Source organism: Magnolia sinica, chromosome 12 (assembly GCF_029962835.1).
Source record: "Magnolia sinica isolate HGM2019 chromosome 12, MsV1, whole genome shotgun sequence".
NCBI classification, from domain to species: Eukaryota; Viridiplantae; Streptophyta; class Magnoliopsida; order Magnoliales; family Magnoliaceae; genus Magnolia; species Magnolia sinica.
The window spans coordinates 63785747-63857835 of record NC_080584.1 but is presented as its reverse complement, the minus strand read 5'-3'; the positions used below and the strand labels follow the sequence as shown (position 1 = coordinate 63857835).

At 40.1% G+C, this 72089-nt stretch overlaps 2 pseudogenes; both read left to right on the top strand.

Moving 5' to 3' along the window:
- The first annotated feature begins 17022 nt into the window (after window positions 1-17022).
- Window positions 17023-20477, top strand: LOC131220161 (uncharacterized; annotated as a pseudogene).
- A 37387-nt stretch (window positions 20478-57864) lies between these two features.
- Window positions 57865-72089, top strand: part of LOC131221516 (histone-lysine N-methyltransferase ATXR2-like) — a 26536-nt pseudogene continuing 12311 nt past the window's right edge.

Genomic DNA, 72089 nt, shown 5'->3' with positions numbered 1-72089 from the left:
ATATATATATCGAATCGGTCATATCACATGGGCTGCTCCAGTGGGCCTCATATACATCAAGTGGACTACCTCCACGGGCTGCACCAATGGGCCTCATATACACAATAGGTGGGCCCTACTCATGGGCCTCATATGCATCAAATGGGCCATGTATCTAGGCCTCGTATACATCAAAAGGGCCACGCGTCATAGGCCTAATACATATCACAATGGGCCTTGCCCATAGGCCATGAATACATCACACTGGGCCTTGCTCATAGGCCTCGAATACATCACAATGGGCGTTGCCCATAGGCCTTGAATACATCGCAATGGGCCTTGCTCATGGGCCTCAGATTCAAGCAGGTAGGCCCCATCATATGGGCCTTAAATACAAGGCAGGTGGGCCCCATCATATGGGCCTCAAATATACATCATGATGGGCCGTAAATACAGCAAGGTAGGGCCTCATGGATGGCCATAGATACATCAAGGTGGGCCTCATCGCTTGGGCAGTACTAATGGGCCACACTATCTATAAGTGGGCCGCATCGATGGGCCACACCATCTACAAGTGAGCCGCATCAATGGGCCACAAATCCATCCGGGTGGGCCTCATGGATGGACCATAAATACATCAAGGTAGGGCCCACCATATTCCCCATCCAATCTAGTCATAAGGTCACAAAGACCTAGATTAAGAGGGTAAATAAATTTCATATAGATCCAAAACTCTTGTGACCTAAAAACGGGGGTTTCCAATGGTAGGCATTCATTCCCCACTGTTTTTGTAGTGTGGTCCACCTAATATATGGATCTGCTTCATTTCTCTTCCCTAGCCTTAAAACGATCTCACTAGACAGATGGACGGCTGGGTTGAAACACTAATATCTTGGTGGGGTACACTGCACGGACGGTGCAGGAAAAGCCCATATATCATGGTGGTTTCCACCTAGGATGGATGGTGTGGATATAAACCACATACATCAAGAGGGGTCCACGTCCCAAGACAGATGGACGGGATGGATATAGAACAAATATATCAAGGTAGGTTCCCATGGTCAGTGTGGACCCCACACATACATCTAGGTGGCCTCACATCCAAGCTATTGATGGGGTGGATATACATATTAGGGTGGATCCCCACCGTCCTGGAACGCTGGACGGTGTGGACATAGGACAAATACATGAAGGTGGGTCCCACCATCCTTGCAGCTGGACGGTGTGGATAGAACACATAGTATGGGACCCACGAGCTTGGGATGCCAACATAGCAGCTATATTGCTGGTGAAAGGTACACCAGCCTATCTACTTCATTAATGTGGGTCCCACGTGGGGCCCACCATATAATATAATATATATACTATTATTATTATTATAATAACATGCTTGAGTCCAGCGTCCAGACTACGGGCGATCTGGATGTGCACGTACATAGAGGTGGGTCCACACGGTGGATGGTGTAGATCAAAACCCACATCATGGTGGTCCCACACGTGGACGGTGTGGATACAAAACATACATCACGTGTGGGTTCCACACAACATGCTGACATCCAGACAGCAGCAATGCAGCTGCTGTGAGAGCACAACAGCCATTCCCTTTCACGGTAGGTGGGTCCCACGTGGGGCCCATCATAAGTTGATTTTCCATCTAATCCGTTCATAGAATTACAAAGACATGAACTAAAGAAGAAAAACAAATTTCATATCGATCCACAACTTTTGTGACCCAAAAAGGGTTTCAATGGTAGAAGTTAAATCTCCAGCTGTTTCTTGCAGTGTGGGCTACCTGAGTTCCTTGTACGGTTGATTTTTGAGATGGCCAGCTGATTATAGGGGGCCTATCAAATACACAGTGTTGATGGAAAACATATATCAGGATGGGGCCTAAGGTGGGGCCCACTGATCCTGCCCGTACCAAGCATAGTGTCCTCTGGACGCTGGCAGCAACAGCGTTCAGAGCTTCTTCATTTATTTTTTTATTTTTTTCTAAGGATTTCGATAGGTGGGGGCCCGCATTAGGAAAATCCACACCGACTACTAGTCTCCCCGGCTCGTAACAAATCTAACGAGTCCAATATGTAATATTTTTCGATGTATGAAAACATCACAGCAGGCCTTAACAGTTAAAATTGCCCAAAACCACTGTTTCCTACATTATGGCCCGTTAGAGATTCGGATTAGTTTCATTTTTTGACTCAATGCCTAAAATGAGATGAGAAAAAGGATGAATGGTGTAGATCAGATACATACATCAAGGTAGGGTCCATGTGAGCATGACCCACCAGCTTTTGAATTAAAGTTGATAAGCATTTCCTTTCACGTAGTCCAGGAGGCTGCCGGATGATCCTCTATGGACGGTGGACACAATACGCCCATCAATGTGGGTCCACATACATGTGGCCCACCAGCTACATCCGTCTAGGTGAGCCTATACAACTTTGTATGGCAGAGATCAAATGGGCCACACCCATCACAATAGAGGGAGAGACAGTGAGATAGAGGGGGCCGCCATTATGGGCTCCTCTTTACTTACAATCACATACATGAAAATAGATCCCATCACAAATGGACTTTACATCAAATATTAAGATCTAAGGCATGAGCACCCACCTTTTCCGCTTCTTCTTGGATCAATGGTAAGCTAAGCTCCTCGGCTTCGACTCTGACGGAGAATGATGGAGATTGAGTGGTTAGATTGGGTGGTAGGGAGGTGGGCCACACATGACTTCTTCCTCACCTAAGAAAACCATGGACGGTTGTTTTTTTTTTTTTTTGGGAGCTTGCTTAAAAATGGAGAAATGAGAGAGAGATGAGAGGGAGAGAGGTTGTAAGAGAGAGAGAGAGAGAGAGAGAGAGAGAGAGAGAGAGAGAGAGAGAGAGAGAGAGAGAGGGAGGGATGGGTGATGAATGGAATGAGTAATGGGTGAGTAAGTGATGTGTACTTGACATGTAAGGGATGAGTTGCTTTGACTTTGGTGTTGCTTTTGGGGATGGGATAAGTACTTGACATGTGAGGTAATTGATGGAATTGATTTGACATGTTGTAGAGATTCTCTTGAAATTTCACAAATGCGCTGCGTTTTTTTTAACTGAACGTGGGCCCACTTCTCCTGGCCTGGGTATCGCCTCGGTGCGTAATACACGGCGTTGGAACCGCGGCAACGGCGCGGTCGTAAGGATACAAGTTTCGAGTTAAGTCGACTCTTATATATGGGACATGACTCAAAGATCGCGTGCAAATACGGATAACAGATCGCAAGTCGTCGAAATTTGACCAGGAGAACCGCGGAAGTCTACGAAATGGTAAGGGCTAGGATACGGGTCTTATACTACAAGTTGGATGGCTGTAGTTACACCAACGACTTGTTTTCTCTAAACTAGCAAATTCTAAAGAAGCCCCAATGGATGGGCAGCTACAGTCCTTTGGCTATGATTTTTCCATAGCAGGATATTAATTGTGCCTTTCAATGTATAAATAAAAACAATTAGTATGAAAAGAAATATATTTTCAAGTGACCGACCTGTGTAGTGTATAGTATTTATCACATAGAGTTGTCACCCTAGTTGGACGTCTTATTACGGAGAAAAACATATACATAGTGGAGGTTCAGCTGAATTGTGGAAACCGTAGTTGTGTCATTTAATTGAAAATGTTAGTAATATTCATAAGAGGTGGAAATTCTGTGATTAATACAATATTTTTAAAATAGTTTTAAATTAGTGGAGGCTGCTCCTTCTCATATGTTCAACTCTTTTACAGAGTTGGGTGATCAGGAGGGGTATCTCTTGCGACCAGTAAGCAATCCGTGTTCTCCACGTTTCTGGACTTTGTGGCATGTATCCCTCACATGTGCACCGCTTTAGGACATGGGATGATTGTTTCGGTTTACCAGTTGAAGGTTTGGTACAAAGGGATGTTGTATGTGCCATTCATGGCGAGGATCATTTGATCAACAGTCTAGATCAAACTACAGATTGAAGGGTTGTCCTATGGTAACTCCATTGACCAAGATTGGAGGTTTCCTAACTTGAAAGCCACGATGATTGTTTTTTCTTTTTTATTTTTAAGAAAATACGGTAGATGCTGATCATTGAGAAGGAAACGGATTGGCTACTCCCGCTGCCACCAGCCAATGGCTGACGGTCGGTGCTCTGTGGGCCCCATCATGATGTATGTGTTTCATCCATGCTATCCATCTATTTTTCTAGATCATTTTATGGTATGAGACCAAAAATTAGATATCCCAATCTCAAGTGGACCACATTACAGGAAACAGTGTTGAATGAAGGTTGACCATTAAAAACTTTTTTGGGGCCATAAATGTTTTGGATCAAGCTGATCTTTGTTTTTCCCTTCATCTGGGTCTGTATGACCTAAACAATTAATGGATTTGATGTCAAAAAAACAGCACAGTGGGCCTTAGGAGGATTTTAATGGTGGATATCTAATCACTATTGTTTTCGTGTGGTGTGGTTCACCTGAGAATTATATCCTCTCTCCTCTTTTGGGATCAAGCCCTAAAATGATATGTAAAAATGTATGAATGGAATGGATGAAACACATACATCATGGCGGGGCTCACAGAGCAACGACCACCAGCCACCGGGCTGGTGGCGGGGGGAGTAGCCCATCCGATTGAGAAATCCTAGCCATCTGTTCAGCTGCCTGCAAATGGACACTAAATAAAAGATTGATGCCTACATTCTTCCATATCTTTTTTTTTCACTATCTTGATAATTTGATTAAATAACTTTGAAAAAGGATTGCATATTCTGTTTGGTAGATTTAGGAAAAGCTTTTCTTCATTGAGTTGTAGGCGGTGTGCTTTCTTTTTTATAAACCTAGTAAATGCTCTTCTTCTTTAAAAAATGAGACAGCACGTATTCTTTTATTTTTTTTATTTTTATTTTTTATTTTTGGCTAAATGTAGGAGAAGTAGAACTGTCAATGGGACAGGCTGGTCCATCCGGCTTTTGGGCCTGGATTGCCTCAGGCTGGACTTGTGATGGGTACCAGGCCTCGAGGCTGGGCGTAAGCTTAAAATTCAGGCTCTACAGCCCAGCTGGAATCTGTCCGGCTCGACTATTACTTACTCGCAATGGCAGTTTTGTTATAAAAGAAACTATGGGTATGTTCTTCCTCGTCAAATCACTAGGCGTTTCACCATAAATTAGGCTCAGGATCCAAAAATCAAACCTATCTGTTATTTAGGTGGACCGCACAATTAGAAACAATATAGAGGGCAACTTTCACCTTACAAACTGTTTCCCTTGGTATGGCTTATATGAATCACATATCGGTGTGATTTTTTGGGTTTTGGGTGTAGGTTCTATCCTATGTATGGCATCAAATATTGGATGGAGTGAATTTTACATAATCATCATGGTAAGCCATGTAAAAATCAAGGGTGTACATCTGTCTCCTAAATATGTCCGTTGGTGTACCCCACCTTAATTACACGTCAGCCTGATTTTATTTGCCTAATGCATATTCTGAGATAACACATCTAATGCCCACAGTGGATCTCACTTACACATCATGGTGGGCTCTATAAAAAATCAAGGATAGGATTCCTATAAATTTTTTTATCATTAATACTTTACTCTCAATTTTTTAGGTGTCCCACCATGATATGAATGTGAAATTTGCTCCTACCCTTAGATGCGTAATCACAAGTTATGACTAGGACCAAAAACTCAGGCTCCCTTGTGATTAAAGTGGGCCACAACAATGGAAATAGTTGAGAGATATTTTTTCATGGTTCATCATGATGATTATATGATATACACTCCAACCATTATATGCCATAAGAAAAAGTAAGTCTGTGATCCAAAACAAGAACCCCACATGTAAAACAGGAGAGACACGCCAAGGAAAACAGTTTAGAGGGTGAACATTACCCTGTATAGTATTTCTAATTATATGGTCTCCCAGAATCATGGGTGAGACTTATTTTTGGGCCTTGGTTTGGTTCTACCATTCAGTGATCTACCTAGCGGTCACAGTGGATTTTACATAACCAACATGGTGCGGTCCATTGAAGGTGCTTTCTTTGTCACTCTTTCCTCCCTCTATGGGCACCATTAAGCTTTTCACTGCAGAGCCTTCGACTGAAGGCACTTTCTTTGTCACTCTTTCTAATGGCAAGAGACATCCTTATCAACCTCCTCCACCAAGGAAAATTTCCACCGCACCCACAAGCAAACTGATATCACCTATGTTCATGTTTGAGATTTTTTTCATGAGGTATAATTTTGAGCTTAGGCTTGGGTTGAGTTCAGGCCAGGCTCAAGTTGGACTATTTTGGCCCGTCACTGGCCTGTGCTGAATTTGGACTTTGGTTTTAAAAAAGCAGGCCGGGTTTGGACACAGCTGGTCACCGCCCTAACCAAACCCATTACTTGGCATGTGACGTGGAAGGCATCTAAACTAGGGTGTCAATGGATCGGGGTCGGGCTTTGAAAATTAGAATTTTGAGTAGGCTGGCCTGACAACCCGGCCCAAATTAGTTCAAAACCCGGGCCGGGACCAACCTCAAGTCCAGCCCATTGACAGCTCTAATCTAAACGGGTGTTGGATTAGCAAGCCTGGACGCTATTTGCCTGTGCCCCACCCACAAAAAGTTCCCGTGGTTGGAAGTTATGTGGGCCAACAGAGACTCCAGTGAGCAATCCACTCTTTTTTTTTAATAACTTCATTCTGCATTCATATGGGAAGATATACAAATATTTCTGGTGGGCCACACAAAAGCCTATGGCCGCACCTATCCTGTATCAATCCTATGTATCCACAAATGAAGAAATTACCCGTCTATACGGATTGCACCTGAACCTACCCAGTCGAGGAAAAAAGAGGGCAATCCACTCCCTTAGTCAGTTTATAAAGCTTACGGTAGAATAGAGGTCCAAAAATCAGATAGATCCAAAACTCAGTTGAGCCATGCCTCAGAAAAGATTGGGAATTCAACACCCACCATTGGAAACTTTCTAAAGCCCACAGAAGTTAGGATGATATTTGTGCATATAGTTTATCTATTGGTAACCTAATGAATGGTTTGGATAGAATATAAACATCATGGTTGGCTAAAGGAAAGTTTCAAACAATAGTCCTGTTTTCATTGCTACTATTTCCTTTCATGTGGCACACCTATGTTTTGGATCTGTATAATTTTTGGATTCCTGCCATATATATATTTAGAAGTTGAAGTACGGACGAGAATCTCTGTGAGCCCCACATAAGCTTCCAACAGCAGGAACTTACTGTGGGTTGGGTTCGGTGGGGTGGGCGCATGGGCGATTCATATCCACAAAACCTGTGCTTTTAAAAATCACAACCCTTATTTTCTCCATAGCAGCTATTTTACTCGTGCATTTGTGGCCCACCTGATGAGTGGAAAGTACTGATATTTGGAACGGATGATCATTTTAACAGCATGCCTAGTAAGAAGGATGGAATGGATATTTCACAGGTAGGCCATTCCATATGGGGAGGTAAACAAACAGATGCACGTGAAATAACATTTTTTGTGAAATTAGGGTTCGTTGGAATAGTGGTAAATGGGGGCAAGTAGTGAAGATTTACTAGCAAAAAAAAAAAGAAAAGAAGATTTACTAGCAAATCATTTAATATTTGTATTTAGATGCTCTAATTTACTTGTAAGTCATTTAGTACTGATAAATGATTTACCATGTTGGAGGAAACAGTGGTTGTTAACCATTAAAAACTTTTTGTTGGTCACACTGTTTTGGATCAAGCTGAAATTTTTTTTCCATTAAAAACCTTTTGTGGGTCACACTGTTTTGGATCAAGCTGTTTAACCTTATGAATAAGTTAGATGAAAAAAAAAAAACATCATCATGGATCCTAGGAAGCTTGTAATGGTGGGCATTCAACGACCATTGTTTCCTTTGGTGTGATCCACCTAAAATATGCACCTTCTTCATTTTTGGTATCATGCTCTAAAATCAGCTTGCAAAACATCACTACCAAAAAAATGACCAAAGCTGACGGCCATGTGGTCGAATCACAATCAACCATCGGCAAAATCTTTGAGCTTTCTAGCTTTTTAATGATGGACATTCAATCACTGCTGTTTTCTGTGGTGTGGTCTGCCTAAGATTTAGATCTAACTCATTTTTGGAGTAAAGCCTTAAAATGATCTTAAGAAATGTATAGATGACATGGATAAATCACATAGATCATGATGGGCCCCATAGAGCATAGACCAAATGCTCCCTCGGAAGGGATTGGGCTGGTGTACGGCATACCAGCAATATAGCTGGCATTGACGTTACCAAGTCCTGTGGGTCCATCATGAGGGGGTGTTTGGTGCATGGTATTGGGAAGGATTAAGTGGGATGAGATTCCAAAAACAATTATCACATATGGCAGGATGGTCCCTGTTACCATGGGATAAGCTTAATTGAGAAATTTATCACTGTACGACCCATTTATGGCCCATTTACCCGTTGAAGCCCACCTCATTTTACCTTACCAGAATAAGCCGCAGCTGTACGGACGACTTGCCAAAGGTTGAAAATGCACTTTTTTCCTTCAAGCGGATCGGCTGGTGCTCGAACTATAAGTTGTACGAACGGTTCAAAAGAAATCAAAGTTACATGGCCCCACAGTTATGTATTTATTATATCCACAACGCATTCATCCATATTTCGAGATCATTTCGGAGCATTATCAAAAAATATATATATCCAAAGATCAACTGGACCACACCACAAAGAGCAGCAGAAAATTGATTTTCACCGTTGAAACTTTTATAGGGCCCACCATAACATTTATTTTCCATCCAATCTATTCATAAGGTCACAAAGACATGGATGAAGATGAAAAACAAATTTCATAATGATCCAAAACTTCTGTGACCCCTAAAAGGGTTTCAACGGTAGACGTTCAAAGCAGAATGGTAAAACTATTTGCTACGGTCAGACGTATAGCTACGGATTATACACGTAGCCATAGATACCATAATTCGTAGCCATAGATGTCTATCCGGGGGTGGGCTCGCCGAACTAGCGGCCCCAACGCCAATTGCTGGCCTGTTCGGCACACCCATCTGGCGGCCCCTATGGCTACGGATTATAACCATAGCCATAAACGGACTACCGTGACGGCAGTCTGTGCATTTTTATTTATTTTTTTTTTTACACAGAGAACTTTATTCTACCTATAATTTTCTCTAACACATATTTATATAAATATGTATATATATATATAAGCATATAAAATTTTTTCCTCTCTTTTTTTCATTTCTTTCTTTATTCATTTAATAAGAATATCTTCTAAACTAAAATTAGTTACTTGATGTACCCTATATGATGTTGAGGTAGGAGAAGCTAATTTAACCAACCAACCTGGATATTTCCAAGATTTCATCAGGTCGATGGTCGAAAATCCATTTCATTTAACGGTCAATTTCATTCATTTCATTTACTTTGTGATCAATTCCATGCATTTCACGGTCAATCCTGGTGATTCCGTTTTGATTCACGGTCATTTCCATGCATTTCATGGACAACTCCTTTCACTTCACGGTCATTTTTATGCATTTCACGGTCATTTCCTTACACTTCATGGTCATTTCCATGGATTTCACGGTCAATCCCGGCGATTCCATTTTGATTCACGGTCATTTCCATGCATTTCACAGTCAATTCCCTTCACGTCACGGTCATTTCAATGCATTTGACGGTCAATTCCCTTCACTTCATGCATTTCGCGGTCAATTCGCTTCACTTCATGGTCATTTCTCTGCAATTCACGGTGCCATTCTATTTCATAGTACAATCATTTCCATACATTTCACAGTCATTTTCATTCACTTCACGGTCATTTCCATGCATTTCACAGTCAATTCCGGTGATTCCGTTTCATTTCACGGTCATTTCTATGCATTTCATGGTCATTTCCCTTCATTTCATGGTCATTTCCATGCATTTCACTGTCAATCGCGACGATTCCATTTGGATTCACGGTCATTTCCATGCATTTCACGGTCATTCCCGGCGATTCCATATTGATTCACGGTCATTTCCACGCATTTCACGGTCAATTCCCTTCACTTCACGGTCATTTCCACGAATTTCACAGTCAATTCGCTTCACTTCACAGTCATTTCCATGCATTTCACGGTCATTTCCAGTGATTCCCTATTAATTCACAGTCATTTCCATGCATTTCACGGTCATTTCCAGTGATTCCATATTAATTCACAGTCATTTCCATGCATTTCACGGTCAATTCCCTTCACAGTCATTTTCACGCATTTCATGGTCAATTCGCTTCACTTCATAGTCACTTCCATGCATTTCGCAGTCATTCCCAGTGATTCCGTGTTGATTCATGGTCATTTCCACGCATTTCCCGGTCAATTCCCTTCACTTCACGGTCAATTCCATGCATTTCACAGTCAATTCCCTTCACTTCACGGTCATTTCCATGCATTTCACAGTCATTCTCGGCGATTCCATGTTGATTCATGGTCATTTCCATGCATTTCACGGTCAATTCCCTTCACTTCACAGTCATTTCCACGCATTTCACGGTCAATTCGCTTCACTTCGCGGTCATTTCCACACATTTTACGGTCAATTCCCTTCACTTTACAGTCATTTCCACGCATTTCATGGTCAATTCGCTTCACTTCGTGGTCATTTCCATGCATTTCATGATCATTCCCAGCGATTCTGTATTGATTCATGGTCATTTCCACGCATTTCACAGTCAATTCCCTTCACTTCACGGTCATTTCCATGAATTTCACGGTCAATTCGCTTCACTTCACAGTCATTTCCATGTATTTCACGATCATTCCCAGCGATTCCATGTTGATTCACAGTCATTTCGATACATTTCACGGTCAATTCCCTTCACTTCACGGTCATTTCCATGCATTTCACGGTCAATTCGCTTCACTTCACGGTCACTTCCATGCATTTCACGGTCATTCCCGGCGATTCCGTGTTGATTCACGGTCATCTCCATGCATTTCACGGTCAATTCCCTTCACTTCACGGTCATTTCCACGCATTTCACGATCAATTTACTTCACTTCACAGTCATTTCCATGCATTTCACGGTCATTTCCACGCATTTCATGGTCAATTCTCTTCACTTCACGGTCATTTCCAAGCATTTCACGATCAATTCGCTTCACTTCATGGTCATTTCTATGCATTTCACGGTCATTCCCGGCAATTTCGTGTTGATTAACAGTCATTTCCACGCATTTCACGGTCAATTCCCTTCAGTTCCCAATCATTTCCACACATTTCACGGTCAATTTGCTTCACTTCACGGTCATTTCTATGCATTTCATGGTCATTCCCCGTGATTCCGTGTTGATTCACAATCATTTCCTCGCATTTCATGGTCAATTCCATTCACTTTATACTCATTTCCACGCATTTCACGATCAATTCGCTTCACTTCACAGTCATTTACATGCATTTCACGGTCATTCCCGGCGATTCCATGTTGATTCACGGTCATTTCCACGCATTTCATGGTCAATTCCCTTCACTTAACGGTCATTTCCACGCATTTCACGGTCAATTCGCTTCACTTCACGGTCTTTTCCATTCATTTCATGGTCATTCCTGGCGATTCCGTGTTGATTCACGGTCATTTCCATGCATTTCATGGTCAATTCCCTTCACTTCATAGTCATTTCCACTTATTTCACAGTCAATTCGCTTCACTTCATGGGAATGATAGTGAAATGCATGGAAATGATCATGAAGTGAAGCGAATTGACCATAAAATGATCGTGAAATGCATGGAAATAACTGTGAAGTGAAGGGAATTGACCACAAAATACGTCGAATTGACTGTGAAGTGAAGCAAATTGATCGTGAAATGCGTGGAAATGACCATGAATCAATACGGAATCGCCGAGATTGACCGTGAAATGCATGAAAATGACCATGAAGTGAAGTGAATTGAACGTGAAATGTGTGGAAATGACCGTGAAGTGAAGGGAGTTGACCGTGAAATGCATGGAAATGACCCTGAATCAACACGGAATCATCAGGAATGACCATGAAATGCATGGAAATGACCGTGAAGTGAAGGGAATTGACCGTGAAATGCATGGAAATGATGTGAAGTGAAACGAAATCGCCTAAAATGACCGTGAAATGCATGGAAATGACCATGAAGTTAAGGGAAATGACCGTGAAATGCATGGAAATGACCGTGAAGTGAAGCAAATTGACAGTAAAATGACCGTGAAATGTATGGAAATGACCGTGAAGTGAAGGGAATTGACCGTGAAGTGAAGGGAATTGATCGTGAAATGTGTGGAAATGACCGTGAAGTGAAGGGAATTAACCATGAAATGCATGAAAATGACCACGAATCAACACGAAATCACCGAGAATGACTGTAAAATGCATGGAAATGACCGTGAAGTGAAGCGAATTGACTGTGAAATGCGTGGAAATGACCGTGAAGTGAATGGAATGACCGTGAAATGCATGGAAATGACGGTGAAGTGAAGCGAATTGACCATGGAATGCGTGGAAATGACTGTGAAGTGAAGGGAATTGACCGTGAAATGCATGGAAATGACCGTGAATCAACTCGGAATCGTCGGGAATGACCGTGAAATGCATGGAAATGACCGTGAAGTAAAGAGAATTGATCGTGAAATATGTGGAAATGACCGTGAAGTGAAGGGAATGACTGTGAAATGCATGGAAATGACGTGAAGTGAAGCGAATTGACCATGGAATGCGAGGAAATGACCGTGAAGTGAAGGGAATTGACCGTGGAATGTATGGAAATGACCATGAATCAACACGGAATCACCGGAAATGACCATGAAATGCATGAAAATGACTGTGAAGTAAAGTGAATTAACCGTGAAATACGTGGAAATGACCGTGAAGTGAAGGGAATTGACCGTGAAATGCGTGGAAATGACCGTGAATCAACACGGAATCGCTGGGAATGACCGTGAAATGCATGAAAATGACTGTGAAGTGAAGCGAATTGACTGTGAAATGCGTGGAATTGACCGTGAAGTGAAGGGAATTAACCGTGAAATGCGTGGAAATGATCGTGAATTAACATGGAATCGCCGGGAATGACCGTGAAATGCATGGAAATGACCGTGAAGTGAAGCGAATTGAATGTGAAATTCGTGGAAATGACCATGAAGTGAAGGGAATTGACCATGAAATGCGTGGAAATGATCGTGAGTCAACACAAAATCGCCGGGAATGACCGTGGAATGCATGGAAATGACTGTGAAGTGAAGCAAATTAACCATGAAATGCATGGAAATGACTGTGAAGTGAAGGAAATTGACTGTGAAATGCATGGAAATGACCGTGAATCAACACGGAATTGCTGGGAATGACCGTGAAATGCACGAAAATGACCGTGAAGTGAAGCGAATTGACCGTGAAATGCGTAGAAATGACCGTGAAGTGAAGGGAATTGACTGTGAAATACGTTGAAATGACCGTGAATTAACCCGAAATCACCGGGAATGACTATGAAATGCATGGAAATGACCGTGAAGTGAAGCGAATTGACCATGAAATGCATGGAAATGACCATGAAGTGAAGGAAATTGACCGTGAAATGCATGAAAATAACCGTGAATCAACACGGAATCGCCAAGAATGACCGTAAAATGCATGGAAATGACCATGAAGTGAAGCAAATTGACTGTGAAATTCGTGGAAATGACCGTGAAGTGAAGGGAATTGATCGTGAAATGTGTGGAAATGACTGTGAATCAACACGGAATCGCCAAGAATGACCGTGAAATGCATGGAAATGACCGTGAAGTGAAGCAAATTGACCGTGAAATGCATGGAAATGACCGTGAAGTGAAGGGAATTGACTCTGAAATGCATGGAAATTGCCGTGAATCAACACGGAATCGCCGGGAATGACCGTGAAATGCATGGAAATGACCATGAAGTGTAGGGAAATGACCGTGAAATGCATAAAATTGACCGTGAAGTGAAGGGAATTGACCGTGAAATACATGGAAATGACCGTGAATCAAAATGGAATAGCCGGGATTGACCGTGAAATGCATGGAATTGATTGCGAAGTAAATGAAATGAATGAAATTGACCGCTAAGTGAATGAAATGGATTTTCGATCATCGACCTAATGAAATCTTGGAAAATAACTAGGTTTATTGGTTAAAGTAGCTTCTCCTATCGCAAAATCATATAAGGTACATCAAGTCACTAATTTTAGTTTAGAAGATATTCTTGTTAAATGAATAAAGAAAGAAATGAAAAAAAGAGAGAAATTTTTTTTATATGCGCTATATATATATTTATATAAATATCTGTTAGAGAAAATTATAGGTAGAATAAAGTTGTCCATGTAAATAATAATAATAATAATAATAATAATAATGCACAGACTGTCGTCACAGTAGTCCGTTTATGGCTACGGTTATAATCCGTATCCATAGAGGCCGCCAGATGGGCGCGCCGGATAGGCCACCAAATGGCGTGGGGGCTGCTAGTTCGGCAAGCCCACCCGGGATAGACTTCTATGGCTACGGATTAGGGTATCTATGGCTACGGTTATAATCTGTAGCCATATGTCTGACCGTAGCAAATGACTTTACCATTCTGCTTTGAACGTTTACCGTTGAAACCCTTTTAGGGGTCACAGAAGTTTTGGATCATTATGAAATTTGTTTTTCCTCTTCATCCAGGTCTTTGTGACCTTATGAATAGATTGGATGGAAAATAAATGTTATGGTGGGCCCTATAAAAGTTTCAACAGTGAAAATCAATTTTCTGCTGCTCTTTGTGGTGTGGTCCAGTTGATCTTTGGATATGATTTTTTTTTTTTTTGATAATGCTTCGAAATGATCTCGAAATATGGATGAACGTTGTGGATATAATAAATACATAACTGTGGGGCCATGTAACTTTGATTTCTTTTGAACCGTTCGTACAACTCAGAGTTTGAGGAGCGTCAGCGCTCGTCTTCGAGCACCAGCCGATCCACTTGAAGGAAAAAGTAGGGGCATTTTCGACCTTTGGCAAGTCGTCCGTACAACTGGGGCTTATTCTAGTAAGGTAAAATGAGGTGGGCTTCAACGGGTAAATGGGCCATAAATGGGTCCTACCGTGGTAAATTTCTCAAGCTTAATTCCATGCTATGTTTGTAATACAGTGGCATATTAAATGGATATACCCACCATCATTTGAAACTTTTGAGAATAATTCGTGTGTTATATACAAACTGTTCATCTGTTTTGTAACCTCATTTTTTTTTTCATGTGCGTAAAAATGAGGTAGATCCAAAACTTATGTGACCCAAAAGAAGTTTTCAACGGTAGGTATTCAATCCCCGCTGCTTTCTACGGTGGGATCCATTTGAGCTTTAGATCTACCTAATTTTTTGGTGATGCTCTAAAATGATCTCAGAAAATGAGTATACTGCATGTATATAGCCTACACATCATGGTAGGACCTACACAACTTGCTAACATTAGGTGGAATTTGCATGAGACCCGATGCAATTCCTTCTCCTGTAATTCCAAGCTTTTCCACTCTTCCCCGACATTGAGTGGAATTGGCACGGAACGAAATCCAATTCCATCCCACCTAATCCCATCTAATACTATGCAGCAAACGCCCCTTGAGGTATTTATTATATCCCAACTGTCCTTTCTTTTAGCGAGCTCGTCCCAAGTCTTGAACCCAAAAATAAGACAGAACCAAAGATTAAGTGAACCACACTGCAAAAAGCTACGACAGATTGAACGTCTACCATTGAAACTCTTTTAAGTATCACAGAAGTTTTGGATCAATGTGATATTTGTTTTTCCTCTTCATCTAGGTCTATGTGACCTTATGAACGGATTGGATGGAAAATAAACACTATGGTGGGCCTACAAAAGTTTTAAAGGTGAGAATCATTGCCACCACGGCTATTTCTAGTGTGGTCTATTGAGCTTTGGATGCGAATCATTTTATACGTCATGCTCTAAAATGCTCTCACAAAATAGAGAACGGTGTGGATATAATAAATACATCATTTTTGGGTCCATGTAACTTTGATCTTCTTTGAACGGTTCGTACAGATCGGAGCTCGAGGAGCTACGACGCCCATCTTTGTAGGACACGTGCCCTAGTGTGCGGGACACCAGCCAATCCACGTCCCTCTCAAACTCTTTCCGTAAAATGCTCTCCTCTCTAGGGGTGCACATTTAACCGGTAGAACCGTGGAACCGGACCGGAACCGACCAAATGGTCCGATTTGGTCCGGTTCTAGAGTGCACCGGCTCCGGTTCTGGTTCCAAAAATCAAAGAACTGGTGACATCGGTTTGGTTCTTGGTTTGGGGGTATATAAAACCGAACCGAACCGTGAACCGATCCGTAGAACCAAACCGTAGATCCGATCCATAGAACCGAACCATAGAATTGAACTATGGAACCGAACCAATGTATTTTTGCACACCTTATAATTGTTTTCTTTAGAACAATTATTTTCGTAAATGTATTTTTGCACACCTTATATAATATCTAAACCATTCATCAAATGGACCACAACATGGATGGACATGGGCGACCAATTGGGCTGGATTATAAAAAGCCCAGAACCATGGAACCGATCCGGAACTGAACCGGTTTTAACGGTTCGGTTCCGGTTCGGTTCTAGGGTGCCAACGGTCCAGTTCCAGTTCCGAATTTCCTAGAACCGTTAGGAACGGTTCGGTTCCGGTTTCACCCCGGAATCGGACCAAACCGAACCGTGTGCACCCCTACTCCTCTCTCTTTCGAAGCCCTTTCTGTCAAAACCCCTTTCTCATTTCCTCACTCTCCCCCTCCCCCTCCCTTTCTCATTCCCTCGCTCTCCAGGTTTGCATGTGATGATTCCAACAGAGAAGAGGCAGTGGCAGAGGTTCAAGGGGGCTCTAATGGCAGACGTGGAAAGGATTTTGGGGGCTGTTAGATTTGGGCGATGGCCTGACCTGATGGGTTTGAGCGGACTACAATGAGGGTGGATTCGGCCTGATCGGATTGCAATGGGCGACATCTATGGTCGAAGGTTGGATGAGGACAGAGGTTTTCAGCGGTTGCGGCTAAGGAGAGATGGGTTTTCAGTTTTCAATGAGGGGACAGTGGTGGGTTTCGATGAGCAGAGATGATAGGTCTGAGTTGATGCCGAATCTGTAACACAGGCAGATTAGAGATGGTGACGGATCTCAGCAGATGTCGGATTTGGTGAGTGAAGATGGAGACCCGAGCTCGAGCAGTGCCATTACTTCAGAAGGTGATGTCAATGGCTATCAACATACTGCTATATCTACATTAAATGTAGATGTCCTCCATTCAAGTGAGGATCTGCGGGTTTCTTTGCTATAAAAAGAGTTGCAGGGGACTTGCTCTTGAAGAGGACAATTTTTTTCATCTGTTGCGACCATGAAGAAAGTCTTTGATCAGATTATTAGGGACCTGTTAGAAGTGCTCTTTGATCTTTGTTTATAAATTGTGTAATTTTCATTGGTTTGGTGATAAATTGTTCTTGAAGTGCTTAGGCTGTTTTAGTACTTGCATATTGGAATTAATCAAAACTTGTGGAAAAAGATCATCAAAACTTGTGGAAAAAGTAGTGATCTGGCCCACGTTTGCCACAACTTGTATTTATGAATTTATGATGCTCTTTCGTTTCTATTAACTAACGATGTTGTGGCCCAACTGACAAAATAGAGAAATAGATCAGTTACCGACTGTACACAAAAATAGAACTGTACTAACATTAGATTGAGTGGATGCTACAAAAGATGTTCCATACTTGAGATCTTTATATGGAGACGTGGTCTTCTAAACTTCAGAATGTCTATTTGTTTAAGAGAAACACTAGCATGATGTGCTTCATAGAAGTTCCATGTAGTGTCATCCCAACATATACAGGGAAATGCCTATAGAGGTGATCAGGACCGTTTAGCGGGCAGACTGGCACATGGATGCACCAAAGGCTGGAAATATAGAGATTGGATGACCCCAACCTTCCAATAGTCATAAATTTTCCCACTGAAAATGGATTGTTGCTGTTGTTTTAGTTAGGCAAAGATCATCATGTGGTTCACATTCTTTTTTTAGTTAGCCAAAGATATCATGGCTCTGGATGTACTCATTTGCTGGTTCAAGAAATTGCTAGTGGTTCACATTCTTTTTTTCTTTTTCTTTTTTGTTTTTGTTAGCTTGTTAGTACACACCCCATTGTTAGTACACCCCACTTGGGAATCGATACCAAGACCTCAGTGTTGAAACAATGCTATCTTCACTCAATCTACCACTTGAGCAATGGATTGGTGTCTAGTGGTTCACATTCAACGGACAAGTGTGGCTAGCCTGATGAGGACCTGCACTCTCCCGTGTCTCCCAATGGTCATCTTTCCAGTTTATCGATTTAGTCACTATTTGAACCCTCAACAACTGCGTCATGGGTGCAGAGCCCGCAAGTTGATTTACAGTGTAACAGTGAGGTGTTGGCCTCTGAAAATGTCTTTGATCCCTACAAAGTTTGTGGAACACTAAGGCGGGCAGACATTGGAAACTATGGTTTATCAATTGAGGTTTCTTAGATGTCAGTTGGGAAGAAGCAACTAGAGTATGCTTCTGGAGCACTGCGGAGGTTCAAGTAACATGTTCCACCATTTTATTTATATTTATATTTATATTTATTTATTTATTTTGTGGAATGCTTGAAATGTAAATTCTTAATAAGTCCTTGGATGGGAACAGTCTATTGACACTGACATGCTGTTCTGTTTTGGGTACAGATTGCTGGTTGAGCAATTGGCAAAAGTCAACCCAATCAACTTGAGCAACGACGAGAAGCTAGCTTTCTGGATCAACTCATACAATGCTCTGATCATGCATGTATGTTTCTCAATTTAGTTCTTATTTATGTGGATTGTTAAGGCAACTCACTATAAAGTATAAAGAGACACCTCATCAGAGAAGCAAAATGGAAAAAGAAAAGGTGATGACTGATCATCAATTTCAATATTCTGATATCTGGATTTATTTTAGGCTTACTTGGCGTATGGTGTTTCAAGAAGCGACTTGTAGCTTTTCTCTTTGATGCAAAAGGTTTGGCTCTTTCATAACATTACTATCCCTTGTTCTCCTGGTCTAGGAGTTATTTTATGTTAATTCTATAAATAGTTCTCTTTACAGAATGGTGTGGTTTAGTGCCTGTCCTGTAATTATTAGTTCATATGCATGTGCTTTTGTAGATCTCAGTGGCATAATTGATGTATAAATTGTTTCGCAGTTTTCTATGATTGAATTTGCATTTATTCGATTGATGGTTCTTATATGTATGGGCATCTCTTTGCAGAGTGCTTGTTGTCTACATAGGTCGCTAGCCTCCTGAATTTGTTATCCTTACTAGTCACTATAATCATGTACAATAATGCATAATGCAGGTGCTTGTATTCCTTGTTCAGAGACTGATCAAACCATGTGGACTGGAGTGGTTGTGGCTCTATCTAAGAAATCCTAATTGATTAATGCCTTGCTCGTTAGTTTTTCTCGAGAATAGAATATTTGAAAGAATTGAGGATGCCCCATAAAGCTGTGGACATTTTGGGCTGTATTCCTGTTTCATTAATGAAACATGAAACAAAAGAAGGTTCTCATGTCATGATTCTTTAGTGATTTTTGTGCATTGAATAAACTGAATGCTGCTTTCTGTTTCTTTTCAGGCTGCACACACCGTTGGGGGTTTCATTCAATGCAGCCACCATTGAATATGCAATTTTGAAGATGAAGCCTCCGCTCCATAGGTCGCAAACCGTATGAGACTTCATAAGTAGTTTCTCTGTGTTCCTTTTGACTCCTTTATGGGACCTTGTCAACCTGATTTAGATTAATACCTCAAGCTTGGCATTCTCAGGCATTGCTTCTTGCTCTCCACAAGCTAAAGATATCAGATGAGCAGAGGAAGTATCAACTGCGAACCGCTTGTGGCCTTTGCTCTCAGCTATGGGATGTACTCCTCTCAAGCGGTAACTTTGCTGGCAATTTCTTTTTCTGCGTGATGGTCATTTCATGCATGGGAATCAATATTACACCGCGTTATCTTCTGCGATTAACTCTCTGATAAATCATTTCTATTGCCAACCATTAGAATTCTTCGATGTAATTTGTGATGGTCTGATTTCCTAGCCAATAATTATAGTGTTGTTGGAACACCACTTGCTCATAATCACTAGGGAGAAATTATGTTCGAAGAAGGTGTCTCATCCGCGGTCATGATCGGATGGGCGCCTTGTTCTATCGGTCATGTGAGAGCTGTAACTACTACCACCATGCAGAAGCACCAGATTTCAATTTGAACACAAGCAACTTCACTTTCTTTTGTTCCAGCATGTTCATGTAATCAAAATATCACTATACTTCTGCTAACAAATCGAGGAAGTCTTCTATACACAACAAGTCATTAAAATTGAGAAGTTCGACCTTACCTTGATAGTTTTTTTCAGCACGATATAGTCGTTCACCTACATGGATTGGTCGTCGAGTAATGACGCCATCGACATCCTCGTCGTTGGAGCTTGACCTATTTGGGATTGCCCTGTGATTTGCCTCCAGAAATGCCCTACGAAAAACGGGTTGTGTCGTACAATGATCATGGGGTGGCTGAGTGTTTCCGTGGGCTTAAATAGGAATTAAAACATCTATAATATGGTCGAGGGTTGCCTTTAGGCCTTGCATGGTTAATCGACTCTCCTGGTGGAAATGTTCTATTCTTTCCAATAAATAATGAATCCTTAAATCACCATCCATAGGATTTTAATTCATTCCATTGTTAGTTGTCATCAGCACAAGGGGAGTCCTTGCTCTGATACCACTTGGCACAAGGTGGGACGTGAAGAAGTCGATCCCCATCTTTCTCAGGGGATAACTATTTTGAATCCACGGAGCGCTCTGGACTCCTTATAGAGCTTCCTCAAATTTAGGGAGATACAATCAGAAATAATTCCAATAAATTCGAAATAACTTGATTGATGATTAAAAATAATAATTAAAAAAAATAAATAAATAGAAAACAAAGTTACAACTCTTTAAATTAGGAACTCAAACCTAGGAGGGAGTTTTAGACTTAAACTCCAACTCAAACACCCTAAGAACGTGACTTACTGTAAATAGTAAACTTACTATTTATAGACAACCTCTATTCCTATTTGACTTTGTGGTTTTCGGCCAAAAATAGTAAGTGTCCTATTTGGCCTAACCAAAGTATTCTCCTAACTTTTCTAAGCCATTTTCATGTTAGGCACTAATTCTACAACTCAAAGGATAAAAAATTATACTTGAACTAAAACTTATGATTTATAGTAAAAACAAAATTAAACAGGACTTTTGACCATTGATCTGAGGGAATCTCATAAATACGGTGTAGGCAACGCAGCATAGTGGGGTTTTTTTTTTTTTGGCTTAAGTAGGTCCTTCAACCCCAAAATCATATATGATATGTCAAAAAACTTATCCCGGTTTACAAGATACGATTGATTTAAGGTTATAACAGTCTGGATCATTTCCACCTCTGATTGGGCCTTCTCTGGTCCATCTTTGCCATGAATGTGCCCGCTGTCCGCTCTACATCACAACCTCTAGCCACCCTTCCCCCAGTGGTTGTCAATCACGTAGCGTAAGGGACATACCATGGGCAGTCGGAGTGACACTTCGATCAAGAAGAACTGGTAAGCCCATAATAGTTGCTCATCTGGGACGATGTTACATGACTCATTTAGGAATATGGGGTCTAACAAAACAGCCGACGCATTCCTCCGTTGATTTATAGGAAATCATACTCTGAGAGAGTCGATCAATAATACAAGATTTCAAGAGATTTCAAGTTCCCTGAGTTCACACTTTTCTCCGGAGAAGGGGAGACCTCTATAATCAATCACATCGGTCACTTCACTGTATAGTGTAGTAAGTCATCTCATAATGATTTTTTAAAACTCATGTCATTTGCGAATTCTTTAATAACAACCGCTTTCACATGGTACATAAATCTCTTTGCTAACTCAGTCCAAGCCTGGAATGATATGGAAGAGAGGTTTCACATGCAGTTCCACTGAACTGAGCTTGAGGTGTCGGCCATAACTGACTTGTTTAGGCTTGACAACTGCCTAACGAGATGATCGAGCAGTTCAATGCCCGATTCAAGGGTGCCAAAAATCGTTATCTAGTGATCCCCAAGGTTGAGTTTCTGGGCTCGCCTTAGAAGGCATGGGTTTCGAGTTTAGAAAGCAGTTTGAAGGCATGCACATTGAACATTTGTTTGAGTTGTTAACTAGGGCAATCCAATACAAGCACATCATCAAAATAAAAAGCAACGAATGAGCACATCCAAGGGCACATCTTATCATGACCCGAACTATTAGTTGGTTGTAGTGGAAATAATCATCACATGGTCGAATAAAGACCACGACCCCTGTTACGAGGCGGCCATGGCCAAGATAGTTGGCACGTGACTTTGTGAGTGTTCTGCCCTTAAAAAGGTCAAGTAAAAGGCCTCGCCCTGTATAAACTCAAGGAAAGGTTCCTCTGAAACTCTAAGGCATTATACTTTTGATATCTCTATTGCTTAGGAGATGTTATACATTCTATTGGAAGCCAAGTTCATCATGCTTTCAGACTACCAAAAGATTCCATCAACCAAAGATTCCAACAACCAAGGAACTCGAATAAGAGATATCGGCAAGTAAAACAGTACTAAGATTCATTCTACTAATAATTGTAACATGTTCAGGAATATAGTACATGAGAACATGAACAAAGATCTCTTTAATTTCTCAAAAAAAGAGGAGGTGATGGGAATTGATGGCGGCCAACGTCAACATAGTTGTAATTGAGATGATAATGACCTAAGGAAAAGCGTGTGGAAATGGTACATCATCCAACAGCCCTGGTCAGCCAATGCCCAATCAGTCAACCACCCACACTGCAGGTTGAGATATGGTCGATCATTATCAAGGTTACTGATAGTCGGACATGAGCACAAGCAAAGGGCTCAACCCTAGCCCCAGAGGAAAGGTTCATTTCAAAGGGAGTAATCATGAAAGACCGGTTAGCTAAAACCAAGGATAAAAGGAAAGCCGCAATGGTCAACCAAAACCAAAAAAGTTGGAATATCGTTAAACCTTCCTAGAAGCTCATTCTACATGAATCCTTGTCCGTCATACTTGTCATAAGAGGATAACTTGTGGAGGGATCCTGATCTAGATGCACTAAGTTGCCCAATCTGGACAACATTTCAAAACTTGTGTCTGGAACTTAAAACAAATTGGTGTTTAGAGACAAACTATTAATGGATGAAAGGGCATCCAAATACGGTAGAATGCTTCTATTGAAGTGGTTACAACTCAAATTAAAGTGATCTAGCTTGCTCAATCTCCGCTATCTTTTGAAACCTGCATATGGATGATGTCTTGTGTTTAGGACCTGCTTAGAACAGGGGAATAATCCCAACCATTATTAATCTTTCATTAAAAATAAAATAAAAATATTTACTCAAAAACATAACATGCCCAAGAGGAAACACTTAAGAGGCCCCTTTGTTTCCAAGAGGCTCCCTTCCCTTAGATCTTGTATTCAGCATGAAACAGATGGCAATGCCATAGTGAATTAAGATACGAAGGTAAAAAGAATGCTTTCCTATATTTATGTGGGGGATGGCCTCAGATCCCAATAAATCTGTTTTTTTTTTTTTCTTCTCTGTTATCATTGAAGCCTTAATATTAATTAAATGTGCCCACTTGTTTGTCTCAAGTCCAACTTGAAATCGACAGAATTACAATTTAGAAGTCCGCCAGTCGAGCGCGTTTTGATGCACTATCAAATTGAATTTCAAATCCAGCATGGATACTGGTTGGTGCTGGAAAACCTCTGTGGGTTCCACCATGATGTATCGTATCCACGCCGTCCATTCAAGTTGCAAACTCATTTTAGGGAATGAGACCAAAAAATGATACAGATCCAAAGCTCATGTGGGCCACACCACCGTGGAAACCTTCCTAGTGCCCACTCAGGATGTTTGTTTTCCATTGGACCTCCTCATAAAGTCACATAAACCTGGATGAAGGCAAAACAGACAAATCTGCTTTATCCAAAACTTTTGTAGCTCACAGGAAGTTTTCGACAGTAGGAATTCAATCTCCACTGTTTATGTGGCGTGCTCCACTTGAGCTTTGGATCTGCTTCACTTCTGTGATGATGATCCAAAATGACCTGGAAAAATGGATAGACTGCATGAATGGTTGGCACTAGAGGATCACTACATAATCTGAGTCCTCTCACCTCCTTCCTCTCTCTTTAATCACTTTAGGTTAAAGCTATAGGTGGCTTCTTTTGACCGATCTCCAACGACAAAAGCCCTCTAAAAGAAAATAATAATAATAAGAAGAAGAAGAAGAAAGCACTGAAACCTATCTTTGTTTTTCACCACAGTTGAGCTTATAATACGACAGAAGATGTAATATTATTTTCTGCTAATACTGATGGCAAGAATCGACAAGCATCTCAAAATGTGAAATTTCAAATGTGATTTTGATATGCATGTGAAAGACTCTCAACTCTGCATCTATCAGTAAGATCTATCTGATTTTAGATTGGAGGGATAGAGAGCAATTCAGTATCTTATATTTCAAATCCAAAACTTCCAGATAGAATGTTTGGACATGTGACTGAGGCATGGCCACTGAATCCAGTTCAAAAAAATTGTTTTAAACTGATGTTATCAATCTCAGTTTAATTTCTTTACAATTAATCCACTTAAGTTAAGAGGGGAAGCGTCCTTCAAAATTATTGAAGCGTTGATCAAGAGTCCTGAGGGATGAAAGTGAACCCAAATAGAGGAAAATGCTTTCGTTGAAGGAGTTCAAGGTACTCTAGGTTGGGCAATCTGGACCATCTTTTGAAACCTGCATATGGGTGATGTCCTGTATTTAGAGCCTACTTAGAACAGGGGAAAACTCCCAACCATTCTTAATCTTTCATTAGAAAATTAAATAAATTTCCTCAAATGCATCATGCCGAAGAGGAAACACCAGGGGTCTTTATTTTCCAACACACTGCGTTAGATCTTTAGTTCAGCATGAAACAGATGGTGATGCTGGAGTGAATTAAATTGCAATGGTTAAAAATGTTTCCCTGTATTTATGTAGGAGAAGGCCTCAAATCCCAACAACTGTGGTTCTTTTTTCTTTTCTTTTTTTCTCCCAAGTCATCCTCATTGTAATTGAAGCCCTGTTTTTTTCAGGTCCAAATTGAAATTGACAGAATTACAGTTCAGAAATGAGAAATCCCTGATATGAATGCCAACGAGTTAATTACAGTTCATAAATAAGTGCTCCAAATGCACTCTCAGAGTTGCACTCCAAATGACATCTTTCAAATTCAATTTACTGGGCCATCAAGGAAGAATGTTAAGATTGTAGGAGATAAAGGTACCTTCATCATCAACCCAACCAACGAGGTTATTCCCGGCTCCGTAGTTCTCCAAAGGATGGAAGTAAGTCGGCATTTAGATACCATTCTCTCAACTCGTATTCCCTTGTATTATTGAGAGAAATTTCAGTCACTCGGCCTGTCCCATTGCTGCACTTGATTCTTTCCCAACTACAACAGTCGGTCCCATCCTCCCATGTAGGAAGAGAAGACCCATTCCGGTAATTGATGGAAGCTTTGATCTCCAAGAGAGAAGTCCTCTCCTTGTCCAAGCACCCAAGACACTCATCACTACAGTACTGAACAAAAACCAAAGCCCACAACCACATAACCAATGCCCAATCCATGGAAATTGTATTAGTTTTCTCCTCTGTATTCCAGCGGGAGAATGTGCTTCAATTTGTTAAGCGTAAAAGTTTTAAGTTTGGTCAGGGTCAAGGGACGCATGGAAGAGCTGATGTGTGTAGCAGATTGGGTTGGGTTTTAAGCGACGGTGCTCTGTAGGCCCCACTATAATGTTTATTTTATCCATTTCGCGTATCCATATTTTATTATTATTTCATGAGCGTAGAAACAGAGCAGATCGAAATCTCAAGTGGACCACACCATAAGAAAACAGAGGTGATTGAACGCCCAACATTAGAAACTTTCTAGCGGCCACCATAATGCTTATTTTGGATTCGACTGGTTGATCGAAGTTTTTAATTGCAGGCGTTTAATCACCACTTATCCCTGTGGTGTGGTCCACCTAAGATTCGGATATTCCTAAATTTTAGGTTCATGCCCTAAAATGAGCTGGCAAATTGGATGGACGGCAGAGATAAATCACATACATCATGTGTATCCCACGAAGCACCGCCCAGAATTGTTAACATGCAATCCGTATCCTTTTGGAAGACGCTGTTGAAAATTTCAGTGGGAGGAGAGTGGCGCGGCTAATCCATGGGTCAACAGCTCTCGCACGTCGTGTGTCAGGGATGGAAGATAATTAAGTTTATCTCTCTCTCTCTCTCTCTCTCTCTCTCTCTCTCTCTCTCTCTCTATGTATTTTCTGAATATACAGGCCGTCCATCTGTTTTTTCATCTCATTTTGGACGTGTTCCCAAACCTTAAGAAGATACAATTTTCAAATATACTACACCACTAAAAAACTGTAACGAATAAACTTTTTGTGGGCCACAAAAGCTTCCGATCAAGCTGATCTTTATATTTTCCCTTCATCCAGGTCTTCTTAACATTATCAACAGGTTGGATGAACCTTTGGAACTTTTAATGGTGAGGTATACCTGAGATTTGGATATGCTTACCTAAAACGGGCCGTTGAAACGGATGGATGGCTTGGATATACAAAACATCATGAAGGTGGGCCCCATGGTAAGGGTAACACCCACTAAGGTGTTATCCCGCTAACACTTAATCCGCTCCCGGTGACTGAAAGGCGGTGAGTTCCACACGATTCAGATCGAGCTAATCCATGCCACGTGTATAATTAGCTTATCAACAGTCATGCGTTGCATGAGTATTTTTTATTCCGTGGCCGTCATTCCACACGAGAACCACTCAGAGTAAGTTCCCCATGTTCCATATGGATTCGCCTATTGCGAGAGGATTTTTTTGTAATATAGAAGGAATGCATGGAGCAATGTCACTTCATTGTTTGAGTGATTGATGAAAGAAGGATCATGAAGCAGTTATAAGAGAAATGGCAGATGGTGATACAGAAAAAATCAAATAATGCTGAAACGACTATAGTAACCGTTAATGCATGGGAATAATCGAGATAGCTGGATTAAGGCTATAAATAATAAAGAAATGTAGCAAAAGAATTTTGTCTCGTATCAACCCAATTAAAACCAAATGTTATCCTTCAGTTATCTTTTAATTATCAGTCATTTTATATTCCTTAGTATAAATAGCTTTACTTTTTACTAAGTAAATTACATTCCTTAGTTTAATCATTTACTTTCAGTTTAGTGTTTACAAATCGTAGTATAATTCGTAACGGTAACCAAGTACTTGATAATCTTAACTAAAGTTCAAGTGGACTCCACAACAGAAAATAGTAAGGGCAATGATGCCCACCGCTAAAACCTTCCTAATGCTACTATAATGTTTATTTGAAATCGAACCTCTTTATAAGTCAACACAAACATGGAATAAGGGAAACAACAAAAATCAGCTTGATCAAAAACTATTGTGGCCCAAAGAAGTTTTTAATGGTACGTGTTCAATCCCCACTATTTTCTATGGTGGGGGTAACTTGACCTTTGGATCTATCTCAATCTATGAATCATGCCCTAAAAAAATCTCTCCAAATGTTTGGATGTTGTGGATACAGTGCATAAATTATGGTGGGCCCACACAACGTGGTGATGTTACTTTAGTATAAAGACTCGCTACCGTTTGAGTTCAGTAGCTAATCCACGTTCAGAGGTCTGAATGCAGATTGGCTAGTGGCTCTACCACTTGCCAATGGCTAGTGGTTGATGCTCTGCGGGCCGCACCATGATGTATATATTTCGTCCATGCGTTCATCTATTTTTCCATATCATTTTATAGAATGAGCTAAAAAATGAGGTAGGTCGAACTCTCAATGGGACCACGTTACAGAAAATAGTGTTGATTAAATGCTCACCGTTAAAAACTTCTTGGGAGCCACAAAAGTTTTGGATCAAGCTAGTATTTGTTTTTTTCACTTCATCAAAGTTTTGTATGACCTAATCAAAAGATTGGATGTCAAATAGGAATTACAATGAGTCCTGGGAGGATTTTAATGGTGGATATTCAATCACTATTATTTTCTTTGGTGTGGTCCACCTAAGATTTATATCTTACTAAATTTTGGGATTGATCTCTAAAATGATCTGAAAAAATGGATGAACGGCATGGATAAAACACACATCGAAACACTGTTGATGTGTGTAAAGTTCCGTGGCCCCACCATGATATATGTTTTATATTCATTGGGTCCATCAAAATTTTCTGATCATTTTAACTCATGAGCCCAAAATTTAACAGATCCAAAGCTTAAGTCATCTACATATGTCCATATATGCATATTTTTAGGAAAAAGTAGTGAAGGCCTAAAACACTGGAGTTAGATTTTTCTTGTTACCATTAATGGTAGAAGTGTTGAATTTTGGAGGCGAAACTCTCTTTAAGGATGGTAGATTATAACACCCCATACTTTAAGCCCGGGTTTTAGTTTTCAAATTTTAGATAAATAGACAATTCAATGGTGTGGCCCACATGAGCTTTGGATCTGCCTGATCTTTGGTCATATGGCCTAGTTGGAACCTACAAAGAAAATGATCGGTGTGGATCTCACAGAATATCACTGTGAAACCCACTTTTATTACCGCTTGCACATTAGTAGTCATGCACCCGCTATGCATTGAATTGGGTTTTTAGTCAAACATGTCTTTGACCTAAACTTACCTAAGAAGAAACCATTCTTCTTTCTTTGATTGTTTCTGCCAGCGTCCGTTTGAAATGGATAGCTGCCGCAATACAAGAAAAAGATATTTCCCGGCGCTTTTATGCGCCGCCAAAAACCATAAAGCGCCGCGGTTTCTTTTCGCAGCGCTAGGCAAGCGCCGATAATTGCAGGTGTCGCTAAATGTTTCAGCGGCGCTAGATGAGCGCCGCTAATTGTACATCTTTTTGCGGCGCATTTACGGACGCTTTGGGCGGCGGGGTTATTTCTGACAGAACGCCGGTATAAGTGTACAAAGCGCCGCCAAAATATATCCAAAAACTGAATCTCCTGACAAACAAATGAAAAAGTGAAAAATTGAGTTGATAAAAACTTGACTATAATCAAAGGAAGACATGGCCCCAAGCTCATGTTCCAACTGCTGCATGGCATCAAGGTTCTGCCTGATCCTTGCATCAAGTCTACAAATCTGCAGGAATTTCAGTTTACTACAACTGAATATCAGAAAATTGAAATGAAGAATGTAGAGAAAGTTTCTTCTTTCTTCTTCTTTTCTTTTGTATTGAAGGAATTTCAGTTTAAGCCATGCTTGAATCCAAGGTTACTTCAAACATGAGGAATTTGAATTCACAAAAATAGTTTAATTTTCTATATACCTTTTTAAACTCTAGAAATTCAGTTAATTTTACTTATTTTTAGCTGGTGAATCTCTGATTTCAATTTTTCCAAAAACCCATTTTAGGATTCTTTTCCTTATGCTTAGCTGGTCAACTGGATTCCATGTTTTAATCCAATCAAAATTGCATGGCACACAACTAGAGTTGAAGAATGTAATATAAAACATGACAGAAAAAAGATCCTAGAATGTATATTTGTTGGAATTTCACTACAGAAAATGGTAGGTCCTGGTAATATTCTCCCATTGAATTAGGTGTGAAATATTCCTTTTCACTATTTGTTTGAAGGTTACCAATCAGATAAAACAGGGCATGATTTTAGAAATCTACAAAATCTGCATTTAAAAAAGGAGCCAAGCTAGCATTGCAAGGCCCAGCACATTTTCACATTTTTTTTTTACTGAAATTTCTATCTAAGCTGTCCCTAAATCATGTGGTTGGAAAAAATTTTAGGAAACAAGTCATCCATGGGCCTTAGAATAGGAACAATTCATAAAGAACTCACATTCAACAAAAAAAAGCAAAAAAAGAAAAGCCTATAAAATAGTGGCATGGCTCTAGATCATTTGGTTTTTATGATTTCGGACATATGGAGTATCCACAGTTAGGTATAACAGATGAACAGTTTGGATCTCATACATATGTGCCTTACATACCTGACATAACTAAGATATTAGCATCTAGCACTGCATACTTGATGATTTATACATCAATGAAGCACTTTGGCATCTGCCCCGTCTAAAGATGGGCCCATGGCTTGAGTTTGGATCAGTACATGTATGCCCATGATTTGAGCAGCCTGACTTGTATTAGGCTGAAGTGTCCTGTTACCTATTACAAGTGTGGCCAGTAGTTGTGAGATATAAACTTTAATTTGATAAGCTCTGTCAAAGAATATAGAATATAAATATCAATTGTTTAGGAAAAAGATGGACAACAATTAGATTGTAAGGTACACCCAATTAGATTGGGTTGGGTTATGGCAAAAAGAGAACTTATAAATTCCTAGATGGCCAAATAGAACTTAGATGGTAAGGTACACCCAGTCAGTTTCTCATAAAGAATTTGTTTCCAGAAAATAAATTCTTTAGCAACTTGTAAATTCCTAGTTTCCAAACAACCCAAAATATGATTATTTATTCACACCAGGAAAAAAAAATGATCAAAGCTAAACAAAAGTCAAAACAGAATGTTGGTTAGAAAACAATAGCATGCAACCAACAATAGTTGCTTCACAATTCCAAAATCACTGCCACAAATTTTCTGGAAGAAAGAAATTACATATATATTTTTGTGCCATGGCTTGGAGATCGATCCTTGGAATCAGCTTTACAGTGGCCTCTTCCGTGCATCATCAACAGCCACAACCTACAGAAAGATGTATAGATAAAAGAGAACTTTTAAAACCAGCAGAAAGCCAGCTAATTCTCATGTCAAGAAAAGACACCTCTTACCTGTGCAAGGTCCCCTTTGTATTTCCAATACTTCACGCGAACCCATGTGCCCTTAGAAACTTCCCTTGATTTGATTTGAAGAGAAAGCAGATAGAGAACTTCATTTTTGGGAACCAGCACCACTCTACTAGAATATATACTACAAAGCCCTTTACATACCTGCTTTGAAAATTGGTTCCATTCCTAATTAGTCTGGAAAGCATGTAAAAAGGGAAAAAGAAGAAATGAAAGTGCCCTACATCTGCAAGAAAATACCTCAACAACATCATTTTCCCTATCAGCTTCAATATAAATATAACCTTTCACATGCTCAACAGAAAATGCAGATATTATCTGTAATTTAGCTCCAATAGATTGCATATCAACATACTTCTGGATGAGGCAGAATGCTACCTGCATCTCATGTCCAACCTGCAGCCAAGATTTTTTCAAGAAAACATACAAATAGAAAGAGAACCACCCTGCCAATATTTGACAGCTGATGACTTGATAGCATACCGTACATTTGAATGTTGGAGGGCCTCTACAGCCGTTGGCCTCTTGCTGGGGTCCCATGAGCAAAGTGACTATACATATGACATATCCACAGATCATGCAAGAATAAGCACAACTAGTTATCTTTTCTCTCTTCTTTTTTTTTTTAGGTGGATAAGGTGCATCCATTCAGAAATCAAGCATTCAAATCCTACTTAAAAGTCCAAGCCATTGTCAGCAGAGAGAAAACTACTTCAATTGGTATACTTGCCGAGACGAGGTTGATTGCCTCTTTACTGGCAGATGGTATGAGCACAGAAAGCTGGACACTTGCACACTGCAATATTAAATCAGCAACATTTAATTCTCTGACTTCAAAAGAACTTCATTGGATGTTAACAGAAAATACAAGCGAGTGTTACAAACTACAAAGTAAACCTACTGTGTAAAGAGAATCATCCATGTACAAAACACTATGCAAGTGTACATGTATAACATACACATGTATTGCATTGACATGGCAGTCCTAATGAACTTCAATAAACTTTCTTTTATTTAGTTACAATCAAGAAAACCATATTCCAGGGATGGATATAATGCTGGCGAAGTGATTTAGAAGTGATTTATTGTATGGGCTGTTTTTGAAAAATAATACAAATAAATGTTTGTTAGGTGTTTCTATATCAAACTAGGCAAGCCTTAGATCAGAAAGTGAGAACGGAAACATGTGTGGAACTCAACAGAGAACATTTACCTGTTAAACCAAAAACTAACAAGAAGTTGTTCACTCATTTGTTATATTTATGCCCCCCCAAAAAAAAAGAAAAAAAGGCAAGGTTGCCCTGTTTTCAGTGCAAGAAGCACATTAGCTCCCTTGGTACTTTCGGGGAAGAATAAAGAAATGTGATTGTTGTTTGATTCCCTCTGTAAGAATTTGCACATTCCTTACTCTCAGGATACTACAAGATAATTCACTAGCTTCACGAAGCATATGGCTGAGCTCTACCTTAGTGGACTGGAATATATAACGTACATCTACAAAGATCATATATTGAAAGGGGCTCTAAAAGAGAAACTGACAAAAAAAACCTTTGGGGAAGGGAAAAACGCATAGTAAAAATCTTGAAACAAGGCATGCAGATGATATTTATTGGAATTTTCAGGGAGTTTCTGGTGTCTGGTTTAGCAGAGGATACACAACACTGACACATTTATCAATCGATATGTGAATTAGTTTATTCCAAATAATCAATTATGCAGTGGTACTTTTTTCTAGTAATTTACTTCACACAGAATACAGCAGTGTCATGTAAAATAACTTTGAAATTTAGGTGGAATATTTTTGTTACCAGAATACAGCACAAGGTATATGATTGTAGTCAGTTTTAGTAGGCTGTCCACTGAAAACAGTTTTCTGCAAGCAACATAGAAGAAAGGAAACAATATGATTTTTTTTTGCTTTTCAATGGAAGGAATAAAAACGTTTCAGTGAATGAGTAGTCATAGGATAGTGTAGTTGAAATGAGGATGTTGAGATGGATGAGTGGCAAGACAAGGAAGGATACAATTAGAAATGAATGAGTGGCAAGGCAAGGAAAGATACAATTAGAAATGAATGCATTCTATGTTAGTGAATCTCAACTTATTGTTTATCATTTGTGCATGGTGATAGGTCTAATACCAACAAGAAAAAGAGGTTTGAGCAAATACTTCTAGATTAAATATATGACTATTTAGGCAATATCAAATATTATAAACAAAATGAAGGATGAGAATTTTCTCTAGTGACTAATTCAAATAAGTGGAATACACAAAAACTTCTCAAATGGAAGAGAAAAAATAGACAAGTTCAAACTTCAAACACCAGCTTCCCTCCCTCCTCTGTGTGTGTGTGTGTGTGTGTGTGTGTGTGTGTGTGCTGTGTGTGTGCACGCACATGCTTTGTGAATGAAAGCTAAAGAGGAATCCGTTTTTTTACCAAGACTTTTGATTGGCGCTTTTCCCATGCCTTCCACACAAATAAATACAGTGTAAGAGATCTAACAGTCCTATATACCTAACAAATCAGTAGCTATCCTAATCTTACCATTCTGAAAACATCAGAGTTAGCTCCCATTCCCGAAAGCATCAGTCCAACCTGTTCATATTGAGCCACATTACCAACCATTTTAATCCTTAAATTGTCGCTACCAAAGAGAGTTAGGATTTTAAAATACAATATTCAACAGTACTTTAACAGTGGTATAGATAATATTTAGTAGTATGCAAAATGGAATATGTTCTATTCATATCCTTCAAAAAAAAAAAAAACGTTTTATCCATCTCTCTGACAACCAAATTGAAGCTCCATGATTGAACTTCCAATTTCCAAGTGACAACCAAAGTAAAATACTTAAATGATCAAAGGGCATATGACTAAACAAAAATAGAATCCCACATATTATTGCAGAAATAATATATACTTCTTTGTGCAGTCTTTCTTTCATCATCATCTAAGCCTCATCTCAACTAATTGGGGTCATTACGTAGCCTTTCTCTGTTTACATTTATACCATTTATTCAAAATCATCCCACTCATAGGATTGCAAAATTGGAATCCCTAAGGATTCATACATGCAATTGAGAACACTTCAAAGCTACCAACCTCGTCGGTACCTTTTTGAAACAATTTGGGCTTCTTTAGTGCTAGATCACCATAGTAGGCTTCTTTCTTTCTTTTCTTTTTTTTCTTTTTTTTTTTTTTCTTTTTTTTTTTTTTTTATTTATAAATTTTAACACTCAGATATATTCGAAACTAAAAAGACAAAGATGTAAGCTCAAGGTAGAAACACAAACTACAACACAAATAGAGCAAAGAGAGGGTAACCAAAACAGAAACCCCCTCAAAACAGAGCACCACTAAACAATACATAAGGACGCTCAAGGATATGGAGAAATTCTGTAATCACAGATGTATGGATTCCTCCTAGAGGTCCACTGATCTTCTTTGTCATTCGCCATAGTAGATTCCTTTAGCACTAGATCTTGATGCAAAACAAGCATCAGAAGGTAGACAGAAATATCATCTATTGGAACAGGAAGAAGTGTATAAATCCATTAACAACGGAGGTACAATTATAAATCCCTCAAGGATTTGAAATAGTTCCGGACATAGAAAAATCCCTAATTAGGGTTTCAACATTGAATTAGGGTTTCAACATAGTAAATCCCTAATTAGGATTTCAACATAGAAAATCCCTAATTAGGGTTTCAACATTGTAAATCCCTAATTAGGAAATCACTAAGGTTGAAATTGATGAAATCTAGACTCTTACCTGTTTCAGATCTTCATTTAAGCCCTGAAATTAATGGCAGCTCTCGCACGAGGGAGAGAGTAGGGGGTAGGAAGAAGCTGAGAGTCCGGAGAGAGAGAGAGAGAGAGAGAGAGAGAGAGAGAGAGAGTCATTGGGAGAGGAAGAGAGAGAGGGTCGGGAGAGAGAGAGAGAGAGAGTCGGGAGAGAGAGAGAGAGAGAGAGAGAGAGAGAGAGTCGATGGGAGAGGAAGAGAGAGAGGGTCGGGAGAGCGAGAGAGAGAGAGAGAGTCGGGCGCGAAATGGGAATCGCGTTCGGTTTTGTTTTTATTTTTATATAGAAACATCCGTGGGCCCGCTTTTAAATAGCGCCAGTGCATGATGTGCCCAAAGTGCCGGTTTTACGTATTTTTGTTGTAGTGTCGTTTGTTTGAATGGTGCCACCATTGGTGTCTATCCGGGAAATCCAAACTGTCCATCTCGTAGAACACTGGATTTCGACCAAAACCCATGCATTTCCACATGATTTTTCACACGTGTGTATTCACCATGCCTAGCACAAGAAGAGTGCGCAAGAGAAATTCGAAAAAAATAACGGAAAAAGATTTTGTCTCTCGCACAGCTGGAGTTGATCCGAGGGAGCTCCTTTTTGCCGATACTGGCCATTCATATTGGAAAATCTTTACCATTCATAGCCTTCGCACATAATAGGGTTCAAGTTTACAACACATATAAATAGAAATTTTTTAACATTTCTCTTCTCTGGCTGCTTTCGAAAATAGGAAACCCTAGCTTCCATTCAATTCTAGCCGTCCATTCTTACCTCTTCTTGCACAACGAAACCACAAAAAGATTAAGATTAAGATTGGTGGCTCATATTACCACCTTCTTCGTCAGCATTCAATGACACGTCATCTCAAACTTTCTTCAAACCCACCAAGGAAACATGATCTAAGCTTCGATCCGATGTGTCATGAAGCTTCCTAGTGCCGATACTGGTCATCCACAAGTAGCAGATCGAAGAAAGGAGGCTCCGGTGCTAATCTGCAATTATCGGTCAATCTCTTCCTCGTCGGAAAATGCAAATTTACGCGATCGTGACCAGCCACCAATCCCAAATCGGGTTCATCCATCAGGTAGGTCAATTGATTATTTTCTAAGCACTGAAATTCCATCAATGTCCGACCATTGGTAGGGGAAAGTGGGAGAGAGTGAGATGGGTTCACTCGGTTTGACTCAATCGAGTCGCAAATGAGTTCTCTCACCTTGGGTTGCTGAGTTTTGTGGTGATTACAATCTGAGTTGGACTGAATCTAGTCCATGGCGTGAGAAGAGTAATGGATATTTCTTTTAGAAGATTAGTAAGTCAGGGAGCTATCGCTTTATCACCGTGGTACTACCGAGTTAACTCGACAGATAATCTTAGGCTGAGTGGAGACCGAGTTTGGGATAGGCTTGGTTCAAATTTAGGTGTTGGATGTGATTGTCAGTTTGTAAAAAAGGAAAAAAAAAAAAAGAAAAAAAAAGGGAAAGTAGAGATCGAGTTCATGTCCGGGGTCGAGTTGTTGCTGAGTCAAGCCGAGTTAACTCAGTTGTTCTAGGGAATTCAGTCTCAGTCAAGTCTGGTCGTTTTGGTACAGCAACTAGAGTGTCCTTCATGTCTGACTCGGCCCAGTTACCATTACAGGAAAAAAAAAAACAAAAAACAAAAAAAAAAAAAAAAAAAAAAAAAAAAAAAAAAAAAAAAAAAAAGAAAGGAAAAAAAAAAAAGAAAAGAAAAGAAGGAAAGATCACTGTAGGGTGTTGTCTAGTCCACTTTGTGGCATTGTCAAGTCAACTCAGTTGGAGTCGAGTTGTGTTGAATGGTTTTCAGCCCTTATTACTAGAAAAAGAAGGAAAGAAGATGAGAAAAGGAGAATGAAGATGGGAGGAATAAAAAAGAAGTGGGGATCATTGTTAGGTTGAACTAGTTATTCCGTTGAGTCCAAATCGAGCTTGGTCCAATGTTGGGGGATTCTAGTCCAGCAGAATAAGTATCGGTTATATTGATTCAGGTGATCATGTAACTACAACAAGTATAGTAGATCTTGATTTAGAATTGAGTCGATGTATATTGATTTAGCTGGGTAGTGAAGAATACATGGTGAGTTGAGTTATATGGTTTTAATTTTTAAATATATTTTAATGGAAGTTAATTGAATTCGTTTTTATTAATTTGTTAGGTGGGAGATTTTGTTTTCCCAATAGCTTCATCAAGGTTCACCGTGTGTGGATTGAGTTGGAACCGAGTTGTGTCAATTCGATTTCAACTTTTGAAGGTTTGGACTTGATCTCAAGCTAGCGCATGCACTCTAAACCATATTTAAATAGAATCCACACCATAAAGTGAGGATTCACCATTCAAGTTTTCCTTCATTATAATAATTAATTTAGTTTTCTTTTGATTTATTTGCCTAATATTGTTTATGACTAGTTTAAGTGTATTATCGAATAATTAGTTGAGATATGAATTGTTAATCTTCGTTTTAAGATGATTCTCATTTATATATGCACATTATCTTATAATTATGAACTATATGAGTATGTTTCTTGATTTGTAGATATTAACGTTCTAGATTAATTATAAAGAGTTATGATTTATTTGATTGTGGAAGTATTTACTCTAGTCTAGTTTCGATGAGTATTTACATGTGTATTTACTAGATAATGTATATTGAATTGATTGTGGTTTAGTTTGACATTTGGTTCTGTTAAGGAGTTGTAGTTGGAATGTATGTTGATGGATATGTACATTATAGGTTTCTCGAATTAGTAGTTTGTTGTGAATGAATTAAATAATATTTGGTTGTAAACTTACCATCTCATAGATTATTTGTGTCAAGATAGCTTATGGATTGTATTATTTTATTATGTCATCAAAGGACTTGGTACCAATGTGGCTTGTTGGGAGGACTCTTTATTAGAACTATATCTGGACTTGTAATGATAATATCTATGTGTTGAATCATCAGTGGCTACTAGTTGTAGAGGTTGTTTTGTAATGGAATACCTTGAACAATTTATTTTACCAAACTGTTTATAATCATTTGTGTGTGTTAGAATCTTACTTATTTAAATCTCGTGAGTTGAGGATGATGGTATGGGATACTATATCCGAGCTTTCGGCGTATGCTGGGTTGCGCGCGTCCCCATAGTGACCTTTGAGCGCCTCTAATATGCTATTTGTAAAATGAACTAATAACAGTTGGGTTAATCATGCATGCATGGTATGTGAGCATTATCGAGTACCTGGTTGACTGGTCGAGCGACTCTTTTTTTACATTTTGAATGGGTCGATTGTCTAAAAGATTCATTCTCTTGCATGGATGGGTCAATTGTCTGAAAGGTTTATTCATTTGTTCAGTTAGATGTTTGTTTAGTTGGATATGTATCCCCAGGTTCATTGCATTCATACATTCATGCATTAATAAAGATTAAATTGACGATTGAATATTGTAGTGATTTGGGTTGTATTGGTGAAGAGTGGAGTGTATCTCCTTATGTGATAGCTTGAATTGTGGTTTGGATGTATTGGTTGTGTTATACTCATAAGTGGTGAATTGTAATTTAGATATTATGTTTTTTTAAATTATTACTTGAAAATGTGAGTTGTATCTTATTCCTGAATTGCAGGTAGTATTCTTCTATATTTCACTTATGAAATATAAATTGTTCATTGTTGTATTTTAAAAAGTAAAGCTTACGTTAGATATTGTATTCTCTTGAGTTTATTTAAATTATATTCTTACCGATTATGAAGCTTGACAATCTTTGAGGGTATACCTCATTAAGATATCCATTGACGCTATCAAAACATATTCAATTGCTGCAGGTTATGTAGATGACGTATACGTCGACATTGAATATGGAGCATGAAAAGCTGGATGATCTTACGACTATTGATTTTAGATTTCTTATTATTTTTCATTATTATATTGTTACATTTTTTATATTTGAACCATTGTTTTGTATAAGCGCTTTGGGCAACCGTTTGTACATTTGATATTTATATGCAAACATTTCCTTTATGTATGATTTGTTTCCTTCTGTTGCGATGCTCACTTATAAAAGAAATAAAAATTTACCATGAAACATAACTTATCCTTGAAAGTTAACACTCGCTTACTTATAAAAGAAATAAAAATTTAATGTGAAACGTGACTTATTCGTAAAATTTAACACTCGGGATTTCAAAAAACAAGTACTAAACTCAAGTTACGAAATCTAGTGTGTTATACTCCATGATATTTATTTTCCATCCAACCTATTTATAAGGACACACATTCCTAAACGAAGGGAAGTTGCAAATGCCAACGTGAGCAAAACTTCTCTGGCCTGCGTAAAGTTTTCAATGGTAAGTGTTAAATTCCCACTATATTCCTCTGCTTAAGGTTTGAATCTGCCTCAATTTTGGATTTGTTTCCTAAAATTGATCTTTACAAATGAATGGACCGTGTGGATATAACACATGGATCATGATAGGGCCCACGAAATTTTACCACATCAACACATCACCGACCTCGTTGGTGTGTTATGCACTATCGCAATAAAATACCCACGATACTGCTATTCTTCCCAGCGCGGAAGCGAGTTGTGTCCGACCTCCGGTCGTACCTTTAACCGTCTGACCAGATATGTGTGGGCCCACCGTGATGTATCTATTTATCCTCGCCGTCCATCCCCTTGTATTCAGATCATGCTAAGTTGGATCCAACCCTCCACTGGACCACACTAAATAGTAAGTTTGGTTGCATTAAATGTAGAGAGCGTTAAACAGAAGTTGCATTAAATGCAAGAGTCATATTTCGTGGCCATACATTGACATGGTCTGAGAATAGGGATGGACAGCATGGATAAAAAAATTACATCACGGTGGCCCCCGCACGTATCTGGTTGTACGCTTAAAGGTAAGACCGGAGGTCGTACCCAATTCGCTTCCCGTGTTACAGCAACACGTGGCATTCAATCCGTCCATTTTAGCCAGTACGTCCGGGAAACGGATTGACTACTCCGCCTGACACCAGCACCGGGCTGGTGGTCGGTGCTCTGTGGGCCCCACCATGATGTATGTGTTTCATCCATTCTGTTCATCCATTTTTAAAGATCATTTTATGGCTTGTTACCAAATATGAGGGATATATAAACCTCAGGTGGACCACACATGAAAACAATAGTGATTGGATATCCACCATTAATATCCTCCTAAGGCCTACTGTACTGTTTATTTGACATCCAATCTGTTGATTAGGTCATACAAGCCCAGATGAAGGAAAAAAACAAAAATAAGCTTGATCCAAAACTTTTATGGCCCCCAAAATGTTTTTAATGGTCGACGCTCATTAAACACTGTTTCCTGTAATGTGATCCAACTGAGATCCGGATATATCTCATTTTTGGTCTCAACCTTAAAATGATTTGTAAAAATAGATGGACGGCATGGATGAAACATATACATCATAGTGGGCCCAAAGAGCACTAACCACAAGCCATTGGTTGGTGTCAGGGGGAGTAGCCACTCCGTTTCCGTACGTCCGTCCGTAAATCATGCCGGTTTCAGAACTTAAGTGTACCAAACGATAGGCAAACGAGTGAAGAGACACTACTACTATTGAAATCATCCAATGGCTTGTAATGTCCACGTGACATCCAACTCACTCATAAGGTGAGTAGATGAATGAAAGGGACACCCATATCTGAATTGAGATACCTCGTTTCAACACTTGAGGTCTTGGTATCGATCCCAGTGGGGGTTGGCTAACATGGAGTGTGTGAGGAAAAAACCAAATACCTGTTTGCAAAGGAATTTAATGGATCCCAAGAAAGTTTTAACAGTACACGTTCTATCGTGTTATTTCCTGTCGGGTAGCCCAATTGAATTAGATGAGCCTGATTTCAGACATGAAGTGTTACTATAAATGATGGATTTAGAGGATTTAACACGGACACGGCAATTGACCCAATTAATGCCTATTCATGTCAGCTTTGGTATAGTTTACAAAAGAGCAGAGTGCGAATGTTGACCTCGCGGGTAAGGCAATCAATGTATTCGACTCGCAAAATCTAAATTTTGATTAGACTCTGACCACTAACCCTGGCTCCCTCTCGTTAATAGCTCTAGAGGTGGGTGTGACTATGACCATAGGGCCCACCTTGAAGTATACGTTATATATCCACACTGTCCATCTATTTTTCAGCTTATTTTAGGACATGATCCCAAAAAATGAAGTAGATAAAAATTTTGGGTGGACCACACCACAGGAAACAATAGTCAATTGAATGCCAACCATTAAAAACTTTCTACCATCAACGGTAATGTTTATTTACCATCAAACCTGTTAATAAGTCGCACAAACCTATATGAAAAGAAAAAGCAAATTTCAGCTTAATCCAAAACTTTTATAGCCCACAAAAGGTATTAAAATTTTAAAAACCAATGTTTCGTGTGGCATGGTCCACCTGAAATTTCCATATGTTCCTGTACTGGGAACATGACGAAAATAGGCGGGCCCCTACAGTCAAGGCCTCACCCACATGGCTGGTCCCGGGTTGCACCCTAGTCTCGCCGGAGGACGTGCTGGTATGCAAGGGAGTATCTGTCTGGAGAGATTTACCTGCAGCCAATTGCTTAAATTCCTTAAATTTCAAAGATGATGGCAGTCCAAGAAAAAAAAAATTTCCTTAAATTCCTTAAATTTCAAAGATGACAGCCGGCCCTTGTCGTTCAGGAAGAATCGTAAGGTCCTTTTGACCAAACTGCATGTCCATGTCATGGTGCAGATGATTTCTCAATGGTCGGCCATGGTTTGGTGAGTCAAACCATGACTTGACTAGGGACTTCACCCAAAATATTTAAAATTACAAGATACTATACTTTCAATCAATGGTTCACATGTAGATGATCAGAAGATGATCCATTTTTTAAATCAATCAAATGTAGTAGGTTTTCTGTCACATATTGGAAGGAAAACAGGTCAATGATTTTAAGTACTTAAGTATTCCCACATGGGAGATATTTGAAGTGCTTCTTTTCCATGGTGTTTTCTGCATCTAAAGCGTAATTGTAGTGTCCTTGAGCCGGGGACATGTACACTAATTCATCCATCCTTAATATTGTATGAGTGGGCTCATCTCTAGCTAATGGAGATGGGTGAACTCATGTGCCTTCTGCAAGCAAGAAGGATTACGCCAAAAATGAGCCAATCCTACCACTCGAGGGCCTGGAAAAGTTGGTATATTCTGCAGAAAAAATGACAAAGATAATAAGAATGGGCCGGGTCATCTAATCTTGGAGGCTGGCTAGCTTTATTCAGTCCATCATCCATTTTATGCCTTGACAAATTCTATCTACGACTTTTGGAACAAGAATCATGCCAGGATGATCAAAAGGATGGAGAAAAAAGGGATCTATGAAATCAATTGCAGACGTAAACATAACGTGATCAAAGTAGGCGAAAATGATTTACAAAGGCAACAAGATCATTGGCTCTCTGATACCATGAGAAAAATAAGTTTACAGAAAAATCTGTATTTTTGTCTGTGTGTATTTGTCAGTCAAAATGGACTGGTATATATAAGCTTACAAGAGCAAATCAAGATCTTAAATTGCAAAAAAATAAAATAAAGATCTAACTAATTCCCTTAATTGAAGGGATTATAAATCTCCTAAATATATACATGAAAGAATATCCCTTAATTGAAGGGATTATAAATCTCCTAAATATATACATAAAAGAATATCCCTTAATTTAAGCTAACGTAATCTTAGCACCTTTTGTCCGAACCACATATCCATGTCATGGCGCAGATGATTTCTTAAACATAGGCCATGGTTTGGTGAGTCAAACCATGACTTGACGAGGGGAATTGGCCCAAAATCTTTAAAATTATAAGATGCTATACTTTCAATCAATGGTTCACATGTAAATGGTCAAGAGATGATCCATTTTTTTAATCAATCAAATGTAGTTGGTGTGCTCTCACATATTAATTGAAAGGAAAATAGCTCAATGATTTTAAGTACTGAAGTATTCCCACATGGGAGATGTTTGAAGTGCCTGTTTTCCATGGTGTTTTCTGTTTCTAAAGCGTAATTTATTTATTTATTATTTTTTTTTAATACACATGCACACACACCACCACACAGGCCGTAGTGGGATTTCACCACCTATGGGTACTCGAACCCTTAACCCGGTGTTGAAACTCCCGAGAGTCTACCACTGGAGTAAGAGAAAGGACCCTATCTAAAGCATAATTGTTATGTCCTTGCGCCACAGGCATGCACACTGATTCATCTATCCTTAATAACGTATGAGTAGGATAATCTCTAGCTAATGGAGATGGGTGAACTCATGTGCCTTTCTCTGCAAGCAAGAAGGATTATCCTAAAAATCCCCAAAATGAGCCAATCCTACCACTCGAGGGCCTGGAAAAATTGGTATATTCTGCAGAAAAAATGACAAAGATAGTAAGGATGGGCTGGGTCTTCTAATCTAGGAGGCTGGCTGGCTTCATTCAGTCCATCATCCATTTTATGCCTTGACAAATTCATTCTGTTTATCAATCCATCTTCCAATTTGTTCAAAGGTTGCTAACATGAATTTGGAAAGTGGGTCATGAATGATGGGACCCACCAATAAACAGCCAAGCACTGATGGACCTAAAACTTTGTATATGTGAAATCCATTCCATCAACCAGGTATATATGGAAAATAAGCCTAGCTATTAAAAACTCGTACCATTGGCCACAGTCGTAGGAACAATGTAAACCTACTCTCAGACCAATAAGTTCACATGGTGTACTCGCTTGATGAGTTTTGTATCTTCTCTTCATCATGGCAAGTTACACCTGATTAATAGGTTTGGTGAAAATACACACTAGGGTGGCCCCACACACAACCCTATGGTTGGCATCGCATCCTCATTGTTCCATGTGGTGTGTTTGGGAAACGGATTGGCTACTCCCCCCCGCAGCCAGCCAATGACTGGTGGTCGGTGCTCTGTGAGCCCCACCATGATTTATGTGTTTCATCCATGCTGTCCATATAATTTTCCAGATCATTTTACAGCATGAGACCAAAAATGAGATATATATCAATCTCAAGTGGACCACATTACAGTAAACAGTGTTGAATGAGTGTAGACCATTCAAAATCTTTTGGGGGCCATACAAGTTTTGGATCAAGCTGATTTTTGTTTTTTCCCTTCATCTGGGCCTGTATGACCTAATCGACAGATTGGATGTCAAATAAACAGCACATTGGGCCTTGGAAGGATTTTAATGGTGGATATCTAGTCACTATTGTTTTCATGTGGTATGGTCCACCTGAGATTTATATCCCTCTCATTTTTAGAATTATGCCCTAAAATGATCTGTGAAAATGGATGAACGGAATGGATGAAACACATATATCATGGTGGGGCCCGTAGAGGACTGACCACCACCCACCGGGCTTGTGTAGGGGGAGTGGCCGATCCGTTTCCGTATGTGTGACCCATACAAGTAGCGGATCTAATTATTAAATTTGGCCGGGGTTTAATTGAGGATAGAACCTGATATACAGTGGATTTCAGAAATTTAACTTAGTGGCCCCCACGGACATGGGTACTGTTTTAGTCAGTACCCCGCGACATCTGGAGTCAACATCAAGGACTGTACGTCCCACCTTAGACCAGAGTGTTTTTTGCGGACGCGGTTTGGCTAGCGACGCTGCCGCCACTGGCCAGGTGGCTTAGTGGTCGGTGCTCTGTGGGCCCATTATTATCTATGTGTTTTATCCATACCTACCATCCATTTTTATACATCATTTTAATACGTTGTAGTATAAATAAGGCAGATCAAAATCTCAGGTGGACCACACCATGGGAAAACAGTAGCGATTGTATGTCTACCATTAAAAACCTCCTAGGCCCACTATAATATTTATCTGACATCCAACCTATATATTAGGTCATACAGATCTGGATGAAGGCAAAAAAACAAATATCGGCTTGATTCAAAACTTTTGTAGCTCCTAGAAGTTTTCAATGGTGATAGTTCAATCAATACTGTGTAGCCCACTTGAGATTTTGATCTACCTCATTTTTTGGTTCATGCCATAAAATTGTCTGGGTGAATGGATGAGACATATCGATCATGTTGGAGCCCACAGCGCACCGACCACTAGCCATTGGCCAGTGGCAGGGTGAGTAGCCAATCCGTTTCCGTTTTACGCACGGCAGCAGATTAAGGCCGACCTTCATGATGCATTACATATCCATGCCGTCCATCCTTTTCTACAACCCAGTTTAGTAGACAATCCAAAAGATTATGCATATACGAATCTCAGGTAGACCACACAACAGGAAACAGTGGCGATTTAGTTCCTCACTATTAAAATTTCTAAAGCTAAGGTTTTCCTAATGTTTATTTGCAATATAACCTGTTGATAATGTCAAGAAAATCTGATGAAAGTAAAATACAAAGATTAACTTGATCCAAAACTTTTCTAGCCCTCAAAAAGTTTTCAATGGTCGTTCATCACTGTTTCTAGTAGTATGGTCTACCTGAGATTTGTATCTTTTTAAGGTTGGGATCACTCCTAAAATGAGATGCAACAACGTATTCATGCCGTAGATATACAACAAATACATCAAGGTGGCCCCCAAACGGTTAGGATAACACCTACTTTAGAGTTGCCCGGGTAACAGCTAATCTGCTCCTTTGTAAAATGGGGCAATATAAAGGATTCCAGTCACTCTGCGGCAAATGAAGTCAACGTCAAGGACGGGATGCCCCACCAGCCTTTCATAAGGGCGCGGATTAGATTCTACTCCCAATTTTACTTGGATCACACCACACGAAGCTGCGGTGCTAACGATATCCACCCTTGAAATCTTTTTTGATCCACTCGTATTTATTATTTCCCATCCGACCTGTTGATGTGGTCCTATACCTGTTGATATGGTCCTCAAGCTCAGAGTTGTACGAACGGTTCAAAGGAGATCAAAGTTACATGGGCCCAAATATGATGTATTTATTATATTCCCACTGTTCATCAATTTTTTGAGATCATTTAATGATTTTCACCGTTAAACATTTGTAGGGCATACCATAACATTTATTTTCCATCTAATCTATTTTTAAGAGAAAAAAACGATAAGGATGAAGAGGAAAAACAAATATCATATTGATCTTAAACTTATGTGACCCCAAAAGGGTTTCAATGGTGGAAATTCAATTCCCCACTGCTTTTTGCAGTGTGGTCCACTTGATTTTTAAATGTCTTATTTTTAGGCTCAAGACTTAAGACTAAGAGGAGCTTGCCAAATGGATGGACAGCTTAGATATAACACATACCTCATGATGGGACCCATGAAATTTGTTGAGGTCAACACACCAGCTAGATCGCTGATGTGTGGTACACCAGCCAATCCGCTTCCGTCCCGATGGGGGTTTCTTGCTAGGTTAGCCTAGCTCTCATCATGGCCCACTGTAAAGATACTGTCGGCCAACTCACTATTCATTTTCTCCGTACCAGTGTGATCCACGTAATAAGCCCCAACAACGTAATTTTTAGACCAAAACATGTTCACAGTGGATTCATTTTATCTTTCCCATCGTTTCATTTCACTCTATATTCTCTGTCCTTTTGATGAAAATTGCATTAGAACTTTCCAAAAGGTTAATGATTTATAATTATAAATTGTGTTCAATCACGGATTGTAAAATGGCCGGATCAACAATCCTCTCTCTCCCTCTCTCTCTCTCTCCATATGCTGACAAGGGTACGTAGGAGCAGACCACCTGCAATGTATTGCAATATGGGAAATTAGTTAAAGCTACAAAGAATAAATAGCAGGGATTACCTATTTTTGTATAACAGTATACCGTTGAGATGAGGCAAGAAAACGTTTCTATAGGCGGGGTGCAAAAACCGGATCACAGGTGCATGGGTCATGTTTCAACCCCACAGATTTATCAAATCCTCGTGTTGCAACAAAACACTCCAAGAAAAATAGTCACCGGCTTGAGTGGGTCTAGCATAGTATTAATGTAAAATCTACCCCAACCATCAGGTGAGACACCCCATGTTAGACTCAGGACCAAAAAATAAGTCCCTTCCATGGTTAAGTGGACCACACAATTGAAAAGAGTATACATGAAAGCCTTACACTCAAAAAGTACTAAAAAAAAATAGATGGACGCAAGATTTTGATCTGCTTGAATGTTGGTTTCCTAAAAAGAGCTGAGAAAAATAGATGAATGACGTGGATATACAATACATGCATCAACATGGGCCACACGGTCAGGGCCGCACCATATAAGTGACGGTAGGGCGCACTTCATCCGCTCCCGCGAGGTGTCAGTATTCTCGGATTTGCAGCGGTATCATATTCACGTGTAAAAATAAGTGGGCTAAATATGATGTATTTGTTATATCCACACTGTCCATCTATGCTGGCAGATCATTCTATAGCATGGTGCCAAAAATTAGGCAGGTCTATGGCTCAAGTGGACCACATCACATAAAGTAGTGAAGATTGAAAAACTGCCACTGGAAACTTGTTGGGGGCATAGAAGGCTTGGATCAAGCTGATATTTGTGTTTTTCTTTTTTTTAATGAACAGTTTGGATGGCAAATAAACATAATGATGGGCCTTAGGAAGTTTTTAATTGTGGGTGGTCAATGTCCACTGTTTCCCGTGGTGTGGTCCAATTGAGATTTGGATTTATTTCATTCTTAGAACTATATACCATAGTGATCTGTAAAATCTGATGAATGGCGTGGATATATAGTAGATACATTCATGTAGGCCCCACAATCAGGAAAATACTGCTTACGGTCCACTCCCGACTGTTCTCCCGCATGTTCAACTTTTCTCCAAACAATGAGGGAAGCCACCCTTACTTTCTGAAAGGGCCCATCATGATGTATGCGTGGTATCCAGTTAGTCCAATAGATTCATAATCACATGTTAGGCCAGGAGCCAAAATTTTAGGTTGATATTTAATTCAAGTGGGCATACCAATGAAAATAGTTGGGAGACAGGTTCACCCTTCATTTTTATAGGGCCCACTGTGATAATCATGTGGAATCCACTCCAACCATTGGATATCACAGCAAATTAATATTGTCCTGAGATCCAAAACTAGGGCCAATACAGGATTTAAGTGAGCCACACCGAGGGAAACATTATGGAGGGTGACCTTTCTACGCATACTATTTCTTGAGTCTATCATGGGTTGACTTACTTGATGGTTGGTTGAATTTCACATTAATAAAACAGTGGGGCCATCCAAGCTGAGTGAAACTTCCATTTGTCCTAATCCAATTAGATCCCTGTGACTGTGAGTATTTCTCGTGCGCTTATATATATATATATATATATTACACAGGAGAAATGGTACTATGCGTCCAGCTATGCAATGCAATGTTACCGTGAGGTCCAGTCTTGTTGCATGAAGGATTTGTAACGTGTAAAAGTAGCGAATAAGGTGGTGTCCTTGGGGTGTGTTGAGGTTACGAAGGTCTGTGGCCGTACAATTATGTATGTGTTATATCCAAACTATCCATTCATTTGGGTAGATCATTTTAGGGCATGAGCTAAAAAATGAGACAAAGAAAATATTCAACTGGACCACACCAAAGAAAGTAGTGGAGAGTAATTGCTATCATTGAAAACTTCTTATAGCTCTCAGAAGTTTTGGATCCAGCTGATATTTTTTTCCCTTCCATCTGTATGACCTTATGAAATGGTTGGATTGCACAAAAAAGAGCATCAAGGTAGGCTCTGGAAAGGTTTTAACATTGGACGTCATCCGCACTACTCTATGTAGTGTGGTCTAAGTGAGCTTTCGATCTGACTAATTTTTAAGTTCATCAACTAAAATGATCTCACCAAATGGATAGATGGTGTGGATATAGTACATACATCAGGATGGGCCCACAAAACTTACTGGCTTGAACACAGTCGAAGTTAGTGGTGTTGTGCACACCACACAATCCGCTTCCAGGAAGAAGATACAGAAGGTGGAGTAGATTCTTTGTGGGTGTTACCCTTCCCATGGGGCCCACCTTGATGAATTTTGGTATATCCATGACGTCCATCCATCTTTCTAGCTCATTTTAGAATGTCATCCCAAAAATTAAGCAATCCAAAACTTACGTGGACTACACATAAGAAAAAAAAAAAGGTGATTGAACTCCTACCATTAAAAGCTTCATATGGCCCACTGTACCTATTGATAATGTCAAAAAGACTTAGTTGGAGGGAAACGGTGAAGAATGAAAGTCCCGACCATCCAAATTGTTGGTCCCATTTTGGATTGATTATATACTAAAATGACACTTATCTAGCATTTTTAGCCATCCAATCCATTTTTAGCCATCCAATTAATGGACATGGAATTAGAAGACGGGATTGTTTTGGATATAGTTCAGTTTTGGGCCAAGTCTTAACATAATAATACAGTGGATTTCTCACAACCATCACTATGAGCAAACATAGATTTGGCAGTGTGTTTATGTCACTAAGTTTTGTGAGCCCAGCATGATGTAAGTGTTATATCCATGCCGCCCATCCATTTTTCAAGATCATTTTAGGGCATGATCCCAAAAATGAGGCAGATCCAAAGCTCAAGTGAACCATAACATAGAAAACGTTGAGGATTTAATGCCTATCACTATTGAGAACTTTTTAGAGGCTTAGAAGTTTTGGATCAACATCATATTTGTTTTGTATAACCTTCATCTACCTTCATCTAGGTCTGTTTGACTTTGTGAACAGTGACAAAAGGTATTTGAGGTGGTGACCATGTTATGGTCCATCTACATAAGGAGATATTACCGCCTGGGACCTACAATAAGGTTTTTTTTTTCTTTCTAGAAATGGGGACCATGCCCATGAATCTTTGATAGATATAAAGACGGATGTACACATTGGATTTTCGGGTGGGCTCCACAAGACAAAAGGGCCTCACCTATCATATCTCCTAACTGACATAAAAGAGAAAAGGAAAACAAAAGACCGAGAAAAGAAAAGGGGAGGAGACAATGAAGGCCAGCCCCTATCCTGCAAAGAACCTGTAGAAAGACACATTCGCAAAAAAGCCCTGCCTCAGCCGATAACCCCTCAACCCTGCCAACTCCCAAAGAGGCTTAGGCCAACACCCAACCTGCAGAGAAGCTGCAGCAGACACACCCTCATATGTCCTTGCCTCGGCCCAAAAAACCCCCCACAGACTTGCCAAACTCCCAGTGAAATTTGAGAGCCTCCAAACGAGGATAAAGAAGACGAAAGGAAAAAAAAAAAAAAATAGAGTTGCAATAACAGAGAAAATAGCTAGAACCGAAGGAGAAAAACAACCACTTCAGTGGGTGGACTGCCTGATGGATCCAATCCCAACCATCCAATCCCAACCATGTCCAGGAAAATCAGCCCTCGAATCCTGCTAGGGAGGTCAAAGATGTTGCTGAAATATGTAAGGGACAGGCTAGCACTTCCCTGACAGGTGAGACCATCCACTGGGCCATTGCCTTCTCTTAGAATATGGTGGACACTAACCTGGCAGTCAGCCTTCAACAACTCTATTCTGGCCAGCCAATACCTCCATTTCCAATTATCCTGGGATTTGCCATTCAGAATATTCACTATGATTTGAGAGTCTCGACAAACCATCCCAAACCGCCCTAAGCTATATATGCAATATTATTAGAGCTAACCCCGTAACTAGCTGAGAAAGCAAATAGGAATTCACCTTTATCACCTCTACAAATGCCGCCTCCCCCAGATAGACCCAGATTACCTAAAGCCGACCCATCGACATTTAGCTTACACCATCCTGCTTCTGGGGAGAACCATTTCTCGAGGCAAGGTTTAGGACATGAAGGAGTCGGGGCGTTTATACCCAGGGCCGAGAAAGTGAGATCCCTGAGCATGGATCCCATTCTTGGATGAGGCCGATCTTTGCTCAAGTAATGTAACCACCAAGAAATTTGGAAAATAGTCTTAGCTGGATGGGTCGGGGTACCTTCAAACCTAGCTTCGTTTCTGCTCTTCCATATATCCAACATAATGATACTCGGAAGCAGCCCTTGCAATGTTGCAGTGCACCTGCTAGCCTGATGGGCCTGCCACCAACCCAGCAGTGTTCCTTCCATGGACTGATTTTCTAGTAGCGTTGTACCAAAGATTGCACCGAATCTCGGCCAGACTGCTGATGCGAGCTTACCATAGAGGAACAGGTGGGGCAGCGTCTCCTTTGAAGGACAATGGGTCTGTGAATCATTGCAGCAGACACACATGGAGGCGAGAGAAATACCTCTGGACTGGATGTTATAGTCAATGGGGACTGCATTGTGTAGCAATTTCCAGACAAAGGTAGAAATCTTAGGAGGCAACTTGGCGTGCCAGACCCAGTTTACCTCGCTCCGTCTTTGCCCTTCCGCTCTACATAAAACCCATGCTGATTTTACTAAGAATCTGCCAGAAGGTTCTAAGGGCCAGAAGCAGGTGTCAGGGACAGGGGAAGTGCAAAACCAGCCTTCGAAAATGAAATCGATCACTTCTTGGGGGAGGAAGGAAAAGACCGCAGATGGGGTGGATGGACCCCTTCGCCTGAGAAAATCGCGCACACAGTTGGGGGAGGAAGGAAAAGACCGCAGATGGGGTGGATGGACCCCTTCGCCTGAGAAAATCACGCACACAGTTGTTTTAGAGGGGACGTGGGATAGGCCTGGTCGCCTTCAACACCAGAGGGCTAAGACCAGACTAGTTATCCGTCCAGATGTTACAGTTTCCCTGTCCCACAAGCCACTGAATGGCGTTGTCCAGGAAAGGGAACAAGGACCTGATGCTCTTCCACATTGGAGATGGATTGGGAGATGCCGCTGAATTCATATCGGCTGGCTCAAGGTCTCGGGCATATTTTTCTTTCATTGGCTTCGCCCATTGGCTATCTTCATATCTGTATTTGACCCCCCGGGTTAGCTTAAGGCGTAGGGCCTTCATAACTTCCTTGAGGTCTCTTATATCCAGACCACCTTTGCTCTTGGGCTAGGAAATTTTCTTCCAACTTATCCAGGGGAGATTCTTTTTTCTGTCAACCCAACACCAGAAGAAGCTTGCAAAACTTCTTTGAATCTCTGCAATAACTTGCAACAGGATCTTGGATGCGGCTAAGGTGTGGACCGGGATGCTACCTAAGACGTGGTGAATCAAGATAGTTCTCCCTGCTTGAGAGAGGCATCGTGCCTTCCACCCATTGATGCGCGCATCAATCTTGTTCTGGAGGTCCTTAAAATATGCTTTCTTAATCCTGCAAGTAGACATAGGAATGCCTAGATAGGTGGCCCCCATGCAGGACTTGCAAATTTCCAAGGAGGTCTCGATTGCACATATCCTGCGGCTGGTCAGTTTATCTGAACGAAAAAAAGAAAAAGAAAAAGAACTTTTAGCACATTTAATGAGCTGACCTGATGCCGCTTGGAAGGAGGATAGGAACTGCTTTGCGGATTTGATTGATGCTGAGCCACCGTTAAGGAACAAGAGAGTATCATCGACATAGAGCAGGTGAGAGATGAGGGGGCAGCCGATTTTGAGTTTGAAAGGAAGGCACAATCCCCTTTCCATAATCAGTCTGAAACCTCTGCTAAAGGCCTCTATTGCCAGGATGAATAGACTAGGCGAAAGCGGGTCTCCCTGGCGAAGGCCTCTAGAAGATTTAAAATATCCCATTGTTTCGCCATTTAAGATAACGGAGAACCAGCTATTTGACCAGCACTTTTCTGCTAGAGCCACCCAGTTAGCGCTGAAATCGAAGTTGCCAAGAACATGCTTAAGAAATCTCCATTCCACCCTGTCATACGCCTTCTCCAAGTCTAATTTCAACACTATGTTCCCTCCCCGAACCTTCCTGTTTAAATCCCTAAACATCTCCTACGCCAGCACGATGTGTTCAGCGATTGGTCTGTCCTTGATGAAGGCACCCTGCTCAGGAGAAATCAGTTTCGGCAGTAGAAGATTCATCCTGACAGCTATGATCTTGGGAAATATTTAGTAGACACAATTGCAGAGGCTAATCGGATGAAAATCTGAAAAACAGGTTGGGGCAGCTCTCTTTGGGATTAAACAGATGAGGGACGATGAGAAAGCACAGGGCATTTCGCCCCCTTGAAATAGGTGGACTGCAGACCTACAATAAGTTTTTTGGTAAAAACTCTGTTCATTTCATATTCAAGAAGCTTTACAGGCTGATATACAAAATTTCAAGCACCCCCAACCACACCTGGGGGCACCTATCGTAAGAAGAAGAAGAAGAAAAAAAAAAAAAAAACCCCCAACTTTAGGATCCAAACAGGGCCACACAGGCCACCCAACAATTATCCCCTAACTGCCCCCAAACCAGCTTTATCAAGGAAGAGGAGACCCCTGACAATGCATGGAAGACCCTCCTGGGCATGAAATAGGGCCGAATTCTGATTGGCGCTACCCATCTTGGCCATAGCATCCGCCGGCCCATTACCTTCTCTGAAGATGTGCTCAAACTTCACCTGACCATGGAGACAGATGGCCTTAATCCTACCCAACCAATACTTCCACTTCCAGCCTGGACTAGTCGATCCTGAGAGGAATTCCACCACCAATAGAGAGTCTTTTTTTTTTTTTGAAAGAGAAGATTTCATTTCAAACTAGAAGCTGTACATCTTACAGACCTACAATAAGTTGAAGAAGAAGAAGAAGATTGGACTGGTACCAATCCTCTAAAAGATCAACGATAACACTTATGTTGTTGATCTTCCAGATGACATGGAGATCTTGCATACTTTCAACGTTACACACCTAACCGAGTATCATGAATTGAAACAGAATGAGAACTTAATGTTGAGTTCTTTTGAAGTGGAGGGGAATAATGTAGAGTGGGTCACAAACACTTTCTTGGCAAAGATAGACTAGAAAAGGCCCGATCGGAGGTGGAAGTGATTAGGACGGTCAGAACCCTAAAACAGGCCTATCTTGAAACTAGAATGAGTTATTCGACTATAATATATGATTTTGGGGTAGGAGAAGCTACTTTGACCAACCAACCGTGCTATACCGGGTTGCCCATGCCGGATTTTCATATACCTTATATAATATATAGAGGAGATGAAAATATTCCTCTTAAGAATAGCTCTTAAATCCATAAGAAGAGATAAAAAGTAATATTATTAATGAAAATTCTACTTCGAAAGCCCTTCCATTTACCTTATATAAGCTTATGTCATAAAATTGATACTTTACTAAAATAGTAAAACTTTTCTAAAATAGTAAAATATAGTGAAAATAGCGATTGATTTGTAAATTGACTCAAACACTTTTCTTTCTCAGACCATGACACTAACAAAATTGAATCTTTGCAACAATTCTATTTGTCAGATCCATAGAATTTAAGACCTGTGCTGGTACTTCGACTTTAAAGTTGCTTGGTCTACTCTATAAAATTCTTTATACAATGCATGTCCAAGATTATTCTAACAAAATAGGTCTGATCAATGAAACTTGAGCCATCCATTTTGTAGGGTCCATCATCAACTAGTTATGCTTCTAAAAAATCATTTCAACTACAGGATCATAGTCATTCCGTCTGAAGTTTTAGAAAATACATAGTTATATATAAGAAGTCCATCTTTGCAATGCATATGATCATCTTATTTTACTGTGGTTAATCCATATTGGTTGATGAATTGAGAACTAAATTTAACGGGCAGACGAGATCAATTGATTGGGTGGTTCGTTTTTGTCCACGTACCGAGGGCTACAGTACCTTATAGTGTTCCTCGTTGTTTCTTGCATGTACCCCAAGCTTTATAATAGCTTCATGGCTGAATTTTCAAACATGGCCGACCTCCGTCTCTTTCAACAGGAAAGAAGGGTCTGCTCATCAGTGTTCTTGTGCGGTCCTGGTTTGGTGATCCAAACCATTGATTTGATCAACTATTTTTGTCAAATACCAACCTTTTGATCAATGGTTTTTTTTTTTTTTTTTGGGTTAGCTTGTTAGTACACACCCATGTCAATACACACACTCGATGTTAGCCACCCCCGCTAGGGATCGATACCAAGACCTCAAGTGTTGAAACGAGGCATCTCCACTCAGTCTGCCAGTTCAGCTATGGATCAATGGTTCATAAAACTAGGGATAAAAAGATGTTTAACATTCAAAGTAACATAACTGAACGATCAAGACTTAAGTATTCCAATATGGGAGATTGATTAGGTGTACCCCTTCCATGTTGAGGCCCATTTCTCACTAATCCAGATCTTATGGGCCCTACCATGAATAAAGGATTAAGGCAAAACTACCACTGGTGAAAAAGTTCTAGCTCTTTCCACAGGGTGCCCGAAAAGCAATAAATTGTTAACAAGAAATATAAAAAGGCCTTGATCGAATTTCCGTGGGAAGGAGGCCAAAGAGTTGTTGAAGTCAGGATCTTCTAATCTTAAAGATTTTGTGGAGTCTTCAATTCATGCTGTGGCCTATTAAATCGACTGTCTTGATCACTCAACATGCCTCCGCTTGTCCAAGTTCAAGTAGGGAATAAATATTCTATGGCCAAGGTAAAAACTAAAAAGATGTTGAAAGTCCACTCACCACATGGGCATCAAACGTGTATTGAATTTGGACCATGGGAAGTGTTCTGACCTTTTCCCACGTAAACATTAGCAAGACTACATGTTACAGCCTCATCGTGTATATGCAATGGCTAAACAAGGAAGAATGTTTCTGTTTTACTTTTGGTCGGTTCCAAATGTGGTGGGGACTGCCTAATGACTAACTTGGACTTCACATGGTGCATGCTGCAGAGCACCTGAAGAGGATCCGGATTCCCTTAAGAAATATTCAGAACAGACATGGCATGTGTGGTTGGGCAATTTGACGAATGATTCTGATCTCACACTAGCAAGCATCTGTGGGAAGCCACGCCATGGGTTGAAATAAACAAGGAAGCGATGGAAACATGGGTTGAAATAAAAGCCACGCCATGCATAAACATGATTATTATTGTCTTACAATAAGAGTTACAGGGAGAAACTGATCTGACTTGAAGGTTATGCGCGTGGCTGGGTGAAAACCTTCCGAAGTTTGTCTAAAGCAAAATAGTAGCTGTCTAAAGCAAAATAATAGCATGAATAGATACATGCATCAACGAAATAGAAGTATAGACCTCTCCAATAGCGGTTGATGTAGAGAAGTGCTATGAAAAGCAAGAACGACATAGTACATGACACCGGAAAGCATGCATAGAAGATTATGTCATGTCCATTATCCTCGTCGCCTGACGTTGTTGGCATTGAAGGTGGTAGCGGAGAAGTGAAGCAACTCTTCAGTGGTGGTCCACAGAGTAGGGGATTGCCTTCGTAGCTGGTTTCTCCAAAGGTGCCAAACTGCCCCTTCATCATGTCCGGTAAGATGCCGGATAAGTTATTGTAAGAGACGTTGAATGCAGATAAGAAGTTGAGCTCAGTTAGTTGAGGAGGATTCTCCCCGCTCAATCTATTGTGAGAAAGGTCGAAGCTCTCAATCTGTTTTAGATTTGAGAAGGTTTCTGGAATTGGTCCACTCAATTGATTGTGGGACAAGTTCAATGCATGAGTAGCGGTTAGATATCCAATTTCAGGTGGGATTTCACTAGTTAACTGGTTCTATGACAGATCTACACTGGACATCAAGTAAAGAACGTCACCCTTGTAAGTTTCAGACCTCTTCTTTGTTATGAACTCCACCTCTTCCTCAGCTTTTGTCAAACGTACAATTATATTACGCTGGGGTGATGAACCTCCCCGTAGTGACCAGTGAGCACTATAACTCGTGAGCCAAGGATGATGGTATAGGACACTATGCCCGAGCTGTTGGCCTACGCTGGGGTGACGAGCCTCCCCGTAGTGACTGCAGGCAAGACTTTAATTGTCTTAAACACCTTCGTATGATCTTAATTATGGGAATGATGAACCTAAACGGGCCAAGGGTCGAAAGAGCTATACGGCCACGGCTGCCAAAGCCACACGATCGGATTAGGGCATTGATCTGTTGGGGTATCTCGGCTTTCCCAAACTGTTGGATGAATGGACATAATTAATCAACTTGGCTAACATTTATATTACATTGCATTGGTTACTTTAACGATTTGGCAGTCATAGTCGTACTACAAGAATGTTGGACATTCGCGATCGTTAGATGTTGTTGCTCGAAGGAGTGTTGTGGAGAGAGCATGCATCATATCATTGAATCATGCATTTGTATTAACCAGAGTACTTAGGATTCTATGAATGTATGCCTTTCACTAAATTTGTGCTTGTGTATGATAATCTGTGTAACTTATTGTTAACAGTACCACTGAGTTAGCTAATCACTCCCACTTTAGGATGGTGTTTTAAAACAACAACCAGAACCTGTCATAGATGTAGAGATAATAGAGCTGGATGCCCTAAAGGGTGCCAGCATGGATGACGAGGAGGAGCTGACATACTACCAGACCTTCGGCGGCTCCTTTTAGCTGATGTATGGATGATCGCAGGGTATGGGCTAGGGCCCTAGTCATTTTGGGATATTTGTTACCCGACACCGGCATCTTCTCCTGCCAAAAAGTGCGACGCTTGTAATCGGGTCAGCTCCCTCTCTCTCTCATAGCCGCTCTCTCTCTCTATTCCTCTTCCCATGCACCGGTTGCTACCTCTCTCTCTACATCTCTCTGTCTAACCGCCGCGAATATCTCCTTTATAAACGAGAGTGGCAACGGTCCAAGATGGGGATTGCATTTTTCAAAATCACCGATTTGGGGAACCCAAATACCCCAAATCCAACCTCCAAATGCCCCCAAAAACCTCAACAACTTCTAAAGACCCCCAAATACCTCTGAATCGTCACTGCCAAACAACCTCTTTGAGTTTAACTCATCTGCAGATTTTTTATGAGTTTTGAAACGATTAGACAACTTATTACTATTTTTGTTAATTTATACTATTTCGGGAAAGTGTTTATTTCAAATCAAAGGTCTAGTTTATAATGCCATTGTATAGGGTGTAAACATTACTTAATTCAATAATATCAAAGTTCATTTCTTGTTTTTAGAGATTTTATCTTTCTTTGTCGATTCAAGCTCTACACTTGAGAAGCAAATGATAATCTCTTCTCTTTATCCATGTACCTACCACATTAATCATCTCTTGTAGAGCTGGAGCGTTCGTGTGGCAAGCTTCCTCTTCCATTCTCCCGGCACTTTCGAAGGATTTTCAAAACCTTCCCTCCCTTCTCCTCTCTCTCTCTCTCTGAAAACGGATGGCGAGTATAATCTGCCCTCTGGACAAGGAGTACTCAGATATAATTGCAGCCCTGCTGGCACCTCCCTCTCCTCAATCTTCTCAGGCATTCCATCTCCAACAACACCTTTCTCTTGTATTTTTATTTTCCAAACGCTCCCTCTGTTTTTATACACATACCCCTTTTCAATGTGCCTAAAAAATGGGGTGAAAGTATATAAAAAGGAGGGTGTAAATATCAATTTGGTTGCCTGTGACATAAGTTGACATTCTCACCCTTATTTTTGATACAGGACTACTATGACCAGCTTATTACAGAAAGGCGATGTCATGGTCTTGAAATTAAGCAGAGTGAAGAACATGGAAAGGGTATCTTCTCTGTCTACTCATTTTACCCACTGTCTACTTAATACGCCTATCTTTTCCGTTTTCGGTTATACTATGGTAAAGATTTTATACTTTTATTTATTTATTTATTTATAACCAAGAGTAGAAATGATGGCGTGTTTAGCAGTAATAGTCAGTGTTGATATTCACTTCTTTTTGCTGTAAATTTGGCATGCCTGACGATGTTTACTCCACATAATAATATGTTGCGGAGAGTGATTATATAATGCTTGATTGAGAGGAATATCGTTTGTTTTAATTGGCCCGGAAATAGTACAGATGTGGCCCACCATCGTGTAAACCGAGCCATTCGTAGGTTGGCTCCATGATATAATGTTTCATGCTGTATATCTCAGGGATGGTCCTCAACATATTGTGAAAGAGGAATTGTTTGCATGTTATCTGCGTGTTTTTGGTTCTGAAAAGTGAGACTCATGGTTTTATCAGCCAAACCATAAAACTCTCCTCAATGAGGCAATCCTAACCATTCGATTTGTGGCCTACAAATGGATGGTTAAGAAGAGAAATGCAACAATGGTCACATTCAGCCGATCAAAAGTTCCAAGATTGGTTGCTGGGATATACCGATCTGGGAAATTTTTGGGGAGTAGTCCACTATCAGTGTGAGGCAATATACCAATTGTCTGGACTGCTGAACTGTGGGTCCCAGTTTTCAGAACTGAAAATCTGTGTATATTGAGCAAACACATAGGCTGTGTATCATATGATTCCTCAGCTCAGGATGCGGAAATTGGCACCAAACTGTAGATGGGTCTTATAAGCCAAAGATCACACTGAACGTATGATCTGAAATATCCAGTCAGCGGCCATCAAGTTTACGGTTAAAATGTAAAATAGCCAGGGGTCTAATTCAGCAGTATGTGTCCATGTGTCCATTTTGAGGCATGTCCTATCTATAGTTGGGTGTGATTTGGACTGAATTACAGCATGCATGTATATGCTAAGTGTCCAATAGCTATGTGCATGCTTATGGATGGTCATGCTTTGCCAGACTATAAACTAATTCATAACATTTCCATACGTGGATAATATTCTCATGCTTGAAAATGCAAATGCAAGAAATGATGCATATGCATATGATCTTAGTGTATCGCCTAGAATCTGTTCAATGATAGTACCCCACAAACACACACACACACACACACACACATATATATTTGTGTACACCCAATAATTTTTATGACATCCAACCCGCTTCGGTACTGTATATACTATATAGTACGGTTCTGTTATAGTGTATTGCAGCTGCATTCCAATGCTTTGCTGAAGATTATGGTTTTTTGCAGACTGGGTCTAAAAAGTTTTGTGCTCAATTACTAATGTGTGAGAAAACAGGATAAATTGGAAAAGTTAGAAAAGGCATTACGAATGATGCTAGAAACAATTTGTCGATCATACTTTGCCATTTCAATGTTGAGGATTATCTTTTACATTTTGTGATCTATTAGGGTGTGTTTGGATTGACGGTAAACTAGGGAAGGCAAGGGAAAGTAAAAGTGTGACATAAGCGGATGGTAAAGTGAGATTGACGTTGGGGGAAGGAAAACCTTTGCACCTGTTCGTTTTACTACAGAAACTGTCTGGTTTGAATTTCAATTTTCAAATGGAAACATTTTTCCTTCCAATTTTGCACTAAAAGCGTCACATCATACAGAAACCTCTTTTCCCATCAATTGATATTTTGAAAAAAAAAGTTTTACTCCCTTGCTTAGCAAAGGAAATTGATTTCCTTCTCCTTTTATGTTTATCAAACAGAGAAAAATGTCAAATGAAAGCCTTTCCAAAGGAAAAACGAAAAAGAGAGAAAAAAAAAAGGAAATGCCAAATCAAAGGAAAATTATTTGCTTTCTGTAGTATACCCTCAACCAAAACACTCCCTTAGCAAAATCTATTTGCACTGTCTATTCACTTTTATCGTACTTCTCATGTATTGTGATATCTTCAATTTGGATTGGCAACTGCAGCTGTCTATGCAAGCTTGGGATTCAAAGAGTGGGAGTTGGTTTTTAGGGACCAAATGCTTGTTGGTGCTCAACACAGTTCGAATAAGGTTGTGCCAATGACCATGTTTTTGCTTTTATCTCTATCTAATCTTTCATTTTTCCATTCTTTCTTTGGAATTTGCAGTTTCTTCATATTCTTGGGCTAGACTTCTATATGGTTTCTCTGTGATTTCTTGATGGTGGTGCCTCATCCACTGTACATGTGGCATACATGGTCACTCGGTTCTAATGAGGATGTATTGTGTCCTGAAATCGCACTTATTGGATGTATGTAGCCAGCCAATTTGCAGCCAACACACGCCTAAGAGGAAAATGGTCAAATGTCCAAATTAATTGGATGTGTGGTTAAGATCAGTCACTTGGTGTGATTTTTGGGCTTTGCTGCACCCACAGTGGGGCTGACTATTTTGGTGGTTGGCATTGAAATTCATATATGCCATGTCCCACGTGTATGGTGGATGAGTAACCGCCATCCAACAAGTGTGGAGGTCATGCAGTGGTTTATTCTCACTTTTCTTACATTGGCCTCTCATATATACATATCGCTCACTAATTTCTCATGTTTTGCAGGTTGACTGCCTTGTATGTAGCTACTGTTTTTGTTATATTGGTTCGATAGAACTTCAGATTGGTAGGAAACTCTATTTGCAATCTCTGGGATTACCAGCAAATACAGAACATGATCACGAGACATCTTCACATTCTTTAGAAGAGGCTTGTCCAGTTGAATTATCGGATGAAGAAGATTATACTCTCATGGCGAACTATGACAGTGTACAGTCATGTTCTTCAAGTAATATGAAGAACAACAATCTTGTACCAAAAGAGGTCTTGGAGGCGCTAGTAAATGGTAGCTCGGCTTTGCCTCACTCTAAGCAGTTTACATTGCCTTCGGTCATTCCATGTCCTCGAGGGTGTGAAGAAGAACATTACTGCAGGTGAACAAAGCTAATAAATATGCGCACCTCATGTGCAAATTTTCATTATTGTGTTCAACCCATCATTATAGCCTTGTCCCAACTCCCAACTATCTGGGGTTGGCATTACTATTCCGTTTTGCCAATCATATCCAAAGCAAGAATTCTTATGATTCTTGGAAAAAGTTCTACAATGGGCTGCTCACTGGACATAAATTCTGCTCCTTTAACTGCGCTTGGGTTCAGTCGATGCATGTCACACATTGCTTCTTGGTGAAGTTTCCATTCATGGGATGCATGTGATTGTGAACTTTCACATGCAACTGTCTTTCTTGCCAACATATCACATGTCTATTGTATTCAATCCATGTAATCCTATAAAGACTGATTCTAGTTATAGAGAAATGGAGCCATGTTAACTATAATTACAGGCGTAAGCAACAGCGAAAGCCTAGAAGTCAAGGCCGCAAGAAACTTCTGAGCAAGGGTTTATATTTTAAGTGTATTCACCATAAAATTTGAGTGTTGTTTTTGATAGTTGGCTTCCACAAAGAGATTGTATCTTTCTGGATTTGTATGAGAATTTGTTATGGTTAAATGTAATTTCTGTTGCTTTATTGTCAGTAAGTTTCTATGGATACTGATGTTATTTCCTACCTTAGTAAATGAAAGATAGATGTTGGTAACACAACATGTTTCTGTTCTAGAGTTCTGCTAAAGCTCACATGCACCTGCACACTTCAAAAAGCAGCAAATCATTTCAAAATGGCACTTGTGTGTGACACTGTACCCATGCATCAAGTGGACCACATTGTGTAGATAACCTGGCCTAAGGTTGGAGGTGATCCACTAATCACGCAGGTCACGCCAATGTTAGCATCAGATAAATTGCCAACAGTGGCCTGCATGTTGACTGGACCGGCCTAACATTTGGACCAGGTGGTTGGGCCCATTTGACTACCTACTGACATCCTTTTAGGCTTCTCTTTGCGCTTTTAGAACCTTCAACTTGAACCAACTCACTTCATACTAGTGCAGTTTTTGGTCTCTGTTGCACATGGCCAAAGCATCTAAGTCGACTTCTCATATTATTTACCTATTAGTTTTACTCCTAAATTCTCTCATCTTTGTTCATCTAATTTTATGCATCCTCTTCTTGCAACTCATTCATCTCATCATTCTCATTTCAGCTACACTCATCTTATGAAGATGTTGTTCCTTGATTTCTTAACATTCTCTCCCATAAATCATGACTGGTCTTAAAGCAATCCTATAAAAATTTCCCTTCAATTTTGATTGGGTAAGATTCATTTAATAAATTTTGTAACTAATAAATAGCTGAATATCTAGATCAAAATTGACAAATGAAAGGGATGTGGTGATGGTGGTCACAGGGAGTTGGCGGAAGTAAAAGCTTGGTTCCAGAAAGTACTGAGTGAGAGTAGGGCAGGATTCAAGAGGAGTGGCAATTTGCTAGTCGGGCATCCTTGGTAGAAAATTAATGGAAATGGACAACAATGGTCAGTAAAACAAAGCTGAACATTTGGATGGCTCAGGATCCTCTAATCTGTAAGATCTTTTAGATATCCGCCAAGACTGGGTCTCATCAGATCAACTCTCTTGATCATTGATCATTAGCCTGGTTGTACAAAATAGGTGTATTAATTTAGGAGTCATTCATGGTGTGACACATCAGGACCCAATAATTTCTACATGGAGGATACACCCCATGACATTGTTTCCCAAATGTAATTTGTCTGAGCATGGCTACATTCTTTAATTTGGTTTAGTGATTGATGCCTATTTTTCTTTCATTTAATTCTAGGAACGTAATTTGACATGCTTGTGAGTAATGTTGAATTGCCAACCTTTTGTAGCAAATTATGTGTGGAGGCTGATTGGGAATTGTTTCATTCCTTACTATGTACTGGAGAGAGCTCAGGATGTTCACGTCGGGAAGCACTTGTTAAATTTATAGAACATGCTAACAGTAAGATGTCAACTCCAGTGCACATTCTGCTCGATTAGAATCATACAATTCTCATTGGGAACCATTTTAATAATTTTCTTTTTCTCATTTTTGATGCCACATTTGTGTCCTAATACGTTTTATCCCTTCTAATTATCTTTATATCATTTTCTTTCTTTCCAGGAACGAATGATATTTTCCTTCTAGCTGCCAAGGTACTCATGATATTAATCTATTTTCATTTGTTTGAGATTTTAAGTTTTGCTCAAGAACCTCATGCACTAGCACTTATCATCATCATCTAGCCTTATCCCAACTAATTGGGGTCGGCTACATTAATCCTATTCCATCAGTCACTCTTTCAAGGGCCATAACTTTGGTTAGACCGTAGGTCATCAAGTATTTTGTTATTACCTCCACCCATGTCCTTTTGGGCCTTCCCCTTGCCCTATTTTGAGAGACTTCAACTTGTACCTGCTCACTCCTTCGAACCAGTGCTGTTCATGATCTCTATTGCACATGACCAAATCATGTAAATCTACTTTCCCTCAGCTTATTACCTATTGGTGCTACTTTTAAGTTCCCTTGAATGCATTCATTTCTAATACTGTCTTTCCTCATCTTGCCATTCATCCATCTCAACATCCTCATGTCAACTACTCTCATCCTATGAATATGTCGTTCCTTAACTGCCCAACATTTTGCCCCATAATGTATGGCTGGTCTTATAGCTATCTTATGAAATATCCCTTTCGGTTTGAGTGTTACATGATGATCACATAAAACTCCAAAGGCACATCTCCATTTCTTCCACCTAGCTTGAACTCTATGGGCATCCTTCTCAATCTCCCTACTCTCATGAATTGTTGACCCCAAATGTTGAAAGTGGTCCTTTTGGGAAACTTTTAGTTGGCAATCTTAACAATTCATTGCTTCCATTCCTATTGTTACTAAAATTGCATTCCATATACCAACTAATTTTAAATCCTTCAGATTCTTAAGCGTTTCTCCGTAAATCTAGCTTTGTGCTTACACCCTCCCTCATCTTGTTAATCAAATGCAAACAACATAATCCATGGGATCTCTTCTTGGAAATGCTTCACTAACTTGTTTGGTTGCTCAATGCCGACCTTGGTGCAAGCGTATAGTAATTGGAAAGTCACTTGTCTATCTACTAGTGGTCCTCACATTTGTTACCGCTCCCTTATACATATCCTCAATCATGTCCATGTATCCTCTTTAAACTCCTTTCTTTCCTGACACCCATTAGGTTAACTCTCTAATTTTCTTTCAACTAGTTGTCAATTGTAACTAATTTTGAAGTATTTACGAGTATTTGATGAAATGATCATCACATATACTCTAATTTCGAAATTTTGAGTGTAGGTGATCCGATTTGAGAAAAATTCAAAAATTTCCCAATTTCTCCCAAATTGCTTACAATGTTGTACTCCAAACATGAAATCAAAGCATGTATGAGGCCCGATCTACTGAATTGTTAAGTCCTAGTCAATTTTTGGTAAATAAAAATAATTTTTTAATTAAAAATTATTATTATTATTTACTTTTTCCTTCAACCAGCTGTCAATTGAGACTAATTTTGAAATATTTAGGAGTGTTTGATTAAATGATCATCACATATATTCTAAATGTTATGCATTCAATTTGAATATAGTTGCATTAGTTCAGTCAGACAACACAACTTAGGACCCGATACGAAGAAAACCTATTATGTGTACTTCTTTTTTTTAGATGTTTTGATTTAAAAGTGTGTATTAAGGTCTTTTTTAACAATCCCTGAAGTTTCATTGAAAAATTCAACCATTTTACCAATGTTTCCCATGTTTTGCAAAAAGTGTGATAAATTATCTAATACAAATGATATATTCCGTGTGATAAACGATGCGTATCTGTATCCCAAGGATGCAATACGTAATGCGATACCGATATTTTGAACACTGACCCGACCCATATTCATGTTCTATGACTTGAACTTGGCTTAACCCCAATTCTTCTGTTTGAGTAATGAAACTTGATCCAAACCGTTGATATGAAGATCCCCACTAGGGATCATGTTTTAAATATAGCAAGTAACCGAGCCTTGAGGGAGAGCTGAGTTGGTTTTGTCATGACCTGCTAGGACAAACTGATCAAGTCCAATTTGACTCGGTTTTGGTTTGGAATGAGTTGCATGCTAAAATGGGAACGTAAACCATGCCACGAATAGTTTAAAACTCTTATAGATTGGAGCCGGGTTGGGTTGAGTGCTGCATGTCCAGGTTGGGTTACAAGTTGTGACTCAACCTGAACCTGATCTGGATTAGAATCAGTTTACAAGAATCCGGTCCGAACCTAAACCAAACCAACCCAACCCAAGTTTGAATCAGGTTGGGCCAGTTGGGATCAGGTTGAGCCTGGCCCAATTTGAAGCCCTGATTAAAGTGCCCTTGGGTACACAGGCGTCTGCTTGTGACAATGATGGGTCAGATTAAGTACTTCTATCGTATCACAAATAAATAAGTGAAAGAACCTTTGTATTCTATATGAAGTTGTATTTTTTGAGTGTTCTACATCACAAAGCTTATGCTCAATCATCTGCTGAACTTCCTAACTAAATGGTTAGCAAAGGAAAAAAAGGTCGGTAAGCGTCTCTATATACTATTCATGAGCAATATTTTGTGAACATGTTGTGTTCACTACTTTTTTATTTTCTTCTTCTTCTTCTTCTTTGTTTATTATTTTATTATATTATTATTATTTTTTGCTTTTGTCAATGTTTTTATGCTTACTCTGATACAAGAAGACGTCCCATACTTTCTAGCAAAATTATGTAAATTGAAAAAGGATAAGGGTCAAACTAGCATATCACAAATGGAGAAAATTTTATGATATTATATAGACAGATGGAAGTTAAATGATACCTCTTTCCTGATCATATTTCTTCATTTCCATTTTGTAGGTTATCTCATTCACGATTTTGAGGTACAAGAAGTTGAAATCATGTCATCAAGACCAAAAACAACCTACTATGGTAAATGGAGTGGATGATTCCAGATTTCGTCTGCTTTTGGAGGCTTGGAAACCAATCTCAATGGGATTCAAGAGAAGGTGTGTCGTGTTTCTCTGTCATCTTACAATTTATGTAGCTTATCAATTTAGTCAAAGCATTTGCCTTATAATGTAAACAACGTAGAGATATTTGTGCATGGATTTGTGCATGTAAATGTGAGACGTTGTTGAGCTAAGAATCTTATTAAAGTGCTATTGATGGACTTTTTGTTACCTTTGGAAAAAAAAAGAACAACTAGACTCCTTGTCGATACATGCATATGCACGAGCTTCCCTAAGGCCAGCATGTATCTCTGCACACAGACATGCATGCAAACCTAGCCTTTTTGTGGGATATCTAAGTTGTACATATGTGTTGTTCTGGATATCAGGATAGTCCAGTCATCAGGTGGGTCACATGTGGGAAAACAATGTTCAGCTTAACAAAATTTTCTAATGATCCACATCCATTGCACGTGTGCCCCACCTGATGAATGGACTAGCCTGATTTTTAAGCCTTATTGATGCAGGACATGAAATTTAAATATGAGATGCAAGAATTCAGGCTTAGATTATACCAATTCAGAAACAGTTACACATATTCCACATCCCACATGATAGTCCAAATCATTCAATTAAAGGGGAATCTATGCGGGTCCAGGCCGACACAGGCTAGTACTGGACCAATAAAAATTATAAACCAAACGATGTCAAAGGGAAATAGAAATCAACCACACATGTATAAAAATCAGTCCCTAATCCCCCTGATTTCAATTCAAGGAACCTTAGGGTAAAAAAAAGGCAAATAAATTAGGGCTAATGTAAACTAAGGCTGGGGTTTAGGAAATAGGAATGAAAAGAGGAAAACCTGACCTGGAGAAAGCTCCTGCGAGCAGATGGTGGCCCGGGGCTGACGCATGTGCGCGGGTGGGCTGGCCGCACGTGTGATGGAAGCCCGCCTCCCCAAAGTGACACCCAGGCCTTGGTCGGCCAGGGGAGACCTCCAATCCCTCCAAGTTTGACGACGATCTGACGTAAGGTCGAGGCGTAGTGCTCTGCCGAGGTTTCAGCCCTCCTACAGGTCCAGATTTTGGAAACTGACTGTAGGGCGATGAATAACTACAAAAGCTGAGAAATTCAAAGCAAAAATGATGATAGAAGATGAGAGATATGGATGAAAGAGGGTAGGGGCGGATGAGAATAGATGTGACTTCGCACCACGGTAGTTAACCCTTCGAAGAAGGGAGGGCTTCGCAGCCACTTTTGAATTCTTCCACAACTCACGAAGAGAGCAAAAAAATAAAGAAGGAATTTTTATTAAACTTGAATGAATCAAAAGAACTACAATGGGTGCCTATTTATAGGAAAAATTCTATACTCCAAAACTCACACCATGTGTGCAACCTATTACTTGGTGGTGAAGTAAACTAAAATAAAAACCAAATAAAGAAATTTAAAGCATTCACGATGTTCTAAATAATAATAATAAGCAAAACCTAAAATATGACATCAATCCGACGAGTGGGCCACGATCATGAGATCCCATGTTAAGCTTTTCTTGACTATCGGGCCCACTCTTTTGAACCGAAACTTCATCTTTTAGCTAGGAGGCCCTCCTTGGACGTTGTCATTGAGCCAGATCGATGGTGGGGCCCTCCTGCCTACGTACGTGCGTAGGGGGTGGTGTGCGTGTGCGTGTGCGCATGATGTCCCCATCAATTCTCCCTGGCTGGGAAGATTTCGCCACTAGCGAAATAAAACTCCTGAACCGATACAGGATGTCAGGATCAAGTCTCTGAAACTCCTCCTTAGTGAGCCACATGCTGTCTAAAGCTGGGCGTGACTTCCATTTAACCAAGTACTTCTGAAACCCGCTGTCCGACGTGGATATTATCTGATGGTCTAGAATATCCTCTATTTTCTCTCTAAGTGTGGGAAGGGTAGGTATGTGAGGTAGAGGCTGAGAAAATGGGTCAGGAAGGGTACGTATGGGACGTAGTAGCTGTGAAGATGGGTCCGGACAGGTAGGTATGGGAGGTGGAGGCTAGGAAAATAGGTCGGGAGGGGTAGGTATGGGACGTAGTAGATAGGAAGATGGGTCGGGACAGATAGGTATGGGAGGTGGAGGCTAGGAAAATAGGTCGGGAGGGGTAGGTATCAGAGGTAGAGGTTGGAAAAATGGGTCGGGAGGGGGCCATGTATTAATGGAAAGGTCTGATGAATCAGGATGGTTAGGTGAAAGGTTGGACAATGCATCAATGACCCCTTGAAATGCAACTAGATCCTCCACATTGAATGTGGAACTAATTCCCATGCAGGGTGGAAGATTTGCCACATACGCATTGAGACCGTTTCATTTTATAATTTTGACGGGTCCAGTGCTACGCGCGTGCAACTTACGAATGGCCCTCGGAGGATACCGCTCGGGCCTGATGCGGACCATCACAGAGTCCCTTATATTGAATTCTTTGAAACATTTATGCTAGTCTGTAGAAAATTTATAATGCTTATTACTAGTAGTGATCTTCTGCCTGATTTCTTGATGCTATGAATGAATGTGGTGCACAAAAGACTTTGCAGGCTCTGACTGCCTATGAGACAGTGACATAGGGACAAGATTAATAAGTTTTTTAGGTTTATAACCAGTAATGACTTCATAAGGACCAATACCTGTGGACCTATCGACAGAATGGCTGTAGGTATTACGGTGTCCCATATTTTGGTGTGCTCTATATCCCTCCTAGGGGGAGACTCATCCGGTAAATCATCAGGAAAGACATTATAAAACTCATCTACTACCGGAATGACCTCAGTGGATAACTCTATACTAGCCTCTGGGGCACTCTCTCTAGCTACAAGGTTTTGCCACTCAAAATAGTAGTCTTGATGCCCCTCTTGGGGTGGGTGCACGGGTGCATGCCCATGACTGATTCCTTGGTCACCTCCATTCATTGGTCTATCCTCCTGGCCACCTGCCTGAGATTGGACATCTACCCCAATACTGGGATTTGTCTCGGTGGAGACCTTTAGTTGGGTAATGTGCACATCAAATTGATCAAAGTGTTAGACTATATATTGTTCATAGCGCTTACCCAAATACTCGATCTGCTGGGACAACTTGTTCAATGACTCTAGTAGTTGCTCCATATTTAGTGCAGGGTGCAAGCCAAAATTATGACCCGTACGTGTGGACATACACTGACTTGCTCAACCTAAGGGCCTACTATGGCAACTATATGCGCCTAAAAACTAAATGACCCTACGAGATTCTATATGAAGGAGACTACACATCATTACTAAAATTCAGCTATATATGATGGATTGAATGCATGAAGGACTCAAACAAACTAAACCCTAAATATGTGGTGAATTCCTCTACAAGAACCCAAGGCTTTGATACCAAATTTGATGCAGGACATGAAATTTAAATATGAGATGCAAGAATTCAAGCTTAGATCATACCAATTCAGAAACAGTTACACGTATTCCACATCCCACATGACAATCCAAATCATTCAATTAAAGAGGAATCTATGCGGGTCTAGGCTGACACAGGCTAGGACTGGACCAATAAAAATTATAAACCAAACGATGTCAAAGGGAAATAGAAATCAGCCACACATGCATAAAAATCAGTCTCTAATCCAAAGGATTCCCTGATTTCAATTCAAGGAACCCTAGGGTAAAAAAATGGCAAATAAATTAGGGCTAATGCAAACTAAGGCTAGGGTTTAGGAAATAGGAATGAAAAGAGAAAAACCAGAGGAAAACCTGACCTGGAGAAAGTTCCTGCGTGCAGATGGTGACTCGGGGTTGACGTACGTGTGAGGGTGGGCTGGCTGCACGTGTGATGGAAGCTTGCCTCCCCAAAGTGGCACCTAGGCCTTGGTCGGCCAGGGGAGACTTCCAATCCCTCCAAGTTTGACGACGATCCGACGTAAGGTTGAGGCGTAGTGCTCCGCCGAAGTTTCAGCCCTCCCACGGGTCCAGATTTTGGAAACTGGCTGTAGGGGGATGAATAGCTGCAAAAGCTGAGAAATTCAAAGCAATAATGATGATAGAAGATGAGAGATATAGATGGAAGAGGGTAGAGGCGGATGAGAATAGATGTGGCTTCGTACCACGGTAGTTAATCCTTCGAAGAAGGGAGGGCTTCGCACCCACTTTTGAATTCTTCCACAACTCACGAAGAGAGCAGAAAAATAAAGCAGAAATTTTTATTAAACTTGAATGAATCAAAAGAACTACAAGGGCTGCCTATTTATAGGGAAAATCTTATACTCCAAAACTCGCACCGTGTGCGCAACCTATTACTTGGCGGTGAAGTAAACTAAAATAAAAACCAAACAAAGAAATCTAAAGTGTTCACGATGTTCTAAATAGTAACAATAAGCAGAACCTAAAATATGACATCAATCCGACGAGTGGGTCACGATCATGAGATCCTATGATGGGCTTTTCTTGACTATTGGGTCCACCCTTTTAAACCAAAACTTCATCTTCTAGATAGAAGGCCCTCCCTGGATATTGTCATCGATTCAGATCGATGGTGAGGCCCTCCTTTTACGTACGTACGTGCGTAGGGGGTGGTGTGCGTGCGCTTGTGCGCATGATGTCCCCATCACTTATCATCTACAAGGGGCCCCCACCTGATGCTTGGCTTCAATGCTCAACATACATGAATGATTGTCTGCTATGTGCAGGCTTAGATAATCTTATATACATTTTACACATGTAAAGTGAACTTTCAGGGTTTTCCACTAGTAAAATACAGATGATGGATGCTCCATTCTCTAACCTCTTCATGTGAAGAAATGATGAGAGGCAAAAAAATATTAAGTCATGTCATTTCTTGAACATTCCCCTTCAAGATTAGATGCAGTTTTGGTGCACCAAAAGCTTGCTTAAGACAGCTTTTGTTCCCTTGATAGGCCTTTTATAAGGACATCCACCAACTGTTCGTTAGATGGACCATGTTGGGACTTTACCTGATCAACTTCATTCTCCTCTGACAAACGATAATATACTCTCTTCTTTTCAAGATACATTCATTTTTTATTTTTTTTTTCCTTTGATAAAAATCCGATCTTATCTAAATCATTTAAAAAAAAAAAAACAGAGATATACAAACCATTAAAACTAAACAATTAAACACCCATATATTGAATAATTAAACCATTCATTTGGACACACAAGGCTAAAGCAATCTAGTGTCCCTCCATGTTTAATATCCGAGTGTCCGTCAGTGTCGAGAAGCTTACTTAAAATGAATACCATAATAAAGACAAAATTTTGAGAGTGAATTTTCCTTGCAAAAGATATTTTCTAAAAAAATCCTATCCTTTTCTGGTTGTAAAATGACCAACATGGCCCCATGCGGCACCTCATTTTTACAAGGAGCTGCACATAGGTGCCTTGTCCGCTCTTTGGCGTCAAGCACGGCACCTCTCTATGGTTCATGCCTAGGTCCTGCTCAGTCCCATAACTCGTTAGTACATTGGCATCAACACTTGTTCTGCGCCATTTTTATGCTTATACCTTCTCATGTTGCATTTTATTATATGAAACAGCATAATTTCCCTTGTATTTACCTATTCAATAATTTTAAGGTGTTATGGTTCCATTGATGC